This window comes from Elgaria multicarinata, chromosome 8 (genome assembly GCF_023053635.1).
Source record: "Elgaria multicarinata webbii isolate HBS135686 ecotype San Diego chromosome 8, rElgMul1.1.pri, whole genome shotgun sequence".
In the NCBI taxonomy this organism is placed as follows: domain Eukaryota; kingdom Metazoa; phylum Chordata; class Lepidosauria; order Squamata; family Anguidae; genus Elgaria; species Elgaria multicarinata.
Genome location: NC_086178.1, coordinates 69,084,880 through 69,156,968, shown reverse-complemented (window position 1 = coordinate 69,156,968; position 72,089 = coordinate 69,084,880). Strand labels below are relative to the sequence as shown.

The 72,089-nt window shown below is 40.6% G+C and overlaps 1 protein-coding gene across 4 annotated transcripts; it reads left to right on the top strand.

The window, feature by feature from the left end:
* The first annotated feature begins 21,143 nt into the window (after nucleotides 1-21,143).
* FAM204A (family with sequence similarity 204 member A) lies at nucleotides 21,144-48,984 on the top strand. Of its 4 annotated transcripts, none has more exons than XM_063132713.1 (9): nucleotides 21,148-21,213; nucleotides 21,648-21,830; nucleotides 24,875-25,128; nucleotides 26,736-26,829; nucleotides 28,441-28,474; nucleotides 28,877-28,976; nucleotides 32,010-32,099; nucleotides 48,206-48,312; nucleotides 48,626-48,984. In XM_063132713.1, exons 2-9 carry the CDS (start codon nucleotides 21,827-21,829, stop codon nucleotides 48,675-48,677), a joined length of 735 nt encoding a protein of 244 aa, XP_062988783.1. In that variant the 5' UTR covers nucleotides 21,148-21,213; nucleotides 21,648-21,826; the 3' UTR covers nucleotides 48,678-48,984. The 4 variants fall into 4 exon arrangements, with proteins under 4 accessions (XP_062988784.1, XP_062988783.1, XP_062988786.1 ...); XM_063132716.1 differs by having other exon boundaries at nucleotides 21,648-21,854; XM_063132714.1 differs by lacking the exon at nucleotides 21,648-21,830 and having other exon boundaries at nucleotides 21,144-21,213.
* The last annotated feature ends 23,105 nt before the right edge of the window (nucleotides 48,985-72,089 follow it).

Below are 72,089 nucleotides of genomic sequence, written 5' to 3'. Positions count from 1 at the left end.
GTGTGAGAAAAAAGCCGAAGGCAAGGGGCAGCACCAAAAGGAATTCATAGTGAATTCATAGTGAATCTACTGTGCTTGAGTAAAGATCTGTAACTGTTTTTCTGAATTGCCCTGAAGAAGGACTCAGTTGGAGTCCAAAACATGTAGGCTCTATTGAGGCTCTATTGAACAAACATTCTTCAACAATCCCTTTTGGTTCCGCCTCTTGCCTTCGGCTTTTTTCTCACACTCCTACAGGAGTTTCCTTTCTTTTTCCTGTTTTGTCTCTTGATCAGAATCTTCATCTTGTATGGACTGAGCCTCAGAGAGAGAGAGAGAGAGAGACTCAATTTGTTTGCTCAGATTCGATCCCTCATGGTGTCCAGACAATGGTTCAGGACTTTCATAGCTCTCTCAGCATCAATTGAAAAAGACAGAACTGTGTCATCAGCATAATTATGAAACCCAACCACAAAATTCTAGATGACTTCCTCCAGTGTCTTCATACAGACATTAAAAAGCACAGTGGACAATATAGAGCCCTGGGGGACCACACAAGCCAGTGCCTCAAAGGCAGAGCAACAGTCCCCCCCATCCCAACGCCACCTTCTGGCAACGCCCAGACAAATCAGATCGGAACCACAACAAAATGATGCCCCCAAGTCCCTTCTCAGCCAAGCTTTCCACCCGTATCCCATTCACCGTCATAACAGCCATCAGAAGTAGGTGCTTAAATTTCAGTTTTAGTTTTACAGATGGATTATAGCTGAGATACGACATTTGCAGCTAATGGATAAAATACAGGGTTGAACTTGGAGCATTTTAAAAACAAGAATCTTATGTTTTGGGTCCTCAAGTGTTTTTCTCTCTTCTTAATTTCGTACTATAATTAAAACAAATTTAATCAATAAAGGATACATCTGCCATTCTTGTTGCTCCCAAGTCTCTCTCTTAAAAACACTTTTGCAGTGCATTGTATCTGAACAGTTCAAGGTGATGGCCTTTGAACATTTCTGACAAAATGTGAGATTACCTGGGAAGTCTCATTCATAATGAGCTCATCTGGCACGTTAGAAAGCATTTATACAGCATCATAAGAAATGTGCAACAGTTTCTCTTTTACTCTGTAATTATTAATGCATAGCTTCTTTCGAAGGATCAAGGAGTTACATTCCTTCCTTTTTCTTTAGATGATATAGACCAAGGTTTAATTATGTGCACCAACTCTTGATAATCACTATCTCTTGGAATGTGCTTATTATTTAAAAAAAAAAGAAAGAAAGGAAAAAAGAAAGTGAAGTAATCCAAATGTATTCTCATGAAAAGAAAGGAGGCTTTCCCCATACTGTAGAGCTAGTGGTAATTTAAAATGGTCTTGCATGTTAAAAACACGATGTTTCTTTGATGTGTGTATTCAAGCCAACCCAATAATTGCATATATCTTCCCTGTATTGCCCTAAGAAATGAATGAGACCAACATTTTAAACTTCAGCAACTGAAATTAAGCAAATTCTGCTTCATTCTTAGGGGAAATTAAGCACATTCACCATTTTCATTGGTTTCTTAAATCCTCTAATACTTGGGCCACTTTGGGCCGCTTTGGTTTATGGCATTTTGGTAGTAGTACAAATGGAGATCAGGACCTTTACTTTAAATGAATAATGCTGTTTCCCAACTTTTACATCTCAGTTTTTGCTTGGAGGTAGATGTTCTACTGAGCAAAGTCAAATTGGCAATAATCTCCTCAAAAGTTTTGGTAGTTTGCACAGGAGAAATCATGTAACATGTAAAATGCATACCAAGCTATGCAGGTATTTTGCTTCTGGGTATATCTTTTCATGCTATCAACAAGATGTTTTTAGGATGGGAGTGATTGCGGGCTATTAAAAGTCACACACCTCCTCCCCAAAATCCATCAATTCTGCTATTTGAATTTCTGCTCTAAATGGCACAATTCATCATTGCAATTCCTCTGTGAATACAAGAATGGCTGCATTCTGGGCATGTACGCCCCTCAGAGCGCAGTGAGTGTCTTCTATGTCTGAAAGATCCCCATTAAAAACAATACTAATTATTCCTGCAGAAAACAAACTGGCGCTTTGAGGAAAAGGCTGGGATCCATGGCATGCCGTATTTGTACAGGCATGGAGGCTTGGGTCTACAGACATTCCAGATGTTTTAGTGGACCCAAAGGATGGTCTCAAGGAACATATGGCAGCAACCTTGCTGAAACTGGTCACAGCCTGCATGGGTTCCCAGAAACCTTAGGTACACTACCAGGGAAAGAAGTGATTGAAATAAAATAAAATAAATAACTTTATACAATAATCCAGATTAGATTCATGGCACAGAAACTAAGTATCAGTTGGGTGTGTGTGCTTTGCCTCAGTCCTGAACCCCAAATCTGAGTGAAGCGGGCTTATCTGGCCTGCTGTGGCCTGAATCTGGTTCAGGAACAGATTGGGTCACCTCAGCCTGAAGCAGTGCTTCCAGCTGATTCAGCCCAATGGCCAGCCATTGCCCCCCGCCAGGGCCTCAGGACTTACCTAGGGATGGGCCCTTAAGGCCCCTATTGGCACTGGAGGGAAACGTGTGATTTCCAAAGGTTCCGGAAATTGGGCATCTTCACCTTTCACGCTAATGGCAGATGCCATTAATGCAGCAGAGGAAATGCCTCACTCACAAGGCCTTCCTCACTCATTTCAGAGGACGTGTCCATTTATTAAAAATAAATTGACCAATGTGTGTGAAACTGAATGGGGGGGAGGAATCACATTTAAATATAAAAGGTATGGCAAAACCCAAAATTAGAAGCAACTTAAATATGTTTATCAACTGTTACTACAAATATAGCTTTTATTTTCTCAGTACCAAACTTCTTAAAATATGTACAGTGTCAGTTAAGTTGCTCAAGAGGAGAAAATCTGTTAACCATGGCCAATGCTCTTATTTCCTTATCTGCTAAATTGCTAATATCCCAAACAAAGCATTTTGTTTTCCCCCTTTGTGGTGCTATCCCTGTTGGAATATCCCATAAATTGTTCAAGATGAAAGGAATTTATAATAATACAAATATTTTTCCTTTCTCTTTTGATATCCTGCATTTTCCTTTTAGGAGAAATATGGGGGTGGGGAATCCAATATAACTGTTATATACTCTTAAAATGAGCTAAGTTTTAAACAGTCAGCTAACCCATTTTGTTCTAATATTCAGCAAACTCCAAGAAAATCTCTTTTTACACAATCTTTTGGATATGTCATTTGCCATTTATATTTGATGGCCTTAAGGGGGAAAAAGTTATAAAAAGGTATTAATGCAAGTAGATAATAAAGCTGCATTCTATAAATCTATAGCAGCTTAGAGTAATCATTAAAGCATGCAAAACTCTTTCATCTATTCAAAAATATGCAGTGCACAGAAAGCCTGCTAAGGTGCATGACAAGTCAGAGTTAAATATATATTAATAAATGAATTAGCTTCATAAATAATAGTCATAATGACATTTTAGGAGACAATAAGTCTGAGGATTGTCAGAAAATGGTTGATGTATGAGCTTCACGTCTCAGTGATTCTTCAAAATGAATAGGCTTTGTGGAGATAGTTCAGACCCGCGCGACCAGCCTATTTCCTTGAATAATTTACTTGTTGTCAATTTGTACAGCCACATTACACATGCAAATTGTGTTGCCTATGCAAACACCACTTTGAGATGATAAAAACAAATTTACGAAGGCTATAGAGGAAGGATTTATTTCACTTTCTCGCCCAGGTCAAGCAATACATGTATCTGACGATTGTGTGTACCCAATTTTGTTGTAATTATATCAGCAAATTATTCTTTATAATCTTATTATTTTTAGCAGTCTCCTTGTGCTTGGGATAATTAGCTTTCTTCACTCAGTGTAAAAACAATTCAACTTGCCAGCAAGGCAGGGCACAGCTCCATTATCTGTTTTGGGTTTAAATTTATTCCCTATATTCTTGGACACTTTGTGTAAATTAAAAATTTCATAGTCCCTAATACTGTACACGCTGTTCATTCAGTGATGAATTAAGGTCCCTAAACCTCTACGTTTGCTATTAGATATCTCACCCACTTTATATGTTAATCTGTGCTAATGAATTCCACAACCCCTAGCCACAGCGAGATGACTAAAATTATTACCACTTACAGAGATATGCCTTTTTCATTTAAAGTTCAATTCAAATTGCTCCCATAAACAGTCTGCCACACAAAGATACCTCCTTTAAAGGAGAGTTACTTACCTGTAAGTAGAGTCTTCTGAAGGTAGCATTATCTTTGGATACACATTCCAAAATCATGTGACCTCTGTCTTCATACCATAGGAAAAGTGTGTTCTGAGCTCAGTAGGCAAACTTGCCAACTTGCAGAAATTCAGACCGAGAAGATTTAGACTCCTCCCCCTGCCCTTGGACTCTCCACCCCCTGCCCTTAGTCCTTGGCCCATGATGATATTTTAATGTTTGCATTTTTAGAAAACATTCTAAATATAGCAGTAGTAAAAACATTAAGATGCTCCATATCGCCATACTTGAAAACAGAATAGTAGGCTTAAGAGAATGTTCAACAGCTGATTTAAAAAAAAAAAATTAGTCCCATTTTGCACATTCTAAGTTACACATCTCTTCACTTGCGAGTTCTATTTGCAAGACATTAGATCACATTTCCATCTGCTCAGATTAGTACTTTATCTTAAGAATTTTGCAAGTCATGAATCTCATAGTTATATCGCACATTTTGTTAAGGCCCAAGAGGTGAAGTGGAAAAGCAAAGCACTTCACAACATCATTCAATTCCTTGCAAAGGAGCTGCGATATGTTGCAAAGTGCTAATTCACTTTTCAGTGAATCAGAACGATATGGCAAAGTGTTTTGCTTTGATTTGGCAAGTTCCATTCTTCGACAGCTTTTGATGATTTTAAATTTTTGTATATTTGTTTTTAATGTTCACTGTTTTTAACTTTTGTAAACTGCCCAGAGAGCTTCGGCTATGGGGTGGTTTATAAATGTAATAAATAAATAAATGAATTCCCAATAAAATTGGTTAGGAAGTTAAGCAAAAGTGAAACTGATTGGAAATGGCAGATTTCAAAGTGGGAAGTGTGCTTCACATGCCCCCCCAAAGGCTATGTACATTGACTGGTAGCGTATTAAGTGAATATGTTGTCCTTGGGAGTACGAATTAGTCCACATTTCAGAATACACTCAAAGCTTCAACCCACATACCCGTTTCCCTAGAATTGGCCCCATAGTGCAAAGCTGTCATTGTTGTTGTTAGGTAAATCACACCCTGGCCAGCGACGCTCCTAAGATCCTTTGCATACCAGGAAAAGGGTTTAAGGGGGAGAAATGTAAAAAATCATTAAAAAATCAATGGATGACCCAACCTGATTCAAATTTGGTATGCTTAAGGCCCTCCTTAATATCTATTACTGTGCCAATTTTGATGCCTTTATCTTTAAAACTTACACAGATGTAAGCATTTTTTTAATTTGTCCTTTAAACATATCAAATCATCTTCCTGCGCCCCCAGTGGCTGCTCAGAAAACAACAAAAGATTCACTCCTAAAGAGGTAATAAAATACGATGGTTCTTTTGGTTAAGAAGCACAATTAAAGCAGGATGCATGGGAGTACTTCACAGTCAAAGCAGATCATAAGCTGGAAAACTTCGGAGTCCTTTGCACGCAATTTGCAGTGATTGCACAGTATAACGCTGGTGTGATGAAGCTATAAGAAGAGAAAAAAAGTTGTTTCCCAAAGTTTGGGGAAATAATTCGCATTAGGGAGGCCCATTCCAAAATGAGCCAAAGAGAACTTACCAGGTTTGTATCTGATGCTAGCCTATCTTAAGTCCCATTCATTGCAATGGGTCTCCTCTTAGTAGGACTGATATTGGGGATAATGTGAAAATAAGGATTAAGGATGGCAGAAAAAAGTCCTACAGTTCCCAGCATTCCCTAGCCAGCCATGCATAGGACTGCACTCAAAGAAAGGCAAAAGAAAGCACAAGGTTATGCTGCCCTTGGTGTTTGAGAGCAAAATAGATGTGTATTCATGATAGAGTTATATATTTATGAAGCAGTAACTGAAAGGTGCTTAAATGTGATAGTAAGAAGGGTTCTACCAATGCATTTTTAGTATGAAAAACGAGCAAAAATGAGTAACTGTGAACTCTAGCAGAAACCCGGCTTTGGAGAAGACAGGGACCGTTCCATTGCATTTCCCCTACAGTTGTCTTGTCTGTTAGGAAACTAGTATGGTTTCCTGTGGGAAAGAGACCCAACACAGAGTTTATGGCTAGTGCCATATTCTTCTTAATTATCCTCTTTGTTATGAAGGGGCCCTTTTTCAGTTTGCTGGCATACCAGAGCCACTTGCTATTGCTCAGATGGCATTCAGGCCACTCTCTGCTAATGCTGTCATAGGTGTGCTGACATCAGATGTTATTTATTTATTTACAATATTTATATACCACTCCACATCTAGAAGATTTCAAAGCGTCGAACAAGAGATAAAATAAAAGGATAAAAACAAAATAATTAAATCACTATTTTTAAAAGATCAGAGTTCTGGTAAAACCTAAGTTGCACTGGTAATCATCCTGAGGGTGGGGTGTAGGGTACGTTGCTGGGATAGTTGCCATGATCTGCAGCAGTAAAGTTGCACATGGGACGTGATCTGCTTTTGCTAACACTGCGGCTTTGGGATGGAAGACCTGAGTAGCAAAATGAACTACTGATTTACTTGCCAGCAATAATGGGCAAGAAGGCTGATGTGATGTTACCCAAGGGCTTCTATGCAATTTGTGGAAACTTGCTGTTAGATGAAAGTAAGGAGTGATTTTCTTTATTACATTTATATCCCGCCTTTTTACCAACAAGCAGAATAATAGACATGGTTTCCTCCGCTTTTTATTTTCAGAACAACCCTGCGAGGTAGGTTGAGCTGAGAGTTGGTGACTGGCACAAGGCCACTAAGCTTTATGGGCAAGGGTGGATTCAAAACTGGGTCTGTTCAATCCTAGGTTGATCCACTACCTTGGCTGGAAATTATGGGAGTTGCAGTCCAAACACATCTGGAGGACTGCAGGCTTGAGAAGACTATTTTATCCACTACACTATGACAAATCTCAGCATATAAAACTGTATGTTTGTTTTATGCATTATTTTCCCCACAGTATCCCCTTATGAACTAAATTATATTACAATCCCCTTAAACATTCATCACAAACATGACTGTAAATGCAATGCCCCAAAGAGCATAAAGGCCTTTTTTGTTTTGTTTTAAATCTATCTTTATCATGTTCAATTTTATTTCATAGTATAAAATACAACCTGAAATTACAATATGCAAAATAAAACCTAAAAAGTTAGGGATGTAGGAAAAGGGCAGTAAAATTTTAAAGGTCATTTTATTGTCATTGCATCTCTTTCTAAAATCATTATTCCCTTTAAGCAGTTTTTTTTAAAAAAAAAATTATTAGAACACAATCATGCTGGAGAATTTCCCATTATGTTCACAAAAATGAATACAGGGTAGATACTATACTAACACAATGACTGTAATCTACTAATACAATAAATTCTTCAAAGTATGTTTAAACAAGAACTCCATTCTTGATTATTTCAACTTATTTCCAAAACACTATCTAAAATGAAGAAAATTAATATCCCCCCATATTTGTGAGTGAAAGTAACTTTAGATTCATTTCTTGCCACCTACTGTCAAGAGTATCTAGTGATGAGTGATTGTTTAGTTAATTTATCTTAAATATACATTTTAACATCAGGATTATATAATTTGCCTTCTTTTGTGCAAATAAGTGCATATGTAAATTCTAAGGAACATCTATTTCTATCTATGTGTAAAATACCCAAGCACTATTTCAGCCAAACCTGGAACAAAATCTAAATTCAGTGAGAATTGAAATTCTAATAATCTAGAATGTACCTCATAAAGACTAAATTCCCTGATATTGTTTAATCTATAGCATCTCTGACACTGAAATCTAGAAATTCCCAGTACCAGAGAATCTGCCTTAGATGCTATTTGACATCCCATTTACATAATATCAATTATAGTAGCAAAGTACTGTGTAGTCTTAACCGGGGGGGGGGGATCCGCATGTCGCTCCCAGAGCGCTTCTATGCGACTCCAGTGCACCCCGAAAACGATAGTCTGACTTCCCTGTAAAAGAAATGACAAAGAGCCGTCCATGCCGCCAACGACGACGAGGAGAGCTCTCCGCCGGCGAGGAGAGCTCGACAAAAGAAGGCGGGGTGAAGAGAAGCTCTCTACCCCGCCTTCTTTTGCCGAGATCTCCTCGCCGGCGGAGAGCTGTCCTCGCTGGTGCCGGCGGCGGCATGGACGGCTCTTCGTCATTTCTTTTACAGGGAAGTCAGACTATCGTTTTCGGGGTGCACTGGAGTCGCATAGAAGCGCTCTGGGAGTGACGTGCGGATCCCTTCCTGGTTCATCAGCAAAGTCCATCAACATTTCAATATAGTTTGCAGAAGTAAAAAAAAAATCCTTTGTAAAAATTCTCATAAATTTTGGAGGTTCAGATCATGGTGGAAAGGGATGACTGAATAATGATACCCCAGAGACATTCCGTTTACAAGACTGATGGGTGACATAGTCATTGTGGAGAAGACAGAAAGTAATAGAAGGTATTCAAGATTAACTAATGGAGGCTATAATCCCATAGCCACCTACTTGGGAGTAACTCTTTTGAATGTAACGGGACATACTTCTGAGTAGACATATATAGGACTGTGCTATGAATTACTTTACTCATTAGTGACATAGGTATTCAATAAAATGACACTTCCTGGATGATGCTAGCTAATAAGAAGTACTTTATCATCTGTTGGAGATTCAGGATATGAAAACCAGAAAGATTCAGAAGATTCAGAAGTATAACTTCTCAGAAATTATCATATGAGCATAGGAAGTTGTCTTATCCCAAGTCAAAACAAAGATGCAAAAGCGGGAAAGCATCCAAATTAGATCCACAAATAGAAGAGAAACATCTCAGAATGCTGAAACAAAGGGTGCCTCTACATTAAGAGGAAATTGCATTGTCTTACCGGGCTTTGTGCTTTCTGCTTCTTTTGCAAAATTGTAATGGGCTGCATCACATGAATGGAAAGGGGTGACCATGTGGTTCAAATTGCTGACTATGTGCTCTGTAATTGAAAACTTCCCCTCCACTTGGTGCTCATATACTTGAATGGGATAGCGCACTCTAGCGAGTGTTTTGTAATTCAACTTCGGTTGCACCCATTAGGAAATCAGAGGAATAGGGATATCTAGGGTTTGTTTGTTTTTTAGAATGGAATAACTGGGGGGAAGGTGAAGAAGACAAGCAGGAGGCACAGGAGACGTGCATGGAGTGGGCACCCATGTGCTCGCCCAGCTCAGGGATTGGCAAAGGACTGTAGTCCACAGGTTAGTGTCCAGAGGGCCAAGTTGGTGATAAATTGCCAGGCTTCAAAAGCCAACCGGACAGCTGCACGAGCCCTAAGTCAAACTATTGGTCTATCTGGCTCAGTATTGCCCATTCCACGCTGACTGACCATGGCTGTATGGAGTATCAGACAGGAATGTTGCCTAGTCCTACCTGGAGATACCAGGAATTGAAACTAGGGCCTTTTGCATGCAAACCAGGTGCTCTGTCACTGAGCTATGGCCCCTTCATGAAGCACCAATATGATGCAGCTGCAAATAAAGCAATTACCGTTAAGCACAGTATGTTTGGGTGTGTGTGTGCATTTTATAGCACTATTCGCTTCTTGGTGCCATCTGAATTGGCGTCTTCCATGTGTTTGTTTGTTTTGTTTTTGCTCTGCTGGGCATTTAGACATGACATACTTTCCTTTTTACTTTGTTGAAAAAATATGGCCTGGTTTTCTTAACTGTGTTTTCAGTGTAGTATGTTCCATCATGGTGCAGGTGGTTGGGCTAAAGTGAATACTTACACAAGCAGTATAATTTGCACAACGCCTTCCTTTTATACTTCACTATATTAAATTTTCCGACAATATCACCAGTAATTCCATGGCCTAGTTTAATTACCAATCTTTTTAGTTGTTTTATGTTCTGAAAAATCCCTGACACATGACTCTTTTGTTCATATAAATTATTGTTTGGCATGGTTCCAGGACAAGAATTTAAGTGAGAAAGGAAGTTATCTCTGTTGACTTAAAGGAATAAATCAGTTGTCAAGCATTTGAGAGACAAGGACTAAACTATTGACATAACAAACACACATACCTGCACAAGTGAGTAACTGGAAGATACAGCATGATCTGGACTGAATGAAGGCCTCATTCCCCTTAATTCAAGGAGAGGTGCATTGAACAAGTATTCATTTGAAATATATGGTGCCATGCCTGGACACTCAAATTATCCTTCTTTGCTAAGGGTAGAAATTGCTTGCAAGGCAGCAGAAACAACCAGAAAGGTCTGCCACCAAAATAAGGGATAATCATAAATGGTGCATGTTTGGATTGGTGCAAGAATGATGTTTTCCTACCAAATTTCCAAGGTGAACTATAGTCAGGAATTAATGTATTCATTTGCATCTTGTTCTTGAATTACACCCTTTGGGCAGGGATAGCATTACTGCTAATTGCTCTGTACCAGTGCTATGTTGCTGGAACACAATCACTGCTGGTGTAAGGATACACTTGCATCAATGGGTGGCTATGACCTACATAAGGTGCAAAAAGTGATAAGAGTTTGAGGAATCCTATATTTGCTTTTGACATCTTCCCACTTTTTGCTGCAGCACAATATTACACCTGTGAAAAAGGCGACATAAGCTAAAAAAAAGCCTGTTTACGTCAATGAACAATTCCAGATAACCTTTTCCTGCTCTGCCACTCTTCTGTCAGCAGATTGGTCCTGCATATTCCAGTCTTGTTGGAGAGTCTGGTGTGAATTACAGCAGAGTTGTCTTATACAAAGAAGTGTGGTAACACAGCATTTATTATAAGGGGGAATAAACAAAGGCTAGAGCCAATCTGGAAGGTCAAATTTCAACTAAAAGCACCTCTTAAACCTGGGTGTGTGAATGTTAGTAAGCAACAGCATGACATATGAGGCTTTATCACACCAGCCTTATATTGTGCTGCTGCAAAGGACTCCGATGACGTCAACTATGTCCTGCTGTAATTGCAGTTCTTCTGCCCCTCATAGCGAAATATTTTGGTCCGCGGAAAGTCTGGTTCTTCCAGTCATGCGAAAGCACATTGCTCAAACTTTAACATGTATTTTCAAACATTGTTTCATTGTGCTGTTTTGTGGGCATGGTTTCAAAGGGGGGTATTGCTGACAAAAGAGAGGGGTGTGCCAATTGAAAACCTTTCATTCTCCTGCTTCCGAAATCCCCCATTCTCTCATTGTGGAGGAAACAGGACTGGCTAACCCCATTTTACACGCAAAAAGCAGCAGCAACAACCCTCACCCTCATATATAAAGGACTGTGAGGGAGGAAAGGAAGGTGGCAGGGAGAGAGAGAGACTCTTTAGATCTGTGTGTGTTTTTAAAGGAGCCTTTACTTCAAAGCATGTGGAAAATGCGCCCTCCTTGCCAGCAGCACTCTCATTTTTAAAGATAAAGAGATCCAAATTGGCACAATGGAAGGTCTTAAGGAGTGCTTTCAGTATACCAAATTTTAATCAGATTGCTTCATCCACTGATTATATATGATTTTTTAATTTTTCATCCCTTAAACCCTTACAGTTTATAGTTTTCCACTGCAAAGGAACATAGGTTCTTAAGAGCGCTATTCAAAGCAATACAAGGCTGGTCAGTTTCACCCAAATGTCTTATCAGTTTCAAGCGAAGTCCTTTGGCTGCTTCTGAATTTGTGTGTAAGTGTGTGTGTCCTTTTCCATCCTACTCTGCCCTGTTCCCCTACCCCCTCCTTGCTCTCCATGGTGGTGGGGCTCCTCCCAACATCACAGACACAGGCTGTGTGTCTCTTCCCTTATTGATTCGTCTCCCTAAAAACATGTGTTGCTCTTGTTCATATTTGAACGGGAGTTGGTGGGGGAAGGACACAGATCGTACTTCCATTCCTTTGAGCATGTGAAGCTGAGTGGGGGATGGCAGGGGACACAAACAGGGGGAAGCAGAGATGGAAACATTCTCCAGGGGGGGGGGGGGATCCTGCATCTCCCCACCTTTTTCTTTTCTTTTTTTTAACCAATAAACGGTAGGAGGAGGTACAAAGAAGATCTGGGGGGTGGGAATAACAACATGTGTGAGTGAACCTCAATGGATCTCTGCAACGCGCTACAGCAGAGGTGTAAGTTTACAAGTTTTCATATGCTATATAAGCACTATAAAACCGAAATAGGATAATTCGAGGGTAAACCAGAACAAAAGTGTAGGTGGGATGAACCTCATGGTTACTTGTTTCCCTTAGGGAGAAAGCACATGTAGCCTGTTGCAGAGGCAAAGAGGAAGGGCAGGGAGTAAGAGAACAGAACTAATCAAGTCACAGGAAGACAAGGAGGTTTTTTTTAAAAAAGACAAGCAGCTGTTGATACATGTTCTCTAATGCCCTCCAGTGTCTGGAAGCATGCGGAGTTGTTCATATTATCCAACATTCCCCTTCTCAATTTTGCATGCTGCAGAGTTCACAAGACCTGGATTTTCTCTCATACCCTGGTAACTATCCTTGGTTAATAGCTTGGAGAATATATCCACAGTCATGTTTTCCATGGGAACATATTGTAACTCAGCAAAGCCCTGTTGTTGTAGATCTTTTATTAGATGATGTCTATCAAGTGTGGAATGACTTCAGCCCAATCTATGTATGTATTCCACTAATTTAGGTCTATTGGTGGCTGGCAGTTTCAGCTGTGCAGTCCCTTTCATTTATCTTGCTAACCTTTGTCTGGATGAGCTGGTTTTCCTGCATAGTATGTCTACTGCAGTGGCTATGTCAGGCATAGTGATTGCAGCTAAGTACCAAAGTTTACTTATATCCTCTCTATAGCCATTGTTCCCCTTCCTTGTGGAAACCTGTTTCCATTGGCATAGGCATTGGATTAGCATCTTTTAGTCCTAGATTCTCTAGCAACTCTAAGGCCGTTGCTAGACGAAGAGTTAGCCCGGTGTGAGGCCCGGTCTCCCTGCTGTGCATCCAGATGACGCACAGGGGATCCCGGGGTCAGGCAGGGCTAAGTCCTCCCTTGACCCGGGATAAGCGGATCCACTTATGGCCCGGCTTTTCCGCAGCCCCGGGCTGAGGCCGGGACTGTGGAAGGTCTAGCAGGGTCCGTGGCTTTTCCCGGCTGCTCGCTTACTCGCGAGTAGCCGGGAGAAGCCACACACTGGGCACAGCATTCCATAGGAGTGCTGTGCCCATCGGGCCGGGGGGGGGTAAATCACGGGGGGCGGAGATGGGGGCCAGGGGAAAGAGCGGACCCGGCAGGAGAGAGGGGGGGAGAAGAACGGGGACAGGCATGGTGGACGGGGACAGGGCATGGCGAGCGGGGGGGGGAAGAGAAGAAAGGGGACGGGCATGGCAGACGGGGACAGGGCATGGCGAGCGGGGGAGAAGAACGGGGATGGGCATGGCGGACGGGGACAGGGCATGGCGGACGGGGACAGGGCATGGCGGACGGGGGGAGAAAAACAGGGACGGGCATGGTGGATGGGGATAGGGCATGGCGAGCGGGGGGGAAGAAGAACGGGGATGGGCATGGCGGACGGGGACAGGGCATGGCGGACGGGGACAGGCATGGCGAGCGGGGGGAGAAAAACAGGGACGGGCATGGTGGATGGGGATAGGGCATGGCGAGCGGGGGGGAAGAAGAACGGGGATGGGCATGGGGGACAGGGCATGGCGGACGGGGACAGGGCATGGCAAGTGGGGGGAGGACGGGCAAGCGAGCGGGCAGGGGGGCATCAGACATTGGTGGGGGGGAAATCAGGGTCAGGGGGAGCGGGGAATCCTTTTTTAAAAAAACCCTACTTACTTTTACATTGGTGCGCTCCTGCGCACATGGCCCTTTCCCTTACCCTGTCGCGTGTTTATGTCTAGCTAGGGGCGACGGCTTACACTAGCAGCAGCGCAGCCTCACCCCGACTCTCCAACGGATTATCTGGTAGGTCTAGCAAGGACCTAAGATATTTTGTTTTGTACTAAGAAGATAATTACTATCTTCTTCCCTATCAGTTCGCATGCCTAAACAACAACTGGCATCTCTGAGAGGTTTGACTTCTACCTCTTTGTTTAGATGGAGTACAATTTCTGCACTGTCTTTTTGATTATCATGACATATAATCAGGTCATTGTTGTATGTCAATATAACTGCCCATCTGCCTTCTCCATAATGTGTGTAGAGGCAGGGATTACCTTGCATAAAGCCTCGACTAGTCAGCATCTTGTCCAATTTTTTGTTCCATGCTCTCTCAATACCTGTTTTAAGCCATAGATCCCCTTCTGCAGCTTGCAAGCGAGATGCTTGTTTATGTTACTTGTAAATCCTGTGGGTTGTTCCATATAAAAAAATTCTTCTATTTTTCCATGCAAAAACAGTCTTCACATCAAAGTGTTCTATGTGCATGTTCTTTGACGCTGCTAGGCTTATTTATTTATTATTTATTTAAAATATTTATATCCCGCCCTGTATCACTAAGATCTCAGGGCGGAGTACTTAAGAGTACTCTTATTGTAGCATGTCTCACAACTGGTAAAAAAGTCTCATCATGGTCTTCAATGTATTTTTGGGAGTAGGCATTGACAAGCCTGGCTTTGTATCATTTTATCTTTTTTCTGCACCCTGCTTTGCTTTAAAACCCACCCACAACGTATGACCGTTTTGCAAACTGGCAGTTTTGTAAGAGCCCACGTTTTGCTTTTACATAGTCCTCTAATTCTTGTGCTCGGTTTTCTTGCTCCTGCTATGGTCATTTCTTCTACTTTTTTCCATGATGTTGGATCTTGTGGCAATGACAACCTTGCAAGGTGGGTGAGTCGATCGGCTGGAAACTTGTTCTTGGACCGCAATGAGCATCTGGCATTTGGTTTGGGAGTATCGTCTACTTCCACAGTAACCTCTGGTGCTTTTGTTTCATCAGATGGTTCTCTGGGAGCTTTGGCTTGTATTTCCTCACAAGTATCTGTTCCGTTCAGCTGGGGATGGCTGAATGGGACCACGCAGATCAGTATGAATCAGCTCAAGAAGCTTACTTTAGGATCTCTGACTTTGCTTGGGGATTGGTGGTCTAGTAGGCTTCCCTTTTATGCATATAGACATTTATTATCATAATTAATGCACTCTTTTATATCAGTGTTTCTTACCAAGTCCTCCTTCTTCAGCTCTACAATGGCACTCCACAGTGGCAGGATGGGCAAACCGACTGTTGTACATTGTTTAGCAGCATTAGCCTTTTCTTCCTGATAGTCTAGTTTGAAGTCTCCATCCTCCTCAAAGCCTCTAGCATATAGTTGACCTTCAAAAGAAACTGTACAACCTTTCTTGTTAAAGTGTACATCAAACCCTTTTCTTCTCAGCAGATTTGTCTTTAGATCAGGAATAAACTGAACTTCCTCTGCTGTGATATCATTGCACGCATTCTCAGTCTTTCGTCTTAGGCCTATCGCTCCTTTGCCCTTAACGGCAACAGGATTTCCATCAGCGAAATGCGTGCTCCCATTGTCACCTGGGCTTAGTTCATGGAATAAATTAGCATCAGAGAACAAGTGTGAAGGCAGCCCACTGTCGTTCAGCCATGTAACTTTGGTATTTCTTGTTTGGGTTACATTAAAAGTTCTTTGGCCTTTATTTTTTGTTGTTTATAATCCTTTTGGCTCTGTGTCTCCTTAGAGGAGTTAATAGTGCTGCAGCACTCTTTCCAGAGGTGGCCCTTTTTGTTATATTTAAAGCATGTGGGTGGCTCCTTTCTTTGTGTCTGCTTGCAGTGCCTTGGTGGCTTTCAAAATAACCACTGATGGGCTTGTTTTAGATGAACATGTAATTTAAGCCACTCTCAAATTAAATGTTCACCTAAAAATATCTGCAGCCATTCCCCCCCACTTTATATGCACAATCTGATAAGCTTTATATCAATACATCTTTTGCCTATAAATCTTTGAAGTGTCATCTTGCAATGTCTTTCTCCTGTTGGATCACTCTTTATCCAGTACTTCAAGTGTCCCATCCACCTCAACTTGGTTTCTTAGCCTGAGGCACCATATATGATGGTTCTCTGCATTTAGTTTGGAAGTCACAGTTTGCTTGCTCTCAGCCATGGTTCTATTTTAAAATAAATAAATAAATAAAACTCTAGCCTCATTTTGCTGTGTGTGGCCTTAGCTGACCACACATTCAATCTCTAGTTATTTAGAAAGGAACAACTGCATTCCAGCCTCAAAACTCATGTTGGAGAATCTGGTGTGAATTGCCTTATACAAAGAAAGTGTAGTAACACAGCATTTATTAGAGGGAATAAATGCAAGCTAAAGCCAGGCTAAAAGAAGTTCAAATAAATTTATTTCATTAGTGCTTTTATACACATCATGGGAGAAAGCTAACTAACACTGTTCAACTATAAGCACCCCTTTAAGCAGGTGCAAGAGTGTAAGGAAACGACAGCATGAGATATGGTGACTTGCTTCCCTCAGGGAGAGAGTACACGTGAGAGAGTACACGTTGCCTGTTGCAGAGGAAAAGAGGAAGAGAAAAGGGAGGGAGTAGGAGAAAGGAATTGATCAAGTTACAGGATGACAAGGGGGATTAACAAAGCAAGCGGCTGTTGATACAACATATTCTCTATCACCCCCCCAGTGTCTGGAAGCATGTGGAGTTGTTCCTATTATCCAACAAGTCTGCTTTTCAATGAATAGATGCCTGGCTTTATTTTATGAATTGGAATTTACTGCTGTTGTTGTTATTCAAAATGTTTTATGCTATTTTAGTTAATTGTATTTGAAGTTGTATTATTTCAGCATTTTACCTTGTAAACCACTTGAGGAAGCTTTGTCTCCAAAGACAGTATAAAATACTTTAAATAAATAAATAATGGGATTCAACTAGTTTTGCATCCAGTCATACACACCACCAAGAGTATATAAGATCTAGAGAAACCAGCAATTTTTGCTGGGCTCATGGCTGGAGCTTTGGAAACTCATAAAGAGGCAAGCTATGTGAATCCCTGAATTCTTCTTTGGCTCAGATGAAAAGCCAGAGAAGAATTTCAAGTTTACTTCCCTGCCCCTCAGTTCCTTAAGCCCTGTTCACCACCCAGCCCCCCAATTCCCCAAACAACCTCGCCTTTCCCTTTAACCCCCCTCCTTCCTGGGCTTGCATTTCTAACCATGAAATGATCTTCAGTTTCAAGGGGTTGCATATAGAAGGAACCCTGAAGGCCATAAAGCTCAAGTGCAGATAAGCTTCCACCATGTACTTATTTGTGAAGGCAACATGGAGTAAAATATAAAACTCCCACAGGCTTTCTGTCCCACAAGCATGTTAGCAGCGTGCCCAACAAAGTTGGAAGGTACCTATAGGTTACTCTGCCTCAGGACTCCAGATACAATTGTATTTCCCCATATTCATCTTTTTTCTAAGGTAAACAGTTGCCACATGTTGTAATCTATCCTCTTAGGGGAGTTGCTCCAGCCCGTTGATAATTTTGGTTGCCCTTTTTGAGCCTTTTCCAACTCTACAATGTCCTTTTTTTAGATGTGGTGACCAAAATTACACATACTAAGGGCTTCTCCACATAGAGGGTTTTAATCCTGTGATTTTACAAGGGCTTCTGCTTCCAGATTCTGTGCAGGATTAAGATTGCCCTTTTACATGCACTTTCCTTCCCCCCTATTTTTTCCTTTGTCTGTGAGTTCTAGATGTTTCATTATACAGCCACTAGATGGTGCTGTAGTTAAAGAGCCACTTCCTTTTTACACAGACAAATGCTAACTGATTCAAACCACATCTTTTTATTAGCTGATTATTTGTTTCAAAAGCTGCAGAAATAGAAAGCATAGGAGAGGCACTCAATGTTGACAATGTCATGTAAAGGACCCACAAACCAATCTCAATCACAGGATAAAAGCCCCATGTGGAGAAACCCTAAGTGAGGTTGCACCATAGATTTGTATAAAAGCAATATTTTATTTATTTATTTATTTATTTTATACCCCACCTTTTTTCCTCCAAGGAACCCAAGGTGGCGTACATAATCCTCCTCTCCATTTTATCCTCACAATAACAACCCAAAGTCACCCAGTGGCTTTCCATGGCTGAGTGGGGACTAGAACTCGGATCTCCCAGTCCAACACCTTATCCACTACACCTCACTGGCTCACTGGCAATACGGTAAGCAGATTTATTTTTGACTCCTTTCCTAATTATGCCTAACAAAGAATTTGTTTTTTTCATAATAGCTGCACACTGGGTTGACCTTTTCTTTGAGCTGTTGACCACAACCCCAAGACCTCTTTCTTGGTTCAGATCCCATCAGGTTATACTTGAAGTTGGGTTTTTTTGCCCCAACCTGCAACACTTTATACTTGCTTACATTGAACTGCATTTGCCAGTTTGATGCCCTTTTTCCCAATTGGAGAGATCCTTTTGGAACGCTTCGCAATTCCTTTTTATTTTAACCACCCTAAATAATTTGGTATCTTCATCAAACTTGGCCACCTCACTGCTCACTCCTAATTCCAGATCATTTATGAACAAGATTAAAAGCAGCAATCAAAAAGAGATGTTTGTGGAACTCCACTGTTTACATCCTTCCATTATGAGAACTAACTATTTATTCCTACCCTTTCTGTTCTTTAACTGGTTACCGATCCTTAAGAAGACATCTCTTATTCCACAACTTCAAAGTGTGTTCAAGAGACTTTGTTGAGCAACTATGTCAAAAGCCTATGGGAAATCCAAATAAACAATATCTACCACATCTCACCCACCCACCGGTACATATGTCTATTTACACTCTCAAAGAACTCTAAAAGGTTAGTGACACAGGGTGTTCTCAGTGACAGAAGAGAACCTGTTATCTTGGGAGTAGGATGCAGCTATCACTTCTTCAAAGACCTTATCCACAATCCTCCGTGACTCTCAGCTTCTCCAGATCAGCTATCTTGAACTTGTTCCCTGAGCTGGGAGCAAGGAGTTCATTGCACCAGGCAGACACCAATGACTTCTGCCTATCAGGCAGATAGTTGTACATGTGACAGTGTATGCAACACACTAGATAACTCCTACACATTCTGCTGGCTTTTAACCCTTGTAACTGTTTCTTGTTTATTAGGCTTGCTTACTTGGAAAATTGGGGTTTGTAAGATAAAAAAGGGGGAGAAGGTTGAGTTCTCTGTCACTGAATTCACAACAGGTACTTAACTTGCCTGTCTGCTTCACTGTTTACCTTGACATTTTATCAGTTGGGGTTCCTCTCACAGATCTCTTGCATATCTCTCTTTTATTAATGGAGCAGTTGCCAGTGACATTGCTGGCATGAAGGATACTGAATAATTATCAACCCATTCATATGGTTGCCAGATTAAATCTTTAAAAGCACAGTCCTATGCATGTTTAGACAGAAAAACGACTGGGAGTGGTGGGGCTTTTTTTCTGCCTAAACATGCATATGATAGGACCCTTCATAGTCTATATTTCTGGTTGAGTTTTAATGCAGCCACTCAGTGCTACAGGATTATCCGCTCCAGAAGTCTGCTCCTGAACTGTTAAGTCCCCCCCCCCCCACAGCTCCTGGCACACAATTACCTTCCTGTGCCCTTGTTTTAGTTTCAATTAAATAAATAGGGAGTACTTATCATTTCCTCTCTCAGGTGTTAACTCCTCTCTCCACTTAATTGTTTCCCTTGATGATTATTTAGCCTCTCCCTGCTCCCCATAAGAAGAGCCATGCTGGATGCGACCAAGGGTCCATCTAGTCCAGAATTCTGTTCACACAGTGGCCAACCAGCTGCCCAGGAGAAACCAACACACAGGACATGAGTGCAACAGAACCCTCTTGCCCATGTTCCCCAGCAACTGATGTACATAGGCTTAGTGTCTCTGATACTGGAGGTAGCACATAGCCATCAGGACTAGTAGCCATTGATAGCCTTATCCTCCATGAATTTGTCCAATCCCTTTTGAGGCCATCCAAATTGCTGGCCATCACTTCTTGTGGTAGTGAATTCCATAGTTTAACTATGCGCTCTGTAAATAAGTATTTCTTTTTATCTGTCCTGAATCTCCCACCAATCAGCTTCATGGGGTGACCCTGGGTTCTAGTATTCTGGAAGAAGGAGAATCAATATCTACAGCCGTGTCTTTGCTGCTCATTCCCTTGAAATCCCACAGCATTGAAGCTGTAGGGTGGGAACGTTAGTCTTCATTGCAGGAGAGAGCACAGGCTTTCCTGGCTGAAAAAGCTGCAGCATCGAGCCCACCCCTGCCTTCCGCTTACCTTGTCCTATCCTAGGCCTCAATCCACCCCTGGGAACACCTCAGCTTGAAGCCGAAGTGGGGTCACCACCGGCAGACTGTGAAAGAATGTGGTGATCTCGGAGAAAAAGAAAAAGTCATGGTAAAGTAGCAACTTTTTAAAAGCGCAGTTTCGGGGGGAAAGGCTGTGTGAGTTGGTGGCCGCGTCCTATAAATGATGCAGTGCCACTGCCCAGCCACCACAGGGTATGCAGCTCGTATAGACATCCCTTATCTGTAGCTTGTTTTCTACGTTGTTGGTTTCTGTGGGTTTTTAAGTAATAGAAATTCTGCTTTTAAAAATCATCCAGGAAAAGGGAGTCTGTAATGTGCATTATTACTGCGGCTCTTGAATTTCTGCTTTAAAAAGCGCAGCATTCCTCCCTTTTGGGAACTTTTTCTCCCCCTCACCGAACAGCTTTCAAAGCACTGCAGCGAAAGGAAGCTTCGAACCCTTTTTGCTTTCTTTGAATCCTTCCGTTAACTTCCGTATGGTGTCACACTCCCCTCCCCCCCTTCCCATGAAGGATCCGGCTAGCTGTAAACGGGAGCCAGAACTGTTGATAAAGAGCCACTACTACCGCAGCCCTTTGGACGAAAACAAACCGCGGCTGGTTGCTATGGAGACCGCGGAGACAAGGCGCCTGCCATCGCAGATTGGCTGAGGGGTGGGGCGAGTGGCGGCAAGGTCGGGCGGTGAGAGAAGCGTCAAAATGGCCGCCATGTAAACAAGCTGTAGTGGGTAAGTGAGGCAGATGGGGTGAAGGGACGGGAGGTGGGGTGTTCCTTGGGCTTGTAATTATTGGGGGTAACTCTCTGGGATATAAGGTAGAGTCATACGGGGACGTGGTGGAAACTGCCGTTGCAGTTTGACGGAGGAAGAACGTGGGTTTTGGTAGTTACTCTGTAGAACATTCCCTTAGTCACAGGTTTATCGTTCAGAAAGGAGCCTAAGGGCGAATCCCATGCATGTTTATATAGAAAAAAGCCCTACAGCTCCCAGCTTAAACATGCATGGGATAGCGCCCTAAGAAAACAACGCTATACATGTTTACTCTAAAGAAAGTCCTATAAATTCTGTATGGTTTACTGCCAGGTAAGTGGGGTATTGCAAGTTGAGCCATGCCTGAGAAAAGGAATTCAAATAAAGCATTGGCTCTTCGCCTTTCTTTTCAGCCCCCGTTTTCAGTTGCAGCTTATTGGCAAGGGCAGTGTCCATCAGCAGGAAGACGTGCCAGAATATGAAAATCAAAACTCACCTTGCCGCTTCTCTTCCCTGGGAAGACCTACATTTGACTGAAGCGTGTTCTAGAAGCGTGTTTTGCTTTATTTCCAACCATCTGTAGTTGTGCTAGATGAGTATGAACAAGGCTCTTTGATCCAGTAATTTCATTGCTTCTGTTGTTTGGGGTTGGATAGAAAATGCTTCTTAGAGTAAGTCCTGTTAATTTTAAGAGGAGTTACTTGCAAACGACTTGATTTCTCTTAAAGTAGACCTGCTTACTCTTAAGGTAGACATTATGGCAGTAGATGTAAATTTAAGCCAGGATCTATTACAGTGAGATTTAAGGTTGGGTAGAATTCAGTTTTGGCGTAAAAGAAATGCAGATAAATAGAACTCTTCCCCCACCTATAGCTTTTCATCCTGCTGCAACTCTACCGAAGTGTTTTCCTCCCAACTGGGCACTCATTTTTCCTCTGAAACTTCCCTGCTTTCTACCTGGGTGTGGCAGATCTGACTTAAACACATGGATTTGTTATCATCACATCTAGTTTATTTTTTTATTATCAGGCATGGACAAGAAAGAGACGGGTGTTTGACTTGTTCCTGTGTAAATAAACAGAATTGTCTTTATACTTCAGCATCCATATTGGATGCTCTTCCACAATCGGCTACTGAAGAATTTGCAATGCAGTAATGTGATCTTTTTGGCATCTTCTGTGATCTGCCATCTTTTGTGATCTATAACTATTTAGCACCTAGCTTCCAATTGTTTTGCATGAAACAATGTTTTCAGAGTAAGTTGTTTCAGGATTATTAAACATAACAGGTAGGGAACACTGAGGTTCAGAGATAAACAAATTGCTATGGTTCAGGGCAATAAACGTGAGAATAGCAGCTTACATTTGAGTATATTCTTGGTACTGCTACTTGGGTAAGAAAATCAGACTAGCAACCAGATCCTATGCATTTTATTCAGAAGTGACTGACTTCAAGTAACTGTGTATATGTTTGCAGCTTTAGAAATTGAATAAAACAAAGCCCAACACAGGTAGTGTGAGGCTTCCTGTCTACCACTGCCACACATCAGAATACTCATTGTGTTGAAAATTAATAACATTTAGGGATTTTTTTATAGGACCTCTAAGAGAATGGGAGGAAATAACGGATAAACTAACCAATATCATAATGCCTTTATACTGTCTGGCTCATTCATCTAATGCTGAGTGGAGGCATCCCTCCAACTTGACTTTCTGCACTGGGTCAAGCTGAGCTGGGCATCTTGGGCAGAAAGAAGAAGCAGCAGTCATGACTGCTTCTGAAGGCCACTGGGGACTGTTGGGATGGTGGAAACTGTTCTGATCCCTCTCTGAGCATCTGAGGGCCAGAGGAGAGGAGGAAGAGAGTGGCTTTAGTACCCTCTTCTCTCCTAAGTCTGACAGGAGGGAACACTGAGTAGTAGTCATAGGATGGTGTCCTTTGAAAAGATGGGATAGACTTGGCAGCTCTATACTAGTCTTTACTACAGCCACATTTGGAATTTACAGTTCTGGTCAACCTACCTTAAAATGGTTATTATAAACCTGGAATAGTGCAGAGAAGGGCAACCAAAATGAGGAAAGGTTGACATGTTTGTTTTTGTAAGCTAAAAAAAATAAGAACTAGGATGGGGTAATGTAACAGATTTATACAATTTTCCATGAGGTGGAGGAAATAGAGAGGAGTTTTGCTCTTGTGATACTAAGGTCCTCTAGCAAAATTGGTTAGCAGTAGACTAAGAATTGACAAGAAAAGTCATTTCTTCACACAGTGCATAATTTATTTAATGGAGTTTACCAGAACAATCTTTCTTGGTGGCCACTAGCTTAGATGGCTTGGGGATGGCGGGGGAATGGAATAGAGAAGTTGCTGGAGGAAAAGCCTACCTATGGATAATGCATTATCCATGGTGGTATATGGAACCCCATGTTCAGAGGTACTAAGTAATAGTGGGGAGGATTGTTCATGTCCTGCTTGTGGGCTTCACAGAAACATCGGGCTGGTCACTCTGGAAAACAGTATGCACCTTTGTTCTGATCCAACAGCTCTTCGTGTCTTAAAATATATGTATGTTGCACTGCAATCCTATACATGCTTACCTGGAAATAAGCCCTATTGAATGCAATGGGACTTAGTTCTAAGTAAACATGTGTAAGATCTGATCTGTAAGTCATTTTTGGCAAGTCAGAAATCAGAAAGTGAAAGGAGCCAATTTTTCCTATAAGATTAGAAAAGTGAGTGTACAGGACAGGGTCTTTTCAGTGATGGTGCTAAAATATTGGAATGTTCTCTCTATGGATAGCTGCCAGACTCTCTTTTCTATGTCTTTAGGGATTTGAAGACTTTAAAAATGTCAAGAAGTTTACAGTGTCTAGCAATATCATTCTTTTAGGGATAGCTCTACTTTTAACTGATATGTCTGGTGCTGCTATTTTATTGTTTAGTAGTTTTATCTTGTATTTTTATTGTATCAACTCTATTTTACATAAGCTTCTTTGGGTGTTTGCTAACAGAAAAACAGAGTATAAATAAATAATTCCCTAGGTACTCACAGAGGAAAGAGCTTGTATGTGAAATCACATGTTGCTGAATGACACGTAGCATATTTTTTTAAAAAAATGCTGAGAAAATTTTACATTTTTATTGAGGTCACTACAACAAATATATCTGAGTTCTATTTCTTTTGTACCCTTTAAAATTGCTATCTCTTTTTTTGGTACAATACAATTGAGTTGATGGCTGTCAGACTCTGCTAGAAAAAAAATGTATACTCATACTATTTTCATTGTTTAGTACAGTTGTGTAAACTGCCCGTTTGATAAATGTTGGACATTAATTCTAATAAGCCTGTGTAAGCCACTTAAAACTTCAAATGAATAAAAATGATTATTTTTGTAATATTGTATTATTCTAATTCTCTTTGTATGTCCAAAGGATTTGTTTTCACATTCAGTTTCCTTGGATCTTAGAAAATCTAAATTCACTCTGACATTGATGAATGAATAGTTAAGAAGTAAGATGCATGAGAAGTTCTTATTCTGGTTTTATTAATAGTAACGAGGCCCTAAAGACATTTTTAATAATTTTGTTGAAGATTTCTCCATAATGATAACAAATATTTCATCTCTCATTTTATACCTAGATATGTGGAGTGGTCTATTACCTCCTGGTGTGAATGAAAGTGATGTTGACACGAGTTCTGATGATGAAGGAACTTTGGATGGTCCTGGGTCTGTCTTAAAGGAGGAAAGAGAACAAAAAGATTTCAAAAACATTCAGGCTTCTGACTCAGAAATACAGGAACCTGAAAATATCACTGAAAGCAAACCTTGTGCAGCAGATGAAGTGCGGGAATCCAAAATGTGTCCTTCTGGAGTTTCTTTAGATATGTGGAATGTAGGTTTGATTACATAACTGAAACAGAAGGGTAGTGTAGTTGCTCCTGTAGCTAATATTTAAGTAGGTAATTGTTCCAGGAAGGTCAGGTTGAAACCGGAAAGCTTTGAGATTTTCAAATGGAACATGGTTTCCCATTTTAAGCTGTTCAACTATGGAGAATAACCAACTGGTTTTGTTTTGTTTTAATAACATTGTTTAGCAGATTGTTGTCAGAGGGAGACGTAATGTATGACTTCTCAGCAAATGTATCAACACTACATTGTTTATCAGGATCAGGTTTCACAGCTGGAGATTTCATGTAGGGAAAGAGAGAAGTAGAGAGTTTGATTGGATAAGCAGACCAAGTTTGGCAGTTAAATTTATGGATCATTATCAATGTTTCCAAAGATCACTCTGCCTTTTCTTTTGCCATATTTGAAGAAAGCTCCAAAAATGTACTCCTCCCTATCCACGAGTACTTGTGCTATGTTTCCTTAATATGTTTAATATTTCTTTTATACCTTTTCTGGGTCCAAAAAACAGCTTGACTAGTTCTGCATGTCCAAGTAAGCGTTAGAATTATATTTCTCAAACAGCAGCCATTCATGACACAGAGCAAACATTTTCACATTAAGAGACGTTTCAATAGCAGATTGTAATATGGCATGGTCAGATGTTCAAAGAAAGAAAAGTAAAAAAGAAAAATAAATCCCGCTGGACAGGCCCAAAACTTTAAATATGTTAAAACAGTTCTTTGGATCCCAGTCTTTATGTGGAAGTTATCAGTATCAAACTTCCACATAAAATCTGGGATCTGAAGAACATTCCTGCATACTTCAGAAAGTGAAGGTACCACACAGACATCAGTGTAGTCTATTGATTTACTCCAGAAGCCTTTGCATCCATGAGCTGCACACACAGGAATGCTATGCATGCATAGGAGTCTCTGTTCACTGTTGTGCCATGGACATTAAACATGTCCCATGCACATTTCTCTTCTGTTCATGGAGCAGCTGTCAGTGAAGCCTGTGCTGCTTTGGAATTCTGCGCAGTGTGTACTGGAAAGTCTGCAAAGTTTTGGATCAAGGCATATGTTTCTATTCCTTGCAGTTTAGGACATGCAAATACAACTCTCGGCCAGGATACATTAAAGGTTGTGTGACACACCCCACCTGCCTGTTCGTTGGCTGTGTTCATCAGGAGATACCCTCCTTGATATACTTGTGATATTGGAGGTCTGGTGCATGAAGGCTTGGAACAGAGCCTTTAGAATCAGCACCCACTTGCTGGAATGCCCTACCAGTACAAATTAGACAGGCACTGACTCTTCTGGGTTTTTGGGGTTTATTGAAAAGCTTTTCTAGAACAATGATCTTGTCTTTCTTGCTGTCATGCTATTGCCTTTAAGTTTTATACAGTATTTTATTATGAATTTATACTGTATTATTTGAATATTGCTTTTTTAATGTAAATGATTCATAAGTGTTGATAAATAATAGAGCCCTGTTATACAGTAGATGCTGAATGTTTTCTGAAATCAGTTTATTTTGTGCATTACTTAACTTTAATGTAAACAGGCAAACAAAAACTGCTTAATGCTCTCAGCTTGTATTTTTCTCTTACAGAAATTTCAGGGTCTGCAAAAGAAAAACTTTGAAATAAAAGTCCAAGTGAAAAATCAGAGAGACAGGGGACAAAAGAGAAAGCGTTACAGAAAAGGTGTTCTGTTTTTAAATAAATCAAGTTCTGGAAAATGCTGTTAGTTAACATTTGGTTGAAAGCTCTTGTGTGTAAGCAAGTTCCAAAATATCTTAGTTATGAGGATTGGGTGGCAACAGTGACATGCATATTGAACTTTGGGATTTTCAATGATTTGGTTGTGACCCATAGCTATAAAACACAGTTAACAAACTTTACTATGGTCAGATCCAAAGAACTGCACAGCTAGTTTGAGGCACTTAAAGGGGTTTGCATATATTTCTAGAACAGAAGCTGCCATGCCATGGGCAAATCATTACTAAATTTGAGAAGAATTTTAAAAGTAGTTTGTAATAAGGTAAGTGAGTTGGTGCTTCAAATAGAAAGTCGAAAGACTGGGCATGGCTGAAATAGCTCTTTGAGTGTTGGCCCATTTAAGCAGTGCCTTTAATATTCAATGTGCTTTACAGTGTTTGTCATTTATTCTTTCTGTGACCGTATTACATAGGTCATTCTAGTTTTATTGGAGAACTGAAGTGAGCTTTAGCGAAAGGCCCACAAACACTCTGTGTCAATGACTGAGCTGGGATTTAATTTCAAGTTTTTGTCTTGTACACTACTAATTGAACCTCAGTGATCCTCCTATGTATTTTGATTTTAAGGCAATTCAAAATTTAAATAATTAATGACTCTTCAGGGTGGCATTTGAACTAATGTTTAGATTATTGTAGATTCTTACGTGATTTAGCTGTCTGAAACTCTCTGTGCCAGAAACCGTCTTACTAAGCTTACTTCTTCCCGCTATAAGCATTCTTTGTGGCAAAATAGGTTTAAGCACACAGATCACCCCTTTGGGATCTCTCCACTATACAGAAGAGTTTTCTAGGAATGGTGGGGTTGGGCTGTTATTTATATGTTTAATAGTATGCTGACAATGACCAGAGCTATCAACTCTGATAGTGCTGATCTCTGCTTGGGGAATGAGGAGAAAGTCCAAGCACACCTTTTGCTTTCTGCTGATGAGAAAATCTTTGGATTGAGCCCATTATACTGGGGCAAGTTTAATTGAAGCTTATAGAACTGGCTTCTCTGTAAATAATTTGGACCCAGATATAAAGTGGTTGTATGATCAATAGCATTCTATTAACGTTAAATAGTTACTTTGCAATATAGTCCTATGCATGTTTATTCAGAAGTAAATTGCATTGTGTCTAGTGGGTTTAGGATTCCATGTAAGATATTGTTAGACTAGTAAGGTTTGGATCCAGTCCACTGGAATACAGCACTCTGTACGGAGGGATTCCCCAAGAGCATACACGGCCTTGAACTCTACATTTCCCTCTACAGTACACACAAACAGCTGCTCTGTGCACCAACCTGTTATAAGGATATTGTAAGTGTGTAGAGGTCTCCACTTCCTTTAAAGGCAGGCATGTTGCAATGCATAATCATGTTGTGTGGTGCTGCGGTTGACTGGGTGAGATGGAAATCCGGTTCTGTTATACAGATCTTTCCATGCTGGGCACTATATCTGCAGTGGAGTGGGCTGGGCCCTAAGTGTCTTGTATTGGTTTATATAGGAATTTCTAGCAAGCATTAAACTCAAAGTACTTTGTATGTTTTTCTTTTCAGCTAATTTGAAAAAGAACAATCAAGGAACTGAAAGGTATTTGAAAACTTGCTAGAATTATTTAAAATGCATTTTAAAGTATCCTCATTCTTTTTGAGGTCCAGTAGTATTTCTTTACAGTTTGGTCCATCAGGGAATTTTGTTTCAAAACTAAATTGTACAATAAGTGTAACTGTACAATACATACAGTAAACGTTGCTGTTGCAATTTATCTTGAATACATTGGGCTTGACTATATAAGGTACAAAAGTATATACGACTTTACTGCAGTTTAACAACATGTAAGTTTCCAAATAGAAGAGCACCTTGTATAGAAGTAGTCTTTTTAAAACATATTAAAATGAAATATATTTTAGTGCACATTTAAATAATAAATACCCCTTTTTTCAAAATAACAATCCTATGCAATTGTTTTCTTTTCTTGTTTCTCTTTTGTAGCCAACAATCCATAAACGAAAGTCAATTGAAAGAGCTGACTCAATATTTTGGAATTAATGATAGGTTTAAACCACTTGCAAGCAAGGAAGCCCCTCCAAAGGTGACTTACTGTATTTGTTTGTTAAGATTTGTATCCCACAATTTCATTATATGAACTTCAAGGCAGCTTACAATTTATTGATGCAATAATACACACAGAGGCACACATACATAAACCCACACAGCAGCCTTTAGTCAGTGGGTGGGGCCACAGTGTATCATCCCTGTAGCTCTGCATGCTCAGGACAAATGGCAGTCAGAGCCGAGTCTTTGTTCTGGAAGGGAGTGGGGAAGCTGGCTTGCTATAGCTGTCCTTTCTTTGGTCATTGAGTGAGGCCAAGCTGGTTTCCCCCTTGCCATGATGTTCTTTCACAGAAATAGGGAGTAGAACCTCCCAGTGCCCCCATATCCTCTGGGTGATGGCAGAGGTCACAGTGTTCTAACCTGAAGATCTGCACATCCAGGAGACCAAATTCCATATACAAAAGCTTGTTTCCTATACAAAATTCCTCACTTTTCAAATCAACATTAAATTCTTCATTTAAATGTGAACACTTTGGTTTTTTTTTAGAAAGAAAAATAAGCATAACAATCTTACCTTTCTTTGATCAGCAGTCAGATGCTTTCTTAAGAAAACATTCACTGATCAGGAATATTTGCCGAAGAACATACTTTTTTCTGTACTAAGTTTCTTGCTAACTCTGTTTCCAAGCAATTGCTCACATCAGGGGTGCTTCCAGATGGACCGTGCTTACCACTACCAGTCAATAGATATTGTGCAGCTATTTCATTTTTTCCCTAGATGGATTTTTTTGTGATAAGAAAGAAGATGGAAAAAACTATATAAAAATGGAGGACAACAAATTTTGGACCGTCCCTAAAATTCCATGAATGAGGCAGGACAATTGCAAATTAAATGTCTGGAAGCACCCCAAGAGCATTTCTCAGTCAGTCTTTTTTCAGTTTATGGTCCTCATTACAGTATTTGCTCAAGTGTTGGAGTTGAAACCTGCCTTGCAGCCACATCCTCTAACTTATAAATCTTTGTTTGCCATTCTCAACATCCATCCCAGATTAGGTATACAGACTGTGCTTTCTGTATCCAGTGTTTAATAGATGCTCTTCAGGGATTTTGATGTTGCTTTAAGAATTTGGGAGTCAATCAAGATCTGGATTGAAGTTAAAAATGTAGAATCGTCTCCGCCTTTAGACAAACCAAGACATTTTTGCTATAGACTGATCCTATAGAGAGCAATTCTATGTTCCTTGGAGAGCATCCCAGGGACCATAAGGTTTTCAGATTCCCCCTTTGGGAGCTGTAGACACTCCTACAACTTTGAGGGGGGACATAAGTGTCCAATCCCTCCCCCTCACAGCTGCCACAGAAAGAACCACAGCACCTGCTTTCTGAGGTCACAAAAGGGGCCACGGATGACATAGAGAGTTTAAAAAGGGCATTTCTGTGGGTTGGGATGGGAGGAGAGAGGATAAATATACAAAACCCCTATGACCTCATCAGCCCCACCCCTGGCAGCACGCTACCTCTAAATAATAATATATTTATTTCTCACATGCCTCTCCCTTTGGATCGAGGCGGGGAACAACATTAGTACAGGAATCAATACATCTTAAAAATTCTTGATTTTACATTGATCTGAGCTCCGAAATGAGCTCAGAGGCCCTAAACGGGCTTAGAGGAAGACAAAACAAAAGGACAGAGAGGTGAAAATTGCCTCTGTTGCTGCTGGCAGTAGCTTGGTGTAGGGCATTGCATACAACGAAACCTCCACGATACGAGGCTTTCTGCTAATGGGCAGCAACCCAATAGGTTTGTGACCATAGTGATGTTTTGCCATCATGTCTCCACCTCTCAGCCGTAAAGGGATTACTTGGAACCAGAGGAAATTTGTCACATTTGAGTAACATTGACATTAATGGCAACTAGGTTTGTCATAGCAAACTTTGACTTCAGTGGGACCAAAGCATGGCTAACTTCCTCTAGAATCAACACATTAATTGCAGCAGAGTTGTCTTTCATTTGTTTAGGATGGAAATGTAAGATATTAAGTCAAACTTGCATGATACTAAATAAGGCTTCCTTTGATGCTATGCCTTGCATAATTATTTGTTCCATTCTTATTAGAAACAAGTCCAAAAATGTTAGCTTCTTATTAATATTTCTTAACAGCCAACAACATATTACATGTTTTCTTTTGGCCATAGATTAACGAAGTAGATGGGTGACCTTCAAAGACATATAAATATGAATATACTTAAAGCAAAACTTAACTTGTGAATAACTTTTTTTAATTGGAAGATGACATTTTCTAGTAAAGTCTTGACACACTGTCAACTTGTAATCAACATTCTATTTCCTTTTTTCTGTTCTTTAGATATATTACAAATAGAGAGTTCAATAAAGATGAGCCTAGAGTTTCAGGGCAGAAATCTATTACAATATTATTATTGCATTCATTAGTGGGCCTTCATTTGTAAATGTTAACTCAAGACAAGTTAGGATTTGCCTGTATTATTAAGGCTTTTTCTTATTGCTTGTTTTTAGAGATTGAAAATGTAGCCTTTTCTTCTTTTACACTTGACAATTTGCAGGCTTGGATTCAGTAATATAGTGAAATAGTGGAGTGGCAGCATGCCAGAATTCAATTTTTGGATAAAGATAAGATCTAAGAATTGTGAAGACACAGTGGTAATTGGCATTCTTCATATTCTTTGACACATGCACGTTATATTTTATTCAGGGAAGCTCCAGGGATGGAATAGATAAATCAGATACTGAGATAAAATTTTATTGTGACAGGCGTAAACTAGTCCATGTAATTTTTTTAAAGTGCAGTATTTATCCAACACATAAGGTGGAACTAATACAACAATTTGTCCTCAGACAGCCATTCTCTGGGTATTTAATGATACTGTCCTTTAAAATACATTTCTGCATTTAATTTGTTATACATGGAAATTAAAGCTTTGTGATTGAATATTGTTTTGGAAATGATACATTACCTTGAGCACGTGTTTACAATGTTCAGTTGTTATTCAAGTGGGAATTATTTTTTTATGTTGATATTTCTTCCAGTCTGGCCTTGAAATCAGCATAGACAGATCGTTGGCAGAAGGAGATATTTCACAAGCTGAGGAGCTAAGTGATAGATTAGCTACTAGAGAAGTAAGTTGAGCTTTTTTATATAATTTATAATACGGCTAACACATATGGTTACATGGTGTTTTCAGTTTCCTAATCCTTTAATCCTTTTAGGCAACACTTCCCCCACCCACCCCAGCCATAGTATTTTGGGTGGAGGGGGGCTTGGGGGAGGGAGGTTGTTAGAGAAATGTTATAAATATATCCTATTGTTGGGACAGACCTCAACCTGCCATTTTAGGAGAGAAAAATAAGTGATGAAAAACAGAAGCACAGAGAGTGGCCACAATCCAAAGAGACAAGCTCTGCATCAGAAGTGGGACTCAGTGAGCTTCATGGTTTGATTTGGGATTTGAACCCAGTTCTCCCCATTCCTAAGTTTCCCCATTCTTCATCAATGCACCATGCTGAATCTAAATAACTTGCTCTTGATACTCAAGGAAGTTTTAAAACATTGTGTGTACTGTGTTTGGGGAACTTAGAAAGGGAGAAAAGACCAACTCCACATGACATTCTGATTAACAAACTAGCTAAAAGTGGGTTAGATGGAACAACTATTAGGTGGATTCACAGTTGGCTACAGAATCGGACTCAAAGAGTACTTATCAATGAAACCTTCTCAAACTGGGGAGAGGCAACGAGTGGGGTACCGCAGGGCTCAGTCCTGGGCCCAGTGCTCTTCAACATTTTTATTAATGATTTGGATGAGGAGGTGCAGGGAACGCTGATCAAATTTGCAGATGACACAAAATTGGGTGGGATAGCTAATACCCTGGAAGACAGAAACAAACTTCAAAGTGATCTTGATAGGCTGGAGTGCTGGGCTGAAAACAACAGGATGAAATTTAATGGGGATAAATGCCAAGTTCTACATTTAGGAAATAGAAACCAAAGGCACAGTTACAAGATGAGGAATACTTGGCTCAGCAATACTACAAACGAGAAGGATCTTGGAATTGTTGTAGATTGCAAGCTGAATATGAGCCAACAGTTCGATATGGCTGCAAGAAAGGCAAATGCTATATTGGGCTGCATTAATAGAAGTATAGCTTCCAAATCACGTGAGGTCCTGGTTCCTCTCTCTGGTTCCTCTCTCTGTTCGGCCCTGGTTAGGCCTCATCTAGACTATTGCGTCTAGTTCTGGGCTCCACAATTCAAGAAGGACGCAGACAAGCTGGAGCGTGTTCAGAGGAGGGCAACCAGGATGATCAGGGGTCTGGAAACAAAGCCCTATGAAGAGAGACTGAAAGAACTGGGCATGTTTAGCCTGGAGAAGAGGAGATTGAGGGGAGACATGATAGCACTCTTCAAATACTTAAAAGGTTGTCACACAGAGGAGGGCCAGGATCTCTTCTCAATCCTCCCAGAGTGCAGGACATGGAATAATGGACTCAAGTTAAAGGAAGCCAGATTCCAGCTGGACATCAGGAAAAACTTCCTGACTGTTAGAGCAGTGCGACAATGGAATCAGTTACCTAGGGAGGTTGTGGGCTCTCCCACACTAGAGGCTTTCAAGAGGCAGCTGGACAACCATCTGTCCGGGATGCTTTATGGTGGATTCCTGCATTGAGCAGGGGGTTGGACTCGATGCCTTGTAGGCCCCTTCCAACTCTGCTATTCTATGATTCTATGAACTTACACTTCCATAAGAAGTGACAAAGCTTTTTGGGTGGGGTGGGTGGGGTGATTCCATAATAGTCCCTCGTGGGAGGTAAAAAGGCTCCTGCATATATAAAACATATATTGTTAAAGAGACAAGTTAAACCTTCACCTTGACTTGCTATTCTTTTGTATAGAAGGACCGTTTTTCAGGTAAGAGCATTTAAACCTGTAGTCCTACTTAAGTAACTTGATGTGATACTTTCCAGGAAAACTTTCGCTAGTTTATTCTACTAATTGTAGAAAGTGATCCTAGCTCACTGTTTTTTAGATTGCCATTTATTTAATACATATAATCATAGAATGGTATGTTCAATGATTATGGCCACAGTCCAGAGAAGGTTAAGCTCAATTAAGTTACGTTAGGGTACCAGTTTCTCCTTCCTGTTCCTGAACCTGCCACTGTTCAGCGAGAGGAAGAGAAGGAAAGACCTTCTTCCTGGCCCCACCCCTTCTTCTTCAGTCCACATAGACCTTTTCCGTTTGCTCTTTCTCCAGCCAACCCCAGCCTCTATCCTTCTTTCTCTCTCTTCCTACCTAGCCTTGCTTTTTCTCTCCCACTCACCCTTTTTTCTTTCTCTTTCTCTCTACTCCAGCCTCACTATTTTTCTTTCCCCCACCTCTTTTGACTAGTCAACCCTCCACAGCAGCCATTATGTAACTAGCCACATCCTCCATAGGAGCCATTTTGTGGTGGTGCCCACAGCATTTTCTCAAATTCCAAAATGTGTCTATGGGTATAAAATGGTTGGGAATCCATGACTTAAACAGTCCTATATCTAGTGTGTGTGTGTGTGTGTGTGTGTGTGTATAATTGCCAGTTCCTCCAATATGTACAGCAGTTAAAACACATTTAGAGATACTAATATTCCTGTTCTTGTCCTTTCCCTATATCCTGATAACTTAACCCTCACTATGGGTATAGTGCTTCTCTTGTCCATCTTTCCTACCTTATAACTATCTTTCTTCACCATTTGGTCATCATTAAAGAAAACCTATACCATTAGCATCTCAACTCGAGAGCACTAAACTTTAAGGCTTGTTTGTGCTGTGAACAAGGTCAAACAACATTTTGCTAAAATTTACAAATATAGTTTTTTCCTCATTCAATACTTTGTTCAAGTAAATTTCTCTAACCTTGTATGTAAAGGTGGTTATGGGAATGAGCTGATCAAGCCTCGAACATGAGCATCCCCACGTTCCCTGGCATGGTTTAAAGTAATTGGAGTTTGTTGTCACATCCAGACTGGACCGAACAATAGTTAGTTGAAAATATGGGTTGTTGAAATTATGATTTGTTGTTTATGATCTTGGTTTGTTTCAGTATGCCATAGTTCAAACGAACCACAATTCCTGATTCAAACACAACAACAAACTGGTTAGTTTAAACCAGGAAGTGGATGCCTCCAATTTTCTGCTAGCACTGGTAGGAGAGAGGAAACACTTACGCTAAAGGGAACACTCACACCAAAGCTTTGAAAAACTTGTTCCCCAAATGCTCAATTATGGTTTAGGATTATGTCTGAATTGAGAGATTGAGTGAACCAGCTTTGAATGTGACAAGGCACTGACATGGTGCAAGTTACAGAAACATGTCATTTTCTGTAGATAGCAGCCTGTGGCTGAATCTGTAGGCTATTTGCTTGGGGGAAAGTCACATAGGCTGAGTGGTGAGGTCTGAGCAGGACCAAATATATGGGGGGCTATGTGCTTTCTAGCGCTTGGATAGGACAGAAGGAGATCCTATAAAATCCAGCAGGTTTTCCTGATGAAGATGGGGAAAGGGCATCTGGGATGAGGTCAAAAGTAGGTTTTAAGTTGTATATGGCAAATCAAAGATGCTAAAAAGTCAAGGATTTTGTTCATTTATTAAATACACTAATACCTCCCCTTTTCAATTAGTTGTCCAGAGGGTCTCATATTCATTTATTGCATTTCTATACTGCCCAATAACTAAAGCTCTCTGGGCAGTTTACAAAGATTAAAAACCTTAAAAATGCAATATTGTACATAATACCGTATTTCTTCGATTGTAAGATGCCATCGATTGTAAGACGCACACTAATTTCAGTACCACCAACAGGAAAAAAACCCTAAGATACACATGCGATTCTAAGACGCACCCCTTTTTAGAGATGTTTATATGGGGCGGGGGAATGCGTCTTAGAATCAAAGAAATAGGGTATAAAAACCATTTATGTGCAAACGTATAAACAGACAGCACACACACATACATCTAACAATTTTAACATTCAACAATAATAAATTCAGTACCTAAATTTAAAAAAAATCATATATTGCCTAATGCTTAAGAATAGAGGAGGGTCTTAACCTGGTGTCTAAAGATAACAATGTTGGTGCCAGGTGGTCCTTGCTGGGGAAATCATTCCACAGTCAGGGAGCCAGCACCAAGAAGGCCTTCTCCTTTGTTGCAACCTTCAGAGCCTGCCTTGGAGGAGGGCCTTAGATGATGACTGTAATATAAAGGTAGGTTCATTCCAGGAGAGATGCTCTGTTAGGTATTGCGGTCCTGAGCCGTGTAAGGCTTTAAAGGTCAAAGCCAGCACCTTGAATCTGGGTTGAATGGCTGGCTGGTAAAAGAACTGACCATTAACTCTTGAGAAGTTCAGGGAGCTTCCTAAGTTCCTGCCTTGACATGGGTTTGAAATAAAGCATGCTTCTTTCCCTACCTGAAATTCCCATTTTTCAGGAATATTGTCAACTGACCTTAATACTAGGTGAGACTCTTTGCAGACCTATTTTCTTTTTATTTGTCATTTTGTAAGTGTAGAAATAAATACTGACTAATGTAGAAAATATAGAAAATGTTAACTTATGACTGTAAGATAGCACCCATTTGTATTTTCATGTTAAATAAAGACATGAACTGAGCTGTATTTGTGGGTGTAGTGCTTTTAGAGTCTGATAAAATAAAGTGTTCAATGGATGGGTGTTCTTTGAAAATCAGGTGTATAGGTTTTTGATCAGAGGTAGTTTCTTTTTCAGGAAGCTGTAACTGGAACCTGCTGATAAAGCCTTTGCTTTGAGGCACAGATCCCAGAGTTTTTAAAGCTGTTTTCCCCCTTAATAAGTGAAACTAATTTTTGATGTATAACATTTCTAAGCCTGTGAAACTGATAGAGCAGTATCAGAATTTAAGTTGGGGTGAGGAGAGAATGAAGCCAAAAAAGAAGAGATGGCTAAGAAGAGGCCATGAAAATATGTCATGAAACACTAGGCAATGCCAAGGCATAGCTGTTTAGAGTACTATCACTATGTCATAGGGAGAACCGATTTTACGGAATAAAATTGCCTTACAGTTGAAGGCAATACGTAATCTGGAGAAAGGCTGAATAAAATGAGAAATATATATTGAAACACGAATGATAACTTTGAAAGGTTCTTTACCATGGAGCTCTAGGGGCAGATTGCTGTGGTTACTGTGTGATGTTAATGCAACAGAGTATGTAAAGAAATGGTTCGATATCCATAGGCTGGGTTATGTGAAGTATTCACTTACTAGAACTTGAGAGATTCTTAACAGTTCTGAACTTTTCTGTTGACCTTTTGGTATGATCCTGAATTGTTTCACTAATTTCCATTTCTCCCAGGGATAGTAGGGATTTGATAGATTAGTTGACTTGCTTCGGATACTCTGTATTGAAGATTGACAGATAATGGTTGGGTTTGGCTGTCATGGTAAGCTAGCATTTTAAACAACTCTTATTGTGAGCAAGCCAGTGAGCTAATGCAATTGGCTCGATAGTTCCTGCTTGGCTGCTCTGGCCAGTGTGAACAGCTAAATAGGCCAGGAATGGAGAGTCCCTGGCTTGTTTCGCTGGTCCTGCTGGCAGGACGAGTCAGGTGGGAGTGAATCTTAAATCCAAGCTACTCTCAACTGGCTCAATCCTGGTAAGCCAGATTTTTTTTTTTAACTGGCTTACTGTGACATGTGAACCAGGCCAATGTCTACTTATAATGTGAACTGTATTGTACAAGACTTGATTTTATCTGTTTGTCAGAAAGTTTAGTCATGTTTACAGTCAGTGAGCAAGGTTAGTCGGTTTTGTTAATGTTTTCATATGTCTCCAGTCTAAATGTAATGTAATTTTGGGAGCATTTGATGAGTGACTTCATCAAAAGCTTTTTGGAAGTCCTGGTGTATAATGCTTACTAGTTTGTCCCTACCTTCATGTTTGATGACACTTTCAAAGAATTCTCAAAGGTTGATGAAGCAAGTCTTCCCTTTGAAAAATCAGTTCTGCTTGTTCCTCAGAAAAACATGTTCTTCTAGCTTTAGTAATGCTTTCTGCCAGTTTACCCAAGACAGAGTCATGAAAATAGTTCTTTGCATTTCATTTTGCGGGGGTCTATAGATGGAACACAATCCGTGGCCATAAAATCATCAGGCTAATGATCACTTCCTTGTTGAATAGTTCAAAAAAAAACCTGGCATAGATCACAAGGTAATGAAATTATCCATAAAAGGTTGAATTTCAAGACTTCGTTCAAAATGTATGTGGTTCTAAGAACTGAATTGGCTCTGTGGTTTTAATTAGTAATAATCTGTGAAAAGAGTAAGTTTAAAAGTTTGCTGTAGTTTTATGTGTTGCTCTTGTTTAGAGTAGCTTGGATTTAAGATTCACTGGCAGGCTTGTGTTCCCTCACAATTCCAATCCTCATTTTACCCACTGCAGCCTCCTGTCCACCCACTCCAAGCCAGACATGAAGGTCAGGGCTTCCTCTAGAGCACCATGGCATGGAGTGTGGAGAATTGCACTGGGACAGGGGATTTGGTGGAAATGAGAGGCCATCTTGCATTTGTGAAATCCTTCCGCTTGCGCAAGAGCACCTTTGGATCCAAGCCAATGTTAAGAACGTTCAATAATTAAGCTATAGATAAATGATGTAGGCTTCTTGTTAATCTTGAGTGTCACAGAAAATCACAGTTCAAGTTATTCATTTACATAATTATTTCTCGACGTGCTAAGAAATTCAGAATTCCTATATTAAATGATATCCCACTTTACATCCTATTGAAAGGTTATAACAAATTATTAATCAGTGTAACTTTGATTAGTTTAAACTAAACAAACTGTTAAAGAAATGTTTTACATCTCAGTGAAAAGTTCCTCGCTGGCTTCCTAAAAATCATGTATTTGTTTAAATATTTCTGTGTTTTGGACAAATTGGCTCTTAATCATTTGGACACATTTTCTCACCAATCTTTTAAGCAAGATGGTTCATGTCCGTGACCATTTTGGTTTTTTTAAAGCTTCTTTGGCAGTATTCTTATTTCCTATTGATGGTGAGCACCCACTCCCTGTCAGTAAAATTCAGTAAAGGCCCAACAGTTAATTTGGACTCTGTTTGGATTAACACTGCCCCATCACGTTCCCAGTAATGTCATCAGGAGCACAGCAAGGCCTGGAGGCCTTCTGGTTCCAACTCTCTCCCTGTGAGCCTCCACATATCCCCTCTTCCCAAACTTACCCTAGCAAGGAGGCTGCTATGCCTGGCAGTGCCATTGATGCAGGGAAGCATCAATAGCATTGCCATTTCCACTCTTCTTGGCTACCACCACTTCTCCCTCACCCATCAGGATAAGTTGGAAAAAGAGGGAGCTGCTGGTGGGTTGGGTTGGCAGGGGTTGGGGCCATCAGAACTAAGGGAACTGCATTTCCAAGGATCCAAAGGGGAGCAGGCTAAGAGCTTGGGCCCCACTCCAAGCAATTGGAGAAATTCAGAAGGAGAGTATAGTGTTTTGCTCATGAATTACAAGTTGCATTATAAACATAACACATTTATATTACAAGCCTGATCATTCAGTGCCATCACTATTAGTTTTAGTCTACTTACCTTCGCTATTTAAACAATGCCATTCCATTTAAACAAAAACTTGTTACCCTTAATTGAAGAGTACTGTTTTTTTTTTGTTGGAATTTGAATGGTAACTTGTTGCTATTGGTATGTTAAAAGGCAATTGACAAAAGAAAGTTTAAAAAGAAAATCTAGGTTTCTTAATATTAAAAGTTCTTCAGTTTGTGACTTTATTACTTTGTTCTATTGTCAGGTGCTGCCACACAAGGCTTTTATCCTGCAATCACTTTGCCTCAAACATGGAATGTTATGGGGAGTCCAGACAATGACGTCTTCCAATTGTAACCTCCCTGTATTTTCCCACTACTGTTTGCATTTTTTTCCTTACCAAAAAAAAAAAAAAAAAATCAATCTGACAGGGAGGAATAGAAGGAATAGGTATCCAATGCCTTTGATTGGTAGTGTTAGGAGCCCTCCGTCTGGAAGTACTGTAATAGTTCATTAACCCGAGAGAGAGAGAGAGAGAGAGAAACCCTGTCAGCATTTCAAGAAAACTATGAAAATGTCCCGCGTAATAAACAGTAAAGGCAAAATTCTATGCATGTGTACTCAGAAGTAAGCTGCATTGAGTTCAGTAGCGCTTACTCCTAGGAAAGTGGGTATAGGATTGCAGCTTAAATTTCTGAAGCTGCTGTCATCCTCAATTGAGAATGGTATTGTCAAAATTTCTTGTTAGCCCAATAGTTTTTGCTAATGTGGTGCGAGTGGTTTCAGAAATTATAGTTTTATAGTGTAGTTGTATATTCTTGATTATTATTTTTTAAATGATTATAATCAAATAAATTAAGGAGTTGGCTTTTTTAAAAAAATGCTATCTTATATATACATATATATATATATATATATACACACACACACACACACACACACACACACACACACACACACACACCAGCTAAATTGATATATGCACCCTTCCATCATTCTATTTTTCTCCATTGGTTTCTGTTGCCTCCTGCCCATCCTTGCTAATATTTAAATAAGATTTTGTTTTATAAAAACCCAATTCAGTCTTAATGATAGTATGCACTAAGCATATAGGTAGTGTGATTAAAGTTTATGTTCTCATAAAGTATCTCTTCTAAAAAAATTTATGTAAAAACATTTTAAGGGAATTAATAGTTATCAGATCCTACAGAGATCCTTTTTGTTGAATGAACACATGGGGCACAATCTAGAAGTTCACCTTCACAAGGAGGTGAATTGAGAGAGAATGAGTGGGATTCTTGCACAGTCTCCTCTCATTTCTGTAGCACTTGTGAAGAAGAATTTTGTGGCACATTATTTAATATAGACACAATTAGTGCAATATTTTGGGAGGTGATTGCTGTATTACCTTTTATGGAATCATGTCAATAATTTCCAAAATCACGTACATTAATATTTTAGGTGCTCAAAGAATTTGAATACACACACACACATACACACATATATACACACCATATATAGCATCAAAATTCCTTTTAATCTATAACTTCAAAATTCCTTTTAATTTTTATGTTCTGGGGAAAAAATAGAGACAAATGTGTTGTATTTGTTGCTAATTTTTCTCTGTTCCTAGTGAAGGTGTTTCTCAGTTTCTCCTCATTGAGGTTGTTTTCTCTTAACCTTTACTATATGACAGGGGTTATCACCTAGGATTATATTCATATGCTCTCTTAATTATGTATATCTTCTTTTTAACAAACCTTAAAAAAAGATTTCAGATGTTACAAGTCTAATTAAAGAGACAAAGCACAGTTTATACTGTAGATTTTTTCTGCAGTTCAATTAATCAGCATGTTTTCTCTTTTAATTAAAACCATTTTAGTAAATTAAAGCCCACAGCAAAACACATATATAATTTGTTTGTAATTAGCTCTTAATTGGTGGTAGTTGAAGCTTAGCACCCTTGGTTTCTTTCTTCATGATTGCCATTTTATTAGCAGCCAGTCATTAATTAATCTTTTTTTCTAATTAGCTTATAAAACTGTTGATGGCACATTATTGTAAATGTGATTTTAAGTTCAAAGCTTGTTAATAAGCTTTCTTACTTAGAAGAACAGAGATAAAGAAATTGCTGAAAACAGTACTACAGTTCTTTTTTAAAAAAACAGCCTTTCTTACAAGGGGACTGTGTAAAACATCTAACAGCTTATGGTTAATTTTTAATGCTGTTTTTTTTATGAATGGAAGAATTTACTTGCATATAAATATTTGAATCTAAATCAAAGCTCAAATATAAGAACAATTTTATGTCCATGCTACATAACGGTGCTATCTACATACAATTTGATGTTTTAATACCCAGCAATAGAAACCCAACAAAGGTATTACAAAGTATTTTGCAGTAGAAGTTGAACAAATCATTGACAGAAGATCATTCTCACTTCAAAATCCACTCAATATTCTTGTTTGCTTTTTATATTTAATATACATCAGCAATGGATAACATTCCATAACATAAAAGGGGAAAATCATTGCCACGGGCAGAACCTGAAATAACTAGATTCATATTTGATGAGAAACTGTAATATAGTATTAAAAGGCTGTTTGGTTTCTCTGATAGACCAAAAGATGCTTCAGGAACTGTTAGAATAGAGATGTTCTGTTAAATCCCCTTTGGGTTTAGTCTTTTATAGAACATACCTATATATGACATTTCTGACTCTAGACTTGAATGTTCTGTCACATTATTCATATCCTAGAGAATATTTTTCAATAGTTCTTTGAAATAAATCTTTATCTTTTGGGAGTTGGGGTCGGGGTGGGTGGGCAGGGGGATTTTAAACCACTAAACCGTAGGGTCAAAGTGGTGCCAGAAAGGTAAAGTGCAATTTATTTATCAGCTGAACCATAAGAGATAATAATACAAAACACTAAAACCAATACACAGCTCAAAAAAGAGGCATCAGCCATTGGTCACTCAAGGCCAGCCTAAGCAAAATAGCTTTGTGTTGGCTCCAGAAATAAGGCAAGTTTGTACTCAAAAAAGCTACCAAAGGGAATGAGTTCCATGGCCTGGGAGTTACTAGTGAGATAGCTTGCTCTCATGCCCTCTATGTTCTAACTTTAGTGCATGTATGGCACCTCTAGGACAGCATCTCCAATGGATTTCAAGAGCCATAGGAATCATAAATGGTTCCCATCTAAACATTTCAACCAAATATCTCAAGTTGAGTTGTAATGTTTTCTGAAAGTTGCAGTAAATATATTTTGCAACTGAGTAAGATGGTATATTTTCTTCTTGCTGCCTCGATTTTATTTACTATTTCAACTTTAGCCAGTTCTTTGCTCTTTTTTTCCCTTTTTTTTTTAAAGGAGGTTTATGATGCTGTGCAAGAAACACTAGAAAGGGATAGCTGACAAGGAAAAAATTAAAAATTGGATAAAAAGTAAATGAATAATGTCATATTACTAAAAAGATGAGAGGCTAATTTGTGCCGACTTTTTGCTAATTTTGTTCAAGCCTCAAAATGAGGAGCTGTCACCCGTTCTGTGTAGCACTGATGACAGTGCCAATGATCCATGAAATAAGCTGCCGCTGGCTTTGTTCTGATAAGAATGAACAAATCTGCACAATGTACGGCTCCCTGAATCTCATTTTCATACTTGCATGCAGGCTAAAAGAAATAAGCTGTTTGCAGGCTTGATTAATCAGACATTTGAGGGGGTTTTGTCTCTTTGATCTCTTTCGTCTCCTAGGTAACTTGCTTGACATTAATGTTGAGCTTGAGTAAAGACAATCAGGAATTGTAGACCAAACTGATATAAAAATTAAAGACCTTAGCACTTTAAGTACTTCAGTAATGGTTCCGCTTTACTTCAGAAAACATCTGTTTTCATTTAATTAAAGAACAAAAGCGAATAACATAAATATTTTTCTTAGAAACCTGTTATTCTACAAAAAAGTTTTAAGTATCATAATTGGTATTTTTAAAATAAGTATCTTTATATTGTTTGAAAAAAGATGAAGATTCAGAAATTTGTAACCAGGTATTCTTGATGGCTATTCATTTTCTCTTTTGGGGAGGCAGGGTGAAAAATAATGAATAGCAAGTATGCTGTTATGCCGTATTAAGCTGCAAGAGCAAGATTTTTGAAATGATTATCTGTGAACTTCAATAAGAATGATTATTGCCTCCTAGAAAACTTACTTGATTAAAAAAGTTTGTCTCTTAAAAATTTATACTATGTTACAAGGATAAACCATTATATCTACATTACTTCCCAATATGATTTACACACTTTAAACCTATAAAATTGAAAGGAATTAAAAAAAATGTCGCAGTGCGTTTGCTTGAGGTTATGCAGACGCTTTTACAAATCTTCCAAGTGGCTGTAAAGATGAATGCCTCAAGGGTCTAGCCAGGGCCCTGCTTTTCCAACCAGCTAAAGCCCTTATCTTAAATCCAAGCAAAGTACCATTAATCTTTTTGAAAGACCTTTTATGGCTTTTAATATATCCCAAATTAGAACATTTTACACCCTTGGTTCCTGAAATGTGGTGATAAAAAGCCTTTAGAGCTTAATTTTCCTTACTGCGTGCTCTGACCAATTTGCAGTTCTTTGTGATAATGTTTAGACACCTTAATTAAAATGCAGCAAAATATTGGATGTTCTATATGGAAAATGCTGATACTTTGACTACACAAGAAATTGTTGTATGTATTTTTATTCATGTTTTATTGCTTCTTACAACACTATATTTTGCTGTATTATCTGATGACCTGAAACATTTTTTTTTAAAAAAATGCAAAACCCATTGACCAAGATTTTGGGGGCTTCTGTTAGGAAAGGAAGTGAGGCTTTATGGGAGGATGTATATGGGAGGGCAAAATGCTTAAGCTGAATCAGACATGGTTGTGATTCATCCACAACACATTTGTCTTTTGAAAGTTGCATCCTGCACTCTATGCTGTCATTACACATTTCACATTAATACTGGAAAATGTTTTTCCTCTCCCCCCTCCACAATATGATGGACCTTTTCAACCATTCTCAATCCCTGTTTTTCCAAGAAAGGAAGAATCATTTCATTCCATCGAAATGTAAATACAGAGGCAGCAATCCAGCTGAGTTAGACAGGACCCATTGTTGGCTATAGAAGTCAAATAGATGCACCCAGCTAATAGTGGGTAAGCCACATCTGTACTCACAGAAGCTAGAGGCTCCAAGCTAGAGGCTTGTGGGTATTATAAGAACTTTGGTGGACTTTTTGATTGTTTAAAATTGCAGAAATTGATATGTGGGCATTTCAGAATATAAAAGGTGGCATCTGTAAAATAAAAATCCTATTTCAAGTGTGAAATCCATCTTTCTTTGCTTTAAAATGATTGTTCATACACCTTCTTGGATACTTTACTTAGCTTGTAGTCTTACACCCACATCTGGGAGTAAGCCCCATTGAAGTCAGTCAGACTTACCTTTGAGTAGACATATATAGGATTGCACTGTTGTATTAATATGCATATTGAGCCCTGTTGCTAATTATCTGGGTCATAGTTAAACTATACCTGATTCCTTGGGCAAGTTTCTTCTCATTAATTACTTGTTCATTCAGCCCTGATTAGACTTGTCCCCCCTCCCCCAATATTGTCACTATAATAGTGTCAATTTAAATAACTGTCATTGAATGTCTTACAGAAACATGCTTTAGCTAACAAAAATGACAATACACACCAAGCTACAATGTGTTTTAATTATTTGATAACAAATGAATGAAACTTTCTCATCACAATGGTGAGAAAATTGCTTGAGATGCCAGCATTTTGAGATTTTGCCTCTTTATAAATGAGGATTCCACATACATCAGAGCGTCACGTTCAGAGACTACTGTATTCTGTTTAATATTTGGAGAGAGCCCTGCGTGCATCACTTGGTGGTTCCTGACTTGCAAGAGAGGGGGCAAAACATGTTCACATAGAGTTCATGGCTTCGGAATCCTCGCTGCATATGCCAGAGCTGCTGGATTGAGGCTAAGGTTATCCATCAAACAGAATGCACCAGTTTGCACTTATGAAGTGAGTGATATGGTGGGTCTTAATGAACTAACTTTAACTTTGTCAACTGGGATTGATCAAATCCTAGTTTATAGTTGTACCCTTCTAGTTGTTTGTTCAAGTGACAGTTGAAGTCTTAACCTTCTCCAGTAAAGCACAACACATTCTTCTTGTAATGAATATCATGCTTGTAATAAACTAAAAAAAAAACTTGGTAGTGGGCGTACAAGGAGCTAGGCAAAATCTACCGCATATTTACTATGAGAATTTATGAATTTATCCAACAGGTAGTTTAATGAGATAAATGGCTGGTAAGATTCCAAGGTAAAGGTAACATATTTGCACTTTGAACAATAGACACTGGTTGCCGTCTTACATGATTTATAAACAGCATATATATATTGCCATGTCATTTTTAAAATAAGTAACAATTGTGAACATTCCTGATAGGGGATGGGTATATTTTACACACATAAATGTGTTCACACAATCTCTTCCATCCCATCTGGCATCTTTCCTCCATGCATTCTGTTCCTTTGCTACAATTCCCTCTGCCCTCTCTTAACTCTTCCAACGTCTCTTCCTCTGCACTTGCCTGGTGCCACCACTAGAATTGCAACTTGGAGGAAAGGCTTACTAGTCTTTGGCAAGCCTTAGGAGTCTCTACTCTTGGTAGAGATTCTCAGCTTGCCTGTAAGGATATCCTGAAACTGTACCGTGTTACTTGCATATTTTGTGCAGGATCTAATGGAGCTGCTGCAGTTATGTAACTGATGTCGTTCTAGCATAAGCAACGTCTAGAACAATGCCGATAGCTTAAGTTGGTGTGATGGGTTTTTTAGGGGGGAACCTGGGAAAAGCCCAGTGCCCTTATTGGATACTGTCCTTTATGTTAATTGCATTCTGTATATATTATGCAAAATATGAGTTCTGTGCTTTTATTTTAAAAGCATTTATCTAAGTTTTATTATTTAGTCTTAACAAATGATACATTCATCCTAACCTAATTTGGTTATAGACAACAGAATGAACCTTAGTAGTGTTTCAGCATCAATAAAGAATCATATGTCTGCTTTTAGTAGTGTAGGGGAACAGCACAATCTATCTAGTAGATATTGAGATCTGAAACAAATAGCAAAACACAGTTCCATCTGTATCAGTGGGAATATTGCAGTTGTAGTTCTAGGTGGATCTTATCCTTATTTGCCCACTTGGAATTTGCATTTTTGATGGAACTTCCATGTGCAGAGGCAGTATGTCACTGAATATTAACTGTTGAGGAACAGCTATTGTCTTCATGCCCTGCTTGGCCACTCTGGGAAACAGGATGCTGGATTAAATATGTTTTTTTGGTCTGATCTAGCAAGGCTCTTTGTATGTTCTTCTTGTGGCGCATTACTGGCTAATATCAAAAGTTTTTCCAAATCCCCTGCCCCCTCATATGGCAGCTCTCTGTTGTTGGATCTCAGCCATTGTGTGGATAATCAAATAATTCTTTGTTCTAAGTTGCTCTTTTGCTTTTTATTTGCTTTTTCATTTATATTTCATTGGTTGTTTTATTTACATTATGACTGATTAAAACATAATTTAGTTGTAAATGCTTTGTGGCCAATAATGGTGGAAAGGCAAAGCTTTAATGTTTTAAATAAATAAAAATAGGCTAGAGTTTAAATGATGGGGGGAATAAAAAATACCTGATAAAAAGGTATCTGTCCTTTCCCCTACCTCTGTTTCATATGTGGGGTCTTGTAAGTGCCACTGAGACCTTGTGGTGTTTTCTTCAACTCTCCAGTTAAAAAGAATAGCCTGCTAATTGCTAATGAAGGCCTTAGGCAGTCAACCAGTACAGCCACTGCTGCCCAATTCATACATAATGGTTGGGTTCACACAATAAGCAAACCCACCATGGGTTATTGTGTTGTCTCAATGTAATGTGTTTACCTCAGGGTTGGTTAACAAGTTGTCTGAATACAGTGCCTTTTCCTCAGGGTGGCTTGATAACCATGCAGTGTAGTTTATTTTTCTTTCATCAAGCCACCTTGAGAACCCATCACTTATGTTGGGTTGTTGAGGGTGATTAATAAGCCACACTGGATGGATATCGACCCACCCTGTGGAAAATGCACTGCATTCAGACAACACGATAACCCACGGTTCAACAACAACCCATACTGGGTGGTTTAGCGTGTTGTATGAATCCAGGTTATGTGTGCTTAAATGAAACCCAAGGTCAACCTTGACTCTAGTAGATAGGTTAGTATCCTGTTGCTTTTGCAAGATAATTTATTCCTCATTTTCAAATTATGCTTATTAAGCATAATTTTAAGAGGGTTGATATTGGAACAATTTTGGTCTACACTGCTTCTGATTTATGTTGTGTGTATTATGCAATTTGTCTGCTAGGCAAATAATCAAGTTTTGCTCAACAAAAATCAGAGCAGGCTTCACCACTTCCACCGGTTCAGTGAATATACAACACATAGAACTTTTCCAGGGTGGGAGCAGGACAATTTTTAGTCATATAAATATTTCCAAAATGTTTTAAAGCTGCTTTTAGTTTGTCTTTTACTTCTCCTATGGACTCATTTATTTATGTTCCTCTCTCCATAGCTTGGTGTGAAAATTGCCAAAGCTGCTGCTTGCCGAAATTTTGTGAAAGCAAAGCAAGATGCAGAGGCTTCTCAAGAAGCCCGAAAGAAAAAGAAGCTTGCATGGGGGTGCGTCATTGGCCTTCTGTATCTAAGACTAGTAGGGATTCTGAGTTAAATGTTTTCCTCCTTCAAATTGGCTTGTACTAATCCTTGTTTGTTCAATATGACCTTGGCTTTTTCCTTGAGTAGTGCATCTGTTTAATGTAGAGTCTTTAGTACAACTGATACATTATTCAAATGTTTATACTTTCCCTTTTGTGATTGCTAGAGTATTAAAAACCCAGTTCCAATTTAACCATTGCTTCTAAATGAAATTTGATTGAAAACTCCCCAAAGTGTACTTCCGTAGATACTGACATATGTTTGTATTTCTTTTCAGGTTTGAAGCCAAGAAAAGATGGGAAACAAAGAGCAACATGGGATATATGTAGTTGGTTGTGTCTTGGAAGGGAGAACACATTTTAAAGCTAAGGGAAAAGATTTGTTCATACTGAAGATACATAAATTATATTTTCATTTGGTGGTTGTTTTTTATTTGCTTTATTTGTGCAGCTGGAGAAATCATTGTGGAGTAATTTAGGTTTCCATTCCATACTTTGTTAAGTATCTCTAAGTATATCTCTGATATCCTACCTTCAGCTCCCAGCATGTTTCCAGTTTATTCCCTTTCACAGATCCTCAAGATTTAAAGTCTTTTGTTTGTTTTAGTACAATTAAAATACAAACTTGGAAAAAAAAGTGAGAATTTATTGAATTATTTATTAGTATCAGAGGTCGTCTTTATTTAAAACAAAATACCATGTTTGGAATGCTTCTGTTTCTAAATAATGAAACCAGGTAGCAGTAATATTCCCTCAAAACCAAACAGCAAGTAAATTAGCAATGTTTTCCCTTCAGCAAATGACTGTCACCTGTGTGAGACGTAAACTGGTAAATTTCACTTACTGTTAAGCGAGATGAAATATTTCAGACAGAAGGAATTATATTAACCTAATGGTGATTTATTCTATTTGAGTACTGTGAGCTAAAACATTGTGCCAAGAAATTGTAATTTCAAGGTTTATGACAAGTCCCAAGTTTTCCATCCTAATATGGAATAGTTCATTCTTGTTTGGTAGCCCTGAGGATGTTTGATCCTCCCGTCCCAATATGGAACACTATATTTCACAAAGCTGAGCGTTTGCAATACAGCAATCTAGAGTCAACTGTAATTAGTTATATTGACAGTTAAAATACACTGCGAAGTCTGTAAATCACTAGCCAAACAGGTTTCTACCACATAGCACCATAAATCTACAAAGTCTTTATTCTTTATTCAGAGACTTATATAGGGAGATGCTTTCCGTGTAGCAAAGGGGGTGCAAGTATTTTCTAGCCCCATTTGGTGGTTACAGATGTCTATTTTGTCATTAACAAAATAGGCCCACTTGGGCTAATAATACATTATCCAAATAATCTTGGTCATATTGTGAAATATACATATTTAGGTCCATTGTGTGAAGGATTTCACACAGCCAACTCCCCCCCCCCCCCCATATATATCATGTTGGAATTTCAACCAAGCCCAAAATTTCACAGCCGCTACTTAAAAAACAAGAATATATGAGTTGAGAATCATTTTTAAAATCATTTTTACTCACACAATATTATGTTTAACCAGCAAGACTCCAGAGTGAAGGCAGGTAGTACATACAACAGTAGATCTTGCAAAATTGGGAGGACCTGTTGCATGTAAGCTTGGTATTAACAGAATAGCTCTATTGTTGGGGTAGGCTGTAGCAACAGCAATGGACATCACCCACATTTACATTATATGGTCAAGTACTATTTGGCATGTCTGCACCCTGGCCACTACATCCCTCAGTCATTATACACCTTTCCAAGCATCTGTAATTCCTTCCTTACATACATACAAGTGTACACGGCATCTTTGCAGGACTGAACTTTGGAAAACCAGGAGGGAAAAAGAGGTCAGCTTGAAATGTTGAAATATCAAGCCCTTGTTTGCTGGTAATTAGAGAACATACAACATTTTGAGATATTAAATAATTATTTAAAGCATCAAAAAGAAGTTTGTTAGGACTTTCATTTACATTGTCCCTTTAATAAAATTTTAAAACACTTAAATGGGGTGGGTGGGAATCTACTATGGAGACTGTATAGTCTGCCCTCCGTTTGGGGTTCTAAAGACTGCCAATTTTTCTTAGCACTGTTTGCTCGTTAATTATGCCAAAACAAAGATTAAAGTTTGGAATGTATACTTTCCTAAGCTAGATGGTCAGTCATCTAGATGACCATTGCCAGGATGACAAAACATGAAAAAGTTCCATTCAGCAACGTTACGCCCATTTTTAAGCCCAAGCCAAATGACCAAGCTGAATTTAGAGCTTCTTAAGTTGAACCAGTGCTTTTATTGAGGCCATATTGTAGATGTATAATGTATAATGGAAAGGAGGTGACAATACAAGTTGTGCAGGGCAGAGGGAGATATGGTGATGGCAGGGCGAAGTGCCATTACAGGGGAAGGAGAGATAGATATTTAACACCCATCTTTCCTTCCGGTCGCCCTGCCACCCTGGGGAACTTGGAGAACAAACCAAGCCAACCACAGACCCTCTCCTTGCTCCTATGCAATGCCAGGTCGGTTAAAAACAAAACAAATATAATTTATGATCTCCTCACAGATGAGGAGGCCAACCTGGCATGTTTCACAGAGACCTGGCTGGGAGATGACAGTGGCCCAACATGGGCCCAGGCCCTCCCAGCTGGGTACTGTGTTATCGAGCAGGTGAGGAAAAGTGGGCGGGGGGACAGAGTAGCTGTGGTCTATAAGGATAATCTTAACCTGGCCAGACTTCCTGTCTGGGAATTGAACCACATCGAGTGTGTGTACCTGAGTCTAAAGACCAGGGATAGACTGGGGATTCTGTTAGTGTACCGGCCACCCCGCTGCCTATCAGACTCCCTGGCCGAGCTCACAGAACTGGTGTCGGAGTTGGTGTTGGAGTCCTGGGCGACTTCAACATCCCTTTCGGGAATGCTTTGTCAGGTGCAGCTCGGGAGTTCATGGCATCCATGACAAACATGGGCCTATCCCAATTGGTCTCTGGACCCACACATTCAGCAGGTCGCGCCCTCTATGCTGTTTTCAGTTCCGAACAGACAGATCTGTGGGCGAAGGTGATAAATACCTCTGCATTGTCATGGACAGAGCATTTTCTGGTCCGGATTAATATGGCTACCATCTGCTCCTGCAGGGGTGATGAACCTATTAAGATGGTCTGCCCTCGAAGGCTGATGGATCCTCTTGGATTCCAGAAAGCCTTAGAGGGTGCTTTGGCTGGTATTGTCGACGATCCTGTTGAAGCCCTGGTCAATAGATGGAATCAAGACCTAACTAGGGCTATCAACACGATTGCCCCCAAAGTCCTCTCCAACCTGCTTCCAATCGGGCACCTTGGTACACAGAAGATCTCAGGAAGTTGAAGCGGGAAGGTCGACGACTGGAGCGCCGATGGAGGAAAACTCGTCTCATATCCGACAAGGCATGTCATAGAGAACATCTTCGTTCCTATGGGGTGGTAATACGTGCAGCAAAGAAAGCTTTCTTCTCTGACCGCATTGCGTCTGCGAATTCACGTCCAGCAGAACTGTTTAGGGTGGTGAGGGGTCTAACTCAGGCACCTCCTCCCCTGAATCCAGTTTTAGAGCCTTCGGTAGTTCGCTGTGATGCATTTAATGATCATTTCACAGATAAAATCTCTCGGATAAGAGCCAATTTAGATGCTGTCGTTGTAACAGAAACTGAAGCTGAAGTGTCCAGCAACTCCGTGAGTAGGATTACACTGGATCAGTTTCAGTTGGTGAGTACTGATGATGTGGACAAGCTGCTTGGACGAGTAAGGAAGACAACTTGTCCTCTCGATCCCTGTCCTTCTTGGCTGGTCGCCCAGGGAGGAGATGCAGTTAGACTACAACTACAACATATTATTAATGCATCTCTCAGGGAAGGGAGTTTTCCACCATGTTTAAAAGAAGCAGTGGTACAGCCGCTTCTAAAAAAGCCCTCCCTGGATCCCCTGGACCTTAATAATTACAGACTGGTATCAAATCTTCCATTTTTGGGCAAGGTGATTGAGAGGGCAGTTGCCTTCCAACTCCAAGCAGTCTTGGATGATACAGATTTTCTAGACCCATTTCAAACTGGCTTTAGGGCAGGATACGGAGTTGAGACAGCTATGGTCGCCTTAGTGGATGATCTCCGCATGAGTATTGACAGGGAGAGTGTGTCCCTGCTGGTACTTTTGGACCTTTCAGCGGCTTTCAATACCATCAACCATGGTATCCTTCTGGAATGCCTGAGGGGTTTGGGAATCGGGGGCACTGTGCTCCAGTGGTTCCGGTCCTACCACTCAGGTGGATTCCAGATGGTGATGCTTGGGGATAGTTGCTCCTCAAAAAAGGAGCTGTTGTATGGCGTACCACAAGGTGCCATCCTATCCCCAATGCTGTTTAACATCTACATGAAACTGCTGGGAGAGATCATCCAGAGGCATGGGGCGGGGTGCTATCAGTATGCTGATGACACCCAAATATATTTCTCTATGCCTTCAATAACAGCATCAGCTAAGGATAGTGTGTCTCCTCTGAATGAATGCTTGGAGTCGGTAATGGGCTGGATGAGGAAAAACAAACTGAAGCTGAATCCAGACAAAACAGAGGTGCTTGCTGTCAAGGGCTCTGACCTAGGTTTGGAGGTGTGTCAGCCAGTTCTGGATGGGGCTACACTCCCCCTGAAAGACAGTTTTCGCAGTTTGGGGGTGCTCCTGGATCCGTCGCTCCAAATGACAGCCCAGATAGATGCGACGGCCAGGAGTGCCTACTATCAGCTTCGGCTGATACGCCAGCTGCGCCCCTTCTTAGAGTCAGAAGACCTAAAGACAGTAGTGCACGCGCTGGTAACCTCAAGGCTTGTCTTCTGCAATGCGCTCTACATAGGGCTACCATTGTACCTAGTTCGGAAACTTCAACTAGTTCAAAATATGGCAGACAGGTTGGTCACCGGTACATCTAGGGGTGAGCATATTGCCCCAACATTAAAATCACTCCACTGGCTGCCAATTAGTTTCCGGGCAAAGTACAAAGTGTTGGTCATTACCTTTAAAGCCCTAAATGGTTCGGGTCCAGGTTACCTGTGGGATCGCCTTCTCCCATATAGTCCACCCCGCACACTCAGGTCCTCTGGGGGTGAACTTACTTCAGTCAGCTAAAACTAGGCTGACATCAGTTTCCCAGAGGACCTTTTCTTCTGTCGCCCCCAGATTGTGGAATGGCCTGCCGGAGGAGATTCGTAAAATTAACTCTGTGTGATTTTAAGGCAGCATTAAAGACTAGTCTTTTCCAGCAGGCCTATCCAGATCAATGTAAAATCATGAATTTTCAAGATGTATTGATTCCTGTTCTAATGTTGTTCCCTGCCTCGATCCAAAGGGAGAGGCGGATAAGAAATTATTTTTGTTGTTGTTGTTGTTGTTGTTGTTGTTGTTGTTGTTGTTATTATTATTTGGTCCCTACTCATCAGTATTTACTGAGTGGAGGGGGTGGGGAAGCCTTGCAGTGTTTGCTTTGGTGTTAAACGTGTCTTGCTGGAGTGTCCATTATTCATAAGCGTGCAGCAGTCCGTCTGTGCTCTAAACGTAGCCTCCATTCTGGGTGAAAAACTTTAGATTTCTGACCACCATTGGCTGACCTCTTTTGAAGACTGTTTGAGTTATTGGGAACAAGTTGTGTCTGAAAGAATTCTCCTGTATTTACAATTAGAGTAGTCTATGGCAAAATAAAGCCTAGCTATCACTGTGGCATAATTGTTAATATGCGTACTATCTAGAAACTAAAAAGCAGAGGAAATATATGAGGATAAAGATCAGCGCTGGTTCTATGGCAATCATTTACATTTCTAGAAATAAGTGAGGAAATCTCTGAAAGATCAGGTTCATAGTCTGGGGGTACTCCTAGATCCGTCACTGTTGCCCCAAGTGGCCATGGTTGTTAGATCAATGTTCTTTTCACCCAAGGACGAGATCCAAACAGCCCTTAAGCACGACTCCACCATTCCAACGACAGAGGGTTCAAAAGCGCTTTATTGATTAGTAATCAAGGCCTGGTCTCTTCAAAGGGAGCAATCAGACAAAAGACATAGGGAATATGGTACAGTATTAAAGCTTTCAAGGGGCAGGGCCCAGTAGCAGCATTAACCAATCAGAACATAACACTGAGGCATAGCTAATTATGCTAAACAGTCCTGTAAACAATACCTTTGGCCTGACAGTAAGTTACAGAGAGTTAACTTCAACACAGACAGCTGGAGCCAGGACTCTTGTTTATATTAGTAATCAAGGATGCAAGGACGCACATAAGGAGACATTCTCATACAGGGCATTTTGACATTTTGCTTGGAGTGCAATGGAGATTTTACAGTTTCCTGTTAAAAATGGAGGTGGTTCTGCTAACATGGTGGCTCAGAGTGCCTTTTACCAGCTTTGGCTAGTTCACCAGCTATAGCTTCTTTCAGACAGGAATAGCTTGGCCACAGTGGTACAGGCGCTAGTAACCAGAAGGCTGGATTACTGCAGCTCAGCTGTTACCAGGATCTGCCCCTTTACAGCATACAACTCCTTTGCTGAAGGAAGTGCACTGGCTGGTTATCTGTTACCAGGTCAAGTTTAATGTTTTGGTACTACTGTATAAAGCCCTAAACAACTTGGGACCAGGATACCTGAGAGCGCGCCTTCTTCCTTACCAACCTGTCTGATCATTGAGGTCACCAGACGGCATGGTCTTGGTGGTTCCTCATGGACCTATGGCCCGACTGTGGTCCACCCAGATAAAAAACTTAAGTGTGGTGGCTCCCTTCCTATGGAACTCCTGCCTCTGGAAGTCAGGCAGGTGCCAATGCTGTGTTGTTTTCGGTCCCTACTGAAGACAGCTCTTTTCCAGGATGCTTGCTTTGATTGACAATCCTCAGTTTTATTGGCACTCTGTTTTTTAAACAATGATTTTAATTGGTCTCTTCTTTTTATCTTTTGCTTATTTTATCTCTTGTTCACTACTCCAGAATCTGTCTTGATGTGGAGTGGCATATAAATGTTGTAAATAAATAAATAAAGTGTGACCTGTGTGGCTTCTAAAATTTTTTGAAACACATGCAGGGAGACTGAAATAGTTGCTTATGTTAAATTATTGGCTGAAATTGCAATTCTTGAACAATTCTAGACTTCTCACAGTGACCCTGTTCAGACGACATGCTAAGCCACAGTGGTTAAGCATTTTGAGCTAAACATTATGGCTTAGCATGTCATGTGAACCATGGCTTAGCTGGTCATCTGAACCATTCCTAACCTTGGTGGCTACATAACTATGGTTCAAATACACTCACTAACCATTTGCTGCAAAAAGGTTAGTGGCCTAATTATGGCTTAGTGTGTTGTCTGAACATCCCCATTATGTTTAAAGTAATTGTCCTATCTCACCCTTTTGAAAAATAATTCTTGGTTTGCTCTGATTCACAAGCAGTTAAAGAAGTGTTGATTTTCAGAGGGGTTACTTTTGGAGAAAAGCCATTTATAGGTAAAATACCTGTTTAAAACTAGCCATATATATTGCATGTCAAGAGGATCTACTTTTGTCAGGCTTCTAGGAGCATCCACTTAATATTTATTTTTCTCTTGAAGCAGTCCCTGAAGCAAGCATGTTATCTACTGGAAGTTCATTCCTTTAACAGAGCAAGCATTTATTTATTTCTGCTTCCAACTAATGAAGTCTAGTGGCGACACTTTAATAATGTCCCATGTTTAAAGAGATTTGCCCATCTAGCATATAGGAGTGGTTGAAGACCCACCATTCTACATCATTGCATAAAAATCCTAGAAGGAAAATTTGAGGCACCTTAGATAGGCTGTATCTATTTTTATGATGACAGAAATGCTATGCTTAAAGTAACACTTTGATGTAAATATTGCCAAGATTAAGAAAGATAGTTAGAATCTAAATTTGTTGCAACAGTGATGAAATGGTATTGTTGGAATGGGCCCATACTCTTTGTATTACTGTTTTCCGGATACATGTCCTTGATTATTTGTGTTTTCATTTGCCTGAATGTGTAATATTTTAATGGCTTTGGCCATACAATTAAAATTGGCATGACTTGACTTGATCTCTATCTCCTTAACAAGTAATTGACCCTTTCAGAGAAAACACACACCAAAATGACTGGTATGATTCATAGGCATACAACATTCCTGGCAATTATTTCTGTAGTGGTTGTGGTTAAACAGACAAAAAAGCATTCTAAATTGTCAATTCTTTTCTCAGCAATGCTTTTCCAACACTTTATGCTGATTATAGGAAGTAATTTCTGAAGCCTTGACTTCAACTATAATCAATCAATATTTTGACAACATATAACATTTTAAAGGGAGGCACGCAGCAAAGGTTTTAAATTTCAATCATCAAACTTATTTCTGTATTTCTGTACGGCACATGCAGATCACAAATACTTAACACAAGACAAGCCACAGTAAAAAAACTTTCCCTCTTCTGCTCTCCATAGATTCTGTCGAGCAAATCACTGAAAGTGTACCCAGATGTATTGTTAATATCCTGTTCTCTGAGTCAAAATCCATTCCCTTGGATGCCTAAAAATAAATTATTTTGAGAGCAGTGTCTGCCAGCAATATGCCTATGCTACTCGTTTGTCTGTATCCTTATCACATGAGGACAAAATTAGTTCCCATTCACACATACTGCTTGTGGTTTGGGAGCCATTTTGCTATCAGGAAGTAGAACATTACTCAGTGGTAGAACATCTACTTTACATGCATAAGGTCCCAGGTTAAGTCCTTGCATCTCCTGTAAAAAGGATCAGGAGTAGGTGGTGGGGCAGACCTCTGCGTAAGACCCTGGAGAATTTTGTGCTGTGGCAATAAAAGAAAACTGGGTTGGGTACGGATGTTGGCATGCTTAGAGTAGACCTACTGAAATCAGTAGCACTTAATACTAAATTAGGGCTCATTGATTATGGATCTGAACCATTGGGTATCAGACAAAGTATAACTTGATCTTCCAATCTAATGTATTCTTTTAATGATTGGCAGGATTTATCTGAACACTTTAGTGTTGTTTTCTTCCATTACTTAAGACAAGGGTGGGCAACTTCTGGGGATTGGGGGGCACATATTCCCCCTTCCCATAACTGACCATGGTCCCAAGGGGGAGGGGGACAAAAATGGCCATGGGCCCCATGTGTTGCACACCTGTGACTTAAGGGCTATCATCAAAGCATATTGCTTTGCAGTCTTTCTTTCTTTCTTTCTTTCTTTCTTTCTTTCTTTCTTTCTTATAGGACTGATAACGTTGGGTCAGAAGACATTTTAATTTAAGGAAATGTGGAAGCATATGATATAGTAGGTTTAATGTGCTATACTAGCCTTATCAGTACATTTTTGAAGACCTGTTTTGTGGCAACAATTACCGGAATCCTGGTGACTGGTGATTTGTCCATTGTGTGACAGTATGGAGGGCATCTGTGTGATATTGTGTACTATGCGATGAGGCACTAAATGTATTTATCCATACTGTTCTTCACATTCAACATAATTCTGCTCCTTTAGCTGACTTCCTATACATTTTTATCTGTCCTTGATGAATTGCTTTGCAGTGACTTCAAATGGTCAACAGTTAATGAGAGCAACGACCTCACACTGCTGAACATGTAGATTTGCCATTTGATGGATTGCCTGTCCACTTTATACAGTGAGAAAGAAGCCCTTTAAAACACACTACTCTTAGGTATTCATAAAACTCAGAGCGGAGACTTTGTTGGAAACGACAGATATGCTTTTCATTATTTATACTTAGTAGTGAAGTTACCTTTTGGCATCCAGGCCAATTAGGAAGAGGACATTTTAAAACCATTGAATAAAGGCAAATTATGTAAATCAGGACTAGTATAATTAAGAAGCTGCACTTGCAGTTTGAAATCTTACCATGTCCTCTAGAGTGATTTTGCAGAGCACTCAGTGTTGGAAAAAGTCTTGTTGACTGAAATAACAAACAAGAACTGTGCTGAATCCTTCACTGCTAATGAAGGATAACCCACTGCTGGGTTTCAAAAGTCAAAACACAACTTCATGGTGCCTTTATTTTACTTTCCTTTATTTTTACAGGTATTTATATTATGCTTTTAAATCCTGAAAGGGTTTCTAGAGCAGTCAACAATAATGCCAAACATTTCAAAGAATCATCATATTTAAATATAAAACAACAGAACATAAGTAACAGTGCCTAGGTGTAAAAACTGCTGAAAAACCACCGAAAGACTTAAGAGCCATCACCCAGCACTATAAAGTTAACAAAGCTGGTGCCAGGCAAGCCTCTCTGGGGAGAGACTTCATTAGGGAGTGAATTCCAAAGACAGGAGGCCACCACTAAAAAGCCCCCCCCCCATATATATATATGGTCACCACACAACTTACTTTGAACATCTGAGGAACCCAACGAAGGTTGTCTGGAGATGATACGTTCATGTGGGAACAAGTGATTCTTAAGGCATGCTGGTCCTAAGCCTTAACATTCTAATTAATCACTCTCTCACACTATGATACATCTAGGGGTGATCACATTACACCAGTCTTAAAATCTCTTCACTGGCTGCCAATTAGTTTCCGGGAGAAGTATAAAGTGTTGGTTATTACCTTTAAAGCCCTACATGGTTTGGGTCCAGGCTACCTGCGGGATCGCCTTCTCCCGTACAATCTGCCCCGCACACTCAAGTCCTCTGGGAAGAATCTACTTCAGTCAGCAAAGGCTAGGCTGACAACCATTACCCAGAGGACGTTCTCTTCTGCTGCTCCCGGACTGCGGAATGGCCTCCTCTTCAGTCTTTTAGCATTCAGGAAAGCTTGACAGTCTTTTAGCATTCGAGAAAGCTATCGAATAGCTATTATCGAATAGCTTAATAGGGGGACCTATTAAGATGGTCTGCCCCCGGAGACTAATGGATCCGGATGGTTTCCAAAGGGCTCTGGGGAGTTTTCCGGCTGATAGGGCTGGCTCTCCTGTCGAAACCCTGGTTGATCTGTGGAATGCAGAAATGACCTGGGCAGTTGACAGGATTGCTCCCGAGCGCCCTCTCCTGAGTAGAGCTCGTACGGCTCCGTGGTATACCCCAGAGCTGAGAGCGATGAAACAAAATAGGAGAAGGCTTGAGGGCAGGTGGAGACGAACTCCTAGTGGATGCAATCAAATATTGGTAAGTGCCTATAGTAAGGCATATTCAGGGGCACTGAGGGCAGCAAAAAAACAACACTTTGCTGCCACTATTAAATCTTCAATTTGCCGCCCAGCGGAGCTTTTTAGAGTTGTCCGGGGGCTATTACATGCTGGTCCCAAGGACACGGTAGAATCATCTGAGGCCCGCTGTAATGAATTTGCTAGGCACTTCCAGAATAAAATCTTTTGCATCCGCCAGGACTTAGACTCCAGTGTTATAGCAGGTGAATCTAGTGAGGTGTCCAGAGTACAGTCTTGTCCTGTAATCTTGGATGAGTTTCAGTTGGTACAGCTCGAGGATGTGGACAAGGTGCTTGGACAGGTCCGCGCAACCACCTCTGTACTGGATCCTTGCCCCTCTTGGCTAATAAAAGCTAGTAGGGATGGAACAGCCGGCTGGGCCAAGGAGGTGATTAATGCCTCTCTACGAGAGGGAGTGGTCCCAGACCGTCTGAAAGAGGCGGTAGTGAGACCACTCCTGAAGAAAACTTCCTTGGACCTGGAAAATCTTAGTAACTACAGGCCGGTAGCAAATGTTCCATTCCTGGGCAAGGTCCTTGAGCGGGTGGTGGCGGGCCAGCTCCAGACACTCTTGGATGAGACTGATTATCTGGATCCATTTCAGTCGGGTTTCAGGCCCGGCTTTGGCACGGAAACAGCCTTGGTCGCCCTGTATGATGACCTATGTCGGGAGAAGGGCAGGGGGAGTGTGACTTTGTTGATTCTCCTTGATCTCTCAGCGGCTTTCGATACCATTGACCATGGTATCCTTCTGGAACGTCTGGCTGAGTTGGGAGTGGGGGGCACTGCATTGCAGTGGTTCCGCTCCTACTTAGCAGGACGGCTCCAGAAGGTGGTGCTTGGGGGACATTGCTCGGCCCCGTGGACTCTTCAGTATGGAGTTCTGCAGGGATCGGTCTTGTCCCCCATGCTGTTTAACATGTACATGAAACCGTTGGGTGCGGTCATCCGGAGTTTTGGAGTGCGCTGTCATCAGTACGCTGACGACACGCAGCTCTACTGCTCCTTTTCATCCTCATCAGGTGTGGCTGTGGATGTGCTGAACCGGTGCTTGGCTGCGACAATGGACTGGATGAGGGCTAATAAACTGAAGCTCAATCCAGACAAGACTGAGATGCTGCTGGTGGGTGGTTCCTCTGATCGGATGGGGGGTGTTCAACCGGTTCTGGATGGGGTTGCACTCCCCCTGAAGGAGCAGGTTCGTAGCTTGGGGGTTCTCCTAGAACCATCTTTGTCACTTGAGGCTCAGGTGGCCTCGGTGGCACGGAGTGCTTTCTACCAACTTCGGTTGGTGGCCCAACTACGCCCCTATCTGGACAGGGATAACCTAGCTTCAGTTGTCCATACTTTGGTAACTTCCAAATTAGATTACTGCAATGCCCTCTACATGGGGCTGCCTTTGAAGACGGTCCGGAAGCTGCAGCTTGTGCAAAATGCGGCGGCCAGATTGATAGCTGGAACAGGGAGGTTTGAGCATGTAACACCGATTCTGGCCCGCTTGCATTGGCTGCCTATATGTTTCCGAGCCCAATTCAAGGTGCTGGTCTTAACCTATAAAGCCCTACATGGCTTGGGACCACAATACCTGATGGAACGCCTCTCCCGACATGAACCTACCATACACTGCGCTCAACATCTAAGGTCCTCCTCCGAGTGCCTACTCCAAGGGAAGCTCGGAGGATGGCAACAAGGGAGAGGGCCTTTTCAGTGGTGGCCCCCCGACTGTGGAATGATCTCCCCGATGAGGCTCGCCTGGCGCCAACATTGTTATCTTTTCGGCGCCAGGTCAAGACTTTTCTCTTCTCCCAGGCATTTTTAACAGCATTTTAACAGCATTTAACAATGTTAAGTTTGTTTTTAATGGACCCCACAATTGTTGTTTTTAAATGGATACTATTGTTTTTATACTGTTTGTGTGTGTGTGTGTGTTTTTAAATTGTATACTTTTAATGTTTACTATTTTTAAATGTTGTAAACCGCCCAGAGTGCTTCGGCTGTGGGGCGGTATATAAATGTAATTAAATAAATAAATAAATAAATAAATCAAGACTGATCTCTTCCGGCAGACCTATCCAGTAGAATTTTAGGATACTTTTAGGATGTTTTTAATCGGTATTTTATGATTGCTGTTGTCCCCCGCCTTGATCCAATCAGAGAGGTGGGTAAGAAATAAATGATGATGATGATGATGGTTAAAAACATAGAATGCCTACCATTTCCTAAGAGTTGTACAGGAATTAAAAAAAATAAGATGGTCCCTGCCCACAGACTCACAATCTAATAGATGTGATACAAAGGAATAAGGAACGGTGAGGAAAGCAAGCACTGCCACAGTTGCTGCATCACTGTCCAGTGGAAGGGGCCAGAATGAAGTTTGTCATGAAGTTCTTCCTAGGAGGCAAGGGGTGCAATCATCAAGGGGACTTTGGTCTCCCAGCCAGTGGCAAAACCCAGAGCGTGCCTCTCTTGGCTATTGCTATGTTTAAAGCATTTTTGTGGGGAGAGTCACAAGTAAACTTATCTCTACAGAAAAGCCAGTTACCAAGTTCCCACCTGTCTCTCCTAACTTCATGCACTAATGAGACCAAGAAAAAGAACCCAGGTGGGACTCAGCAGGGATAAAGAAACTTGATTTTCAATGGCTGGGATTGCCCGAGCTGGAGAAGAGCTTTACCCCTGCCCCATTCCCATGGTGTCCCCAAGGGTGCATGTTGTTCATGTTCTCCAGTATGAGTGGTTCCATTCATTCCTATGGGACAGCCTTTCCCTAGCTGGTGCCCTCCAACTGTGTTAGCCTACAATTCCCAGCTAGTGATTGGCTCAGGAGGTTTTCCTCTGAAAAAAAAATCTATTCTGCTAGCCAGGGATTGGCTAAGGAGGGTCACTTCACGTTTGTCAAGGTCCATGGGATGGGAGGGAGGCTACTGTCGCCATTTGGTCTTCATTTTGGTCTTTCTCTTGGGTTTTGTCTTCCTTCTGACCTTCAAACGTTTGTGTGCCTGTGCTAATTGGCTTTTGGGCCTGTGAGTTTTGGATCTTGAATTGGGCCCTATTCTATTGAAAGGTAAGTTAGATAACGCATAAGATAGGGTTAAGTATTGCTTTGCTGTTTTTGCTTGCAGCATCGTTCCAAAGGGGTATCTCTGATATTTGCATGCCTTTTTTACCCACCTCTCTTTTCCTATGTAAATAAACTTAATATCTGCCTTTAGGATATGCCTTCCAGGTAAACGTGAGTACTAAATTCAGCACCTTTCTGCTTGGTTTTACTACTGTTTAAAATTTTAGGCTATAGCTTGAAATAGATGGTGCTGGTGTGCCCCTTATTTGTGAAGCTGTAGGTCTGTAAGGTCAGAGGGTCTCCATCTCAGGCTGAGGTGGATGTGTAAGGGGTGGTGGCAGTCTGCTGAGTAATTGTTTGCCTGCTGCCTACACTGCAGTGACTTTGGGCAACACCCTCTCACTCCCTTTACTGGGAATCATTAAGAAAAGAATCATAAATCAAAAGTACAATATACAAACATACTTTTATACAAATCCACAATATGACCAGATTTGGAATACTGTGCACAGTTCTGCTCACTGCACTTCAAAAAGGATATTGTACAGCTGGAAAGGAGCAATGAAAGTGCTGAAAAGTGAAACCAAAGTGATCAAGGAGGAGGAACAATTCCACTACGAAGAATTACAATTGTTGGGGCTTTTTAGCTTAGAAAAAAGGCAAGTAAGGGGTGGGGGTGGGATACTTGATAAAGATTTATAAAAATTATGCATGATTTGGACAAAGTGGGTAGAGTGGTCATCCAATAAGGATGAGTGCTGTGAGATTCAGGACAGATAAAGGGAAGTACTTCTTCACATAGTGCATAGCTAAGCTATGGAATTGACTACCACGAGATGTACTGATGACAACCAACTTGAATGGCTTTAAAAGGGGGTTAGACAAATTCATGGGAGAAAAGGCTATCAGTGGCTACTCATCATGATGGCTATATATCACCCCCAGTAATATACCTCTCAATGCCAGTTGCTGGGGAACATAAACAAGAAGGTGCTACTACATTCATGTCCTGCTTGTGGAATTCCCGGAGGCACCTGGTTGCCCACTGTGGAAACAGAATGCTGGACTAAATAGGCCTTTGGTTGGATCTAGCATGGTTCTTACATTTTTATGTAGGATGTCTATCTGTAGTCATGACTGATACACACTAGAGGTAACCTTGACGTTCAGAGTTAGTAAATTACTGAGTAACAATTGCTAGAAGTAAACAACATGAGTGGGCCATTGCCTTCATGTCCTGCTTCTAGAATTCTCAGAAGCATTTCATTGGCCACTATGGGAAACTGGATACTGAAGTAGATGGACAATTGATCTGATCCAGCAGAGTCATTAGAGTTCCTCTTATGTGTGGCCCATTAATAATCTAGTCTGCTGATGCTTCTTTTTTCTGCTTCTTTTTTCTGTATTTGCATTGAACAGTTGGGCTGGATGTCCTTCAGATCTGTTCATGCCCTATGTAAATCTAAGATTCTATTATTTTAAAATTCCATAATGTATGGATGCTGGCTTGACACACACTTATGCTAAGTCTGGCTCATATCAGAGCCTTTCATCCTTCACTTCCATGAGAAGTACAATCACTTAAAATTAAAGTAAAACACAACAAAGTAATTAATCCTGTATGAATGTTCAAACATTTCTGTTTCCCCCCTCCCTCAAGACTCTGCACTTCCTCTGTATGCAATCCAAGAATCTTGGTAAAGTCTTTTTTGTCTGACGAAACAGAATTTTCAAATAACTGTGATTGTGCCATGATACTTTTACCTGAATCCTTTCAGATAACAAGCAGTGTATTGTATTTGGTTCATTTATCTCTGATCGAAGAGCACAAGAGCACAGACATGTCACTCAAGGAACATACTTCATAGGCAGTTTATGATAGTGAGATCAAGGACAGGTTCTAAAGAGAAAGGCATTCATCTGGAAAGCCAGAGAATTGAATTAACAGTAACATCCACGGAGTTGCCAAAAATAAATAAAGTCAGAAAAATGAAGGGATTAAAATCATATAATAAATTAACGCCCAGGATTCGCAAGAATTTTGTTCTGATTCCCAAAATGGTTTGGTGTTGTGACATTTTCAGACCAGGCCAAGCTGCTCACTTGCTAAATGAAATACTGGATGGCAGTGAAAGTATCTGTTTTGAAGTAGTGGGGCAGGATTCAGTACTGAGCCCCTTGCTATGTTCTGAACACGTCCCCTCCCTGGCCAATAACATGTTGCATGTGCCTTTTCAATCTATGTACTTGCTTCTCCTCCCTCATTCATTTCTCCTATTGTGGGATTTGAGAAAATCCTGCAACCTATACTTACGATGCAACCCAAATTCACCTATTACTTATAAGTGGATCCTACAGACTGAACAAGGCTTATACTTGAACAAATGCAATTGCTGGTGGGAGAGGTTATTTGCTTGAAGATAGTCAAGTAATGGAACGGGGAACATTGTGGAAAAACAAATGTATATGAATACAGGACACAAGCAGTTATCATGGGGACATTACCGTGCCCTTGCCCAAACATAAATAGAAGTGGCCCTGCTAAAGCAATCTCTTGTATGGATATGCTTCTTCTGTTCCTCCTACATGTATAAGCCCCATTATGTAGAATATGCAGGAATTTTTCCTATACTATGCTGTGCAAATTGAACATGAAGAACAAGTGAAATAGGCATGCTCATGACTGGCCACTCATGGAAGTTTGCAGGTCCTTTTGACATCATTGTCAACCTTCTGCATGTCTCCCACACCTTCCCCCGGTAATTCCATACTTTAAATACTGGATATCCTGATTATGGGCTCCATCACACCAGCATTTGATCGCACTCTCGTCATGCCTGGTTTGCTATTTTGCAGCACGGTACTCACATGATGTCATACCTGTTCTGCAGTCACCCTGCCTCTTCCCCTTCATTTTCTATGTGTTCCTAGAGCGGGGAAAGTCCTCCATGTGGGATTATTTCCTCCATGTGGGATTAAAGTGCCCTTCCGCCCCTGTGTATTGCCGTCCTCATGCTATGTCCTTTGTTGGGGCCATGGCTTTGACGGGACGTCTTGCTGACGAAAGAGGAAGGTGGGGTAATTCTCCACCCGCACCCCATGTTGAACAAATGTGCTTTTGCTGCTCCAAATCCATTCTCATTGCCCACAGAAACAGCCAATGAAATGTTAAATCAGTAAAACACTAGACAACAAAGCCAGAGTGCCGGGGGGGGGGGGCAGGGGGGGCCTGTCCGTCACAATGTTCATCACTGACAAGAACCAATTAACTGGAGGGTTAAGGAGAAGGGGTGGGGCGGGGTGGGAGAGCAAACAAGCAAAAGGAGATTCCACTGGTACAGTGGTGATACCACGAACACATGTGAAAGGGACCATTAGCTTGATGTTCTAAAGAAACAGAGGTGGAAATCATGGAGGCAAACCAGGAAAAAAAAGTAGGTGTGATGGAGCCCTACGCTGAAATATCTTGGGTTTTCCTACCTTGTGAAGAGGTTGTGCTGCAAAGTATCCAGTAGAGGTCGCTGTCCCATTCTGGGCTATGAGCACTGCGAGGAGAGGAAGTTTTCCAATATAAACCACATGGTCGCCCCTCTCTGCCCATGTAATGCAGCAAGAAATTCAGGAAGCAAAGCCCTGGTAAGGCAACACGATTTCTCCTTAATATTAAGAAGCCCTAAGCCTCAAAGTATAAAACCTGTGTGTCAAGTGATTCTCTGCTTCACCTGTTTGTAGTCCATGTGGTCATTTCACACTAAGGTAGTGAAAGGAACCGGCTTCATTAATCTAAGCTGTTTTAACGGCTTACTGTGTCTTAATTAGAACTGTAATATGAAAACAAGCAAGCATTTTTGCTTTCTATTTTACTACATAATGGGGTGGAGTGCATGTTTATAAACCCTCTTTGCTTCTTGCCACCCTCTGATGTGATTTTAGGACTCTTCACATGCCTAGTTACTGGTGCAAGACCAAAAGTCTACAAATATCACCCCAAAGGGAGCATTTTGTAAAAGGATCTTCCTCCCCCCCCTGCTTTCCCTCTTGCATTCTCTCTCTCTTCCACTGAGCAAACAGTGTGTTTCTTATTTAACCCAGGTTTCTTATTTTGTAATTAAATTTCCTTCCAGAAATCTAATATCTGGGAATAATTTAACACCTGCAATTTATGTGAATTTTTGTAACCGAAATCTGCAGTTAAGGCTGCCTGTGTAATTACTCTTCCATTAAGGCTTATTTTACATCATAGCATTATTTCTTTTGCATATATTTAAGCTTTAATGTAATTAACACAGAGTGTATTTTTCAGACACTCATGACAAACTGAGGATAACATTTCTTTTATCTCCAGGACCCAAGCATTATATTTGGGGGCCAAATATGTATTTTATTTATTTTATTTTTATTTATTTGTGGCACTTATATAGTGCTCCTGAATATAATAAAATCCCTCAGCAGTTCACAATCTTTATTAGAATACATTTAAATACAACATGAACAACGCAACATTTTAAAACACTTACAACTACAATAAAAAAAGCATTTCAAGGAGCAGTAAAATTGAGTGGCAAGATTAATTTATTTACACCCTGGGGAAAGTCTAGGTGAACAAGTGTGTGCTTTAGGAGGTGTTTAAAAGATGTCACATTTCCTGCCTCCCGCATTGCACACACGAGGGATTTCAAGAGAGTGGTTGGCCAAAGCTACAGAGATAGGGTGACCATATTTGGGAAACCAAAAAAGAGGACACCTAGTGTGTGTGGGGGGAAGAAGCTTTCTGAGTCCTGCAGAAAGTACGTTATTCCCCCGCCACCTTAAAGAACCCGATTGGAGTGGAGGAGGGGAAAGGATTTCATTCTGTACCACCACCATCCACTCCAATTGGGGCCTTTTCTATAATGTCCACGAATGACCCACTTTCCCCTTTAAGACCTCAATTGGAGCTCGGGGTGGGGGAATGACGTGCCTCAAGAAAGCATGTCATTCCCTCCTGCCATGCTAATGGCAGCCTTAAAGAGGAAGGTGTATCATTACAGGACATTATTGAAAATTATAGAAAATCTCCCCTGAAACCATGGAAAGAACAAAAACCAGGACAAATCCGGGGAAATCCTGACAGTTGGTCACCCTATACAGAGAAGGCCCGCCACCACCCACCGGGGTTCTTCATGGCAACATTATGTTAGTTTTGGAATGACCAGCAAGGCCTTGCAGCACATGGCAGTTTTGGTGTGTGTGTGTGTAAATTAGACATTTATTTACATATATTTTGGGCCTGTACATCCTATCAACAGTTAAAACTATCTGAGTAATGAAATGAACTGAGAAACACTTGTACAAAAGCTCATATGCCATGGCCCTTCTTCACCAACAGCATAAGTAAAGTACAAGATGAAACTGTTGATGGTTTTATGGAGAGAGTGGGTAAGGCAATCGGGTGGAGGAGCATACTACGTGTTACTCCTTGTTAAACTTGTGTTATACTTGGAAGGAACGGCACATTCCAAAATCCCAGTAGTCTTGCAATATCAGAAAAGGCCGTTATTTACAGAATAGCCCTATCTGCATAATACTAGTGCAAGCTGGTTTCTAAGTTTCGTATTAATGCATATTAGCATCCTAAGGAACCTATCTGATAATGCTTATACATGGAGACTTAAGGAGCTTAGCAATGTTCACACCTCCATGAAAAAAATAATACAGTTAAGTTCTCCCTTTAAATAAACTTTATAAGCAAGTCTATTAACAGTTATCTATTATCTGCCACAAGGGGAAACATGTAGACAGTTCTGGAGTGTCTTCTAAATCTCTAACTGCTGAGCATTAGGCAAGAAATTACATGAGAGAAAGAGAGCTGCTTTTATTGGATGTTGTAATTTTATTTAACCACATGGGCATGTTTAAGTTGAATACAAGGGAAATTATCTTTATCCCCAAGAGCACTAAAATAACATTCCAAAAATTAAGCTTGCTGCTCACACAATATATATTCAAAATGTTTTCATGCCAGCCTGTATACTAGAAGTTGAGGATCTCAATGGTCTCTGACACAGATCTTTTGAGAGTCTCAACTAGTGTACAGCAGAATAAACCATGTAAGCCAATGCTTCTAGTTATATGAATTCATGGGACCTTGTACATAGCCAAAAGTTGGTTTGTCCAAACATTATCCAGGTAATGTGTTTATTTACTAAATTTATAAATCACACCCTCTGGCTGCTAGGCACCTGGGATGATTTACAGTAATAATATGATTAAAACTTCTCATAAAACAAGGAAACATAAGGCACACACAGGAAGGGGGGAACCCCATATAATAAAAATTGAGAGCAGCATTAAAATTAAACTTGAAGAGTGACCTTAATTATTGCCCTTCTAAAACAAAATCTGGAAGGAGTCAATCTCACTTCCCTTGGGAGGGAGTTAAGAACATAAGAAGGGCCATGCTGGATCAGACCAAGGGTCCTTCTAGCCCATCTGTTCAAACTGTCAGCCAGGAACCTTCAAGCAGGACACGGGTTCACCAGCACCCTCCACCCATGTTCCCTGCAACTGGTGTATATAGGAGTTCCCCAATGGAAAAGACAATGTCTTGAGATTTCATCAAATGAGAATGTAGATTTTTTTTAAAGGACCAGACTGGAGGCTGACAGCAATTTTAAGAGAGTTGAATGTAGTGTGATGGAGCAAGAACTTGCTAAGAGTATGTATACTCATTGCTTCTGTTCTGCTGTCATCTCCACAAAATCAGGTTCTGTAGATCTGAAAGAATTCTTATATCCCACAAATTGAGATAACAGTGATATTGCCTCACCTGAGTTTTAAGGTCTACAGAAGAACCTGCTGAAAATTCCAAAACCCCACAATATTTTTATGGGAATGTATTGAATTTGAAAAATTGAAGATGTCAAACAGTTACAAGCAAAACAGAAGAAAGACAGTCTGCAATATCAATAAAGAAATCAAGAATAAAGCATCAGAAACCTGAATGGCATTTAACAGATCAACAGAATGTGATGTAATGATCAGGTAATTCCAAAACAATTCATGCTGGGTGGTGGGGCCAGCTCCAGGCTTGTGTGGGCCCCCCCACTCCCATGACATGGGTGATGGGTATCCCCGAATCCTCTCTCTCATCCTCCCTCCCCTCTGGCCTATAAAAGTCTGTTATCAGCAAAGAAGCGAGTGTGCAGCATCTCTCTGCAAGCAGCAGGGAGAGAGAAGAGAAGGAAGCAGCACTGCTGGGATGGAAAGAGGATCTGCAGAGATGGAGACGAGGGTGTCACCGGAGACGAGAGGGTCATTGGAGGCAGACCCACGGACACCTATATTGCGAAACATTGCATACCTCCTCCTGTGCAAGGTCTAAGTGTCTTACCTTGATTCAGAAAGTCTGTCATTGTTGGCTTTGTGCTGGGAAAAAAGGTGTATGGCTTCCTCTTCCTTTTACAGCCACCCTGATCTTCCATTCACTACTCGCTTTCAGAGGTGTAGGTTTCCAGTCTTTCAGGCAGCAGGAAGGGAAACAGTAGGCAGGGAAAGCAGAAAAGGCCATTGAGCTCTTAACAACCATATAAACAGGCCTTCTTCATAAACCAGGCAATGCTGAAGTTCCAAGTATATGCCTTTCCTCTCTCCCTTGCAGTCTGCTGGATCCTCAGAGAGGGCTTGTCTGGTCCCATCTCCTTGATTCCCATCTTGTCTGCTAAATTCAGCATGCAGAATGGTGTTTGTTGCAGGGCTAGAACAGTGTTCATTGTGCTACTGCCACTGCCTGGGAAGTATTCTAGAACCAACTTCAGAGCTGCTTCCTCAACTTGTTTTTGTTGGAAGCCTGGAATATAAACTGATAAAATGGGCATCCTGAAAAAAAAGTAGGACAAAATAGTATTCAGTTGTTGTTGGGCATTGAGTCTCGTACACGGATGGGCGTTTTCTGTGACATCCCTGTGTTTATGGAACACTCATCCCAACAATGCTCATCTGGCACCGACAGTCATCTTTTCAGCACCAGGCAAAACCATACTCATTTTTTCAAGCATTTGAATATTAGTTATGGCCCAATTGTTGTGGGGTGTTTTTGTGATGTTCAATCTAGGCTGTAAGTGACCAGGGGAGTGGGGCAGGGGAGAGTGACTTTGTGTATTTGTGGACAAACATTTTTCATATTGTATCGCTTTTAGTTTGTTTTTATGGTATTTGTTTTTATTTGTATTATTGTGCTGATTATGGTTTATTTTGGGTTTGTATTTTCTCTTCCTGTCATATGAATCAATCATCCAACATGTCTAGAGGACACCAGGTTGGGGAAAGCAGGTTAGATTCTCTCTGCATGTCCCAAGTTGACACCTTTCAGCTTGTGAGGTACAGAGAAAATCTGTAGCGGTTTGGGGCAGTGGTGCCATCCAGGCAGGATTTGGGGGCAGAAATCCAGGCCCCCACTCAGAAGAATGAGCAGGAGGGCTCACAAATACACAGTACATTTTAAAATAAGCAAAGTAGCAGGAGGCCTACAAGGCCAAGGCAAGATCTACACTACTACTTTATAATGGTTCATAATGGTATTGACAACTGTTGGGGCCCAGAACACATTCCATATACATTCCATACATCCTGCTTGGTGTAGATCCAGCCCCAGAGTCTAAAATAACTTGTGCACCACTGGTTTCAGATCTGAAACAAACAATGACAGCAAGAGAGCAGAGAGGTTTTAGCTGGAGTTAGCTGGACTGGAAGAAGCCAAACTGAAAGTTGGGGTGGGGGTGGGGTGGAGGGAGGGACTGCAGGGTTACATGCTGTTTGCATTCTGGGTTTCTGATGCAGAACCAATAGCTCTGCATCCTGCTGTAATAATCTATTTTTTAAATTTTAATTTAATCTTTATTTAGGGCACAAACTGAACATGGAGGCTTCTGAGATTCCTATGCCCTGCAGATGGGAGGAGTGGCAGAGGCTTGGGCAATTTCAGCCCATCTAGCAAGGGCTCTTTGGAGGGGAAGGAAAGAGGCTAGAGGAGGCTCAGGATATCTCATATCCTGGCCTCTCCAGTGTCCTCCCCTCCCTGCCCCTTCCCTCCTCCTCTGAAGCCGGAAAACCATACACATGAGGTGAGGTACTAATTTTTAAAGTTAAACTATAGTTCTTGCAATGACCAGCTGAAATTGGAACAATTCAGAAAGCAGAGGAGCCTAATGGAGCTGTTTGCGTTGTGTCCCCCTCACCCACCCCACAACAGAGCCATTTCCCTCTGCTAAAGTCTGGTGGGATGGCAGTTGCCAAGTGACAGTTGAGGGGAGGAGGAGTTGAGGAGGAGTCTTTCAGTGGAGCTGATGGAATGGCCATGGTTCCTATCTCTTTCTGCTACAGCCTGATGGAATGGCTGCTGTCAGGTAAATATATCTCCCTTACCCCCAGTTTGCTTGCATTAGGATAGCTCAGT

Excerpts from the sequence above, each read along its gene's own strand:
- FAM204A (XM_063132713.1), top strand. Across the intron at positions 28,475-28,876 it reads AACAATCAAGGAACTGAAAG|CCAACAATCCATAAACGAAA; the intron begins GTATTTGAAAAC and ends TCTCTTTTGTAG. Across the intron at positions 48,313-48,625 it reads AAAAAGAAGCTTGCATGGGG|GTTTGAAGCCAAGAAAAGAT; the intron begins GTGCGTCATTGG and ends ATTTCTTTTCAG.